The sequence below is a fragment of the Ascidiella aspersa genome, chromosome 3 (genome assembly GCF_963924565.1).
Source record: "Ascidiella aspersa chromosome 3, kaAscAspe10.2, whole genome shotgun sequence".
Classification (NCBI taxonomy): domain Eukaryota; kingdom Metazoa; phylum Chordata; class Ascidiacea; order Phlebobranchia; family Ascidiidae; genus Ascidiella; species Ascidiella aspersa.
Window position 1 is genome coordinate 23,510,030 of NC_139449.1, and position 69,344 is coordinate 23,579,373.

The window sequence follows — 69,344 nt, forward strand, 5'->3', positions numbered from 1 at the left end:
AGAAGACCAAGCAGCAGCCTTCATCGCTGTGACCATCAGCATCAGCGCAAGTCAATCAGCAGCGTGGCGCGTGTGCTGCTCTCTGTGGTGCGATGCGACCGCGTCCGCTTTGTTTTAATGCAAACGCGGTGCGCGACTCGGCCCGCGTCCGCATGTACTCATGTCATGTCCGCGCGTGATGCGACTACCCCACCCATTGTAGGCCTTACAGACGCCGCCAGCAGCTAACACACGGGAGGGGACAGTGAGGGCGAGCGTGCCGCCACTGCCGCGCTGATGGCAGAGCCGGTTGGTGTCAATCTGAGCGCGCTTTTGCGAGGAAGTTTCCCATAAAACGGCCGTCGCAGCGCCCTGTCACAATCGCGACCGATTTCCTTGCTTCCTGCCCGCTCTGCTCCCGCCAATTGCTCTGTGATTTTCACCCCCCAACTTCGACTGCCGCCACTGGCACTTGATAAGCGTTTTTTTAAGTGAGGGCTTGCGACCCCTGACCGCGCGTTGCGTGTCGCTGCGGTAGAGGGTGGTCTGGACCGCAACAGAGGACTCGATTTGCCACCGCGATAGGTGTAACTTGAGAGTTCGAGTCAGTGCCTTTCTTGCCATCACATACACCGCTTTACTTTCCTGCCGAGTCAGATAGATAACTTTTCTTTTCGGCAACGAGATGTATCGGCGGTGGATTATTTTTTTCTGCGTATGAAACGCTGTTGGCGTGCTTGTACTGATACAGTCACATGAAACTCTATTACGCGGCGAACGTTAAACTCACAAGAAATAACTGCCATGTTATGAAAACGCAAAAATATACTGTTTTCGCAGTAAGCGACACTAATGCTACAAAAAGCAAAGTTCTCAAGATAGCTTTTCACGACAGTCCTTTAATTTCGGAAAATGTTGGGTAAACCTGTAGCTACTTCCTCAACACAATAACAATGTAGCCTACTGGTTTCGATCACGCCTCAACCTACCAGCACGATTTTCTCTTATGTATACCTAGTTTGCTTTCATTTCTCAGTTTTCACCTGGTACTGACCAATGTCGGCCCTCATAATTACTTTGATGTCCATTGCCATTGATTTTTTTATTCGTACTTGTTGCGATGCCACTTATATGCCCTTAGGTAAACAACAGCCGGCTTTAACGAGCAAGTTATTAGGCGATTAGGGTGGGGCACGACACAAAAGCGCGAGAACAGCGCCGTCTAACGGTAAGTATTTTAAATTTTAACTTGTTGTAAACAAGTTAGAGTAAAACAAATTAAGATTACAGCTTTATTTTATGCTTGGCGTCACATTAACTATTACAACAATAGTGCTAATTTGGAACACAATACACGTTTTTTTTAGTAATTTCAATTAAAATATCAAAGCCATAATATTCGACCAAAAATATTTTATTAAATATTATGGCTTTAATATTTTTATTGAAATAGTACTCATAATCTGAAGTATATGTAGGTTTATACTATAAAAGGGATCGTCGCCTTATTCGCTATATATTGGGTGTAAACCAGTGTGTATACAACATTAACTGGAAGAGTCTGGATGAAAGCATTGAGGCGGCTGTCACAAAACAAAAAACACCACACAAATAATAAATTAAAAAACAAGCGATCTATTAATCAGTTTTTCAAACAAAAAACTCAGAGAGAGGTAAACCGTGAAAAAATGTAGGGCCCATCGCAATCAAGTCCTCAGTAAACATTTAGGAAATAAATTAAGGTCGCTGGCATATCATTAAATGTAGGTAACGCAGCACACGAATCTCTAAAAATCTTTAGGTAAACTATTTTTATACGTAAGAGAGACAAACAGGTAACACCTACAAATCCTAGTCCAGGTAAACTATTGGTAGGCGCGCATACACACAAAGCAGACTGGTCGGATTGAGGTTCAACGTGTGCTTTCGGCCGCTATTGCAGACTGTACAGCGGCGACTGCCCCGACCATATTCATCTCGTCGGAGTCGCGCTGTTGGAAAAATATTAGGGTGAAGGGCGTTAAAATATTTGCCGGGAAATTTTCCAAGCCAAGTTCTCTAGAAATTTACTAACTTAAATAGGTGGGGCATATGCAATCTTCTAAAGTTTTCGATTTCAATAATAGGGGTTTTAAAAAATAATGTGTTTAGACTCGATGATGATCACAATGATGATGTGTATGAGCATTGAGCATGTATTGTAAAAGGATCTCCCATGCTCTCGAAACACATTTTTTCGTGACCCGTTACATTTAATGCGAAGCATAAAAACTCTTTAATAGGTGAATCTTAGCGGATATTTGATCTGCTGGCTGATCCACGGTTTTCATTGGGATTCATTGGTGATTTTAACGTTACAAAATAATAAGCATGTTTTTCTTGTTATATACTTATAATTATCACCTAACTTGCGTTAAATATTAATACTGGCATGGGTATTCAGGGCTGCGGAGCCGGACAGTCATATGTATAGTTTTACTTGAGTCCCGAGACCGACTCCAGTAAAATAGACCAACTACGTCAAGTCTTGAGTCCCAAGTCTGACTTCGCAGCCCTGAAATCTACATAATTAAACGTTACCTTCATTTCCATTAGTAGCAAGTTGCTGAGATAGCGAACCTGGCGAGGTTTGGCTAAAATCTTGTTGGCCTTTCTGCAATTTAAATTATATCAAAGGAATAAGTGAATAAAAGCAATAAAAAGTCTATAATCTGATGTTTAGCTTTATTATTGTGCTGGTGATGCAATAAGTAATGTAATACGGTAAGAATGTTTAAACTAATACCAACGACGAAAGTTTACTGGAGTAACAAAACGATTTTGAAATTTGAACGATATATTATAATCTAACTCACAAGTGCCCCTACCAAAAATATTGTTAGTTTTCAAAATTAAACGATAAGGCTAGAAAGTGAATTGATAAAAGCACTTACATATTGTAAAGGCGATTTTCTTCTGTCATCTTGTTGGTAAAATCGTTGCAGGATTTCTGGCCTTTGACGTGTACCCTTCAAACAAAAGTTGCATGCAGATATTTTGCATAATTAAAAAAAATAGAAGACGGCTGGTCGGCCAGCAATGTATGAAATATCCATTTTACCCAACAAAACCGTCCAGGTGGCGCAGTTTTTAAACGAGACTAGACTATTTTCTTATTTTTAATTGTAAAGGATGTTTTGGTCGTTTTGCAACACACGTTATCGTTTAAAAACTCGTAAAACAATGACAAAAACCAGATTCGCTTATACTTGTTAAAAGCACGTGTTGTCTCCTGGATCGATTTGCTGCTCGAAGTAAGGAACTGCTGATACGTCAGCGCATCTTTAGACGGGAACGACTCTACCTAAATTCGAAAAATCCAAATCGTTCCATTGATTATTCCGCTATAGTCACGCGCCTATTAAGTGAAACCCCTACCTGTGTTCTGCGAATGAGGTGGTCACAGCCGGTCCGCCGGTCAAGGCCTTTTTGCTGCAACACCTCGCTTAGCAAGGGCGAACGGCCGTAGATGTTAAAGGAGCAGCGCTGGAACTCGGCCGCCCTACCGACTGCGCACGACTGTGGGGTCGCATTCAAACAAGTGTTATTCTTAATTATTTACCTGACCGCCGGCAACGTATTTAGAGCGTTACCAATGGTACAATACGCTTTTTAGCACACAGGAATTTAGTTGTGATTATACCCTGACAAAAATATTACCCCAGGAAAATGTCAAAACATCGGTCGGGACGGCTTTAAGACCGAAAACTTTATACGCATTTTATTGGATTGGCTAAGATTGTTTATGAAATGTATCAGAATTCAACGTGTATGGGTTTCTCCGTTGCCATAATACATTCCAATACGAAATTATCTTACCTTTTTATAGGCCGAACGTAACTTTGTATTGTTTGAATCATCGTCGATACCTCGCGGCACCTTGAAACCGATATTAGATATAAATGGTACGTTTAACGTTGCTCAGAGGAAACAAAAGTAACAGGAAAATTACAAGAAAACAAAAGTCAAACAAAAACCGTTTAGTTGATATGTGTAAAACTATAAAGGACTCAAAGATATGCGCATGTCAAAGGTGACAGTATATAGTAATATTTTTGGGCGAAGTGGAGACCCCAACATTTTTGAGACCTAAACTACACTGGAATAAGACGCTAAATAATCGTCTAATCCCCTAACAATGTGTGTTTGCCTCCCAACTAAGTAAATGCAAAAAACAAATATGTGGTTTGTAAAATGTTTTAATTGGTTTTGATGGAATCATAAAAGCCAAATGACAATGTACTTAATTCTACAAAATGCACTTTTCGCGCTTCGCTGAAACGTTTTCCGTTTTTTTAAATATGAACCTAATCTCGAGAGTAGATAGGTTCTATATATTTACATTTTTTCCAAAGCTAAATAAGATAAACGCTAAAAGTTCGGAATTCTTTGAATTACATAATTCCTGCGACCAAAAACTAGTGCATTTGTGGACTCAAAAACTTTAAAAAATGCCAATTTAATCCAGTTTATTCTATTGTTTTGATCTTCGTGCGAAGCTTCTGCATATTATTTTGTGACTATTGTATATTTCTTAATATTTCCACATGTTAGAAGCTTAACATAATAAAATCGAATGTTTTTTATCTGTCTAATGTTATCGTTTCAGCCTTCTCCTTGAGAGTTTACAGTTAGAATCGATAATACCAAATTGCCTACGAGTTCGACAGAAACACAGTTTATTGTTAAGTCTATACTTATTTGATTAAGATATATGTTTTGACATAAAAAGTGCAAGCCTTCTCCCTAAACCAAAATGATTGATTCACCTCTGGCATTACCTCTGTTATTGGAGAAAGAGTGCCTTTGTCCGTAGTTTCGTTAGATTTAGTTTTTTGTGATGAAACGGCGGATTGTGCTTCAGATCTTGTACCAATGCCCCTTTAAAGTGATATGTCAAGTTACACCTAGATGAAGAATTCCATCTCACGGTCCATGCACGACCCTTATCTAAAAAGTCACAACTAGCTGATCGTACAAAAACAACACAAAACAAACAAAGCAAAACGAGGGTCGTTACCAATAAGGGCTATTATATTTACTACGGTGACCACACCAAAATGTTTAACTGACCGATTCTAAGAAAAAGGCGAACTCCGTCACACGATTCTGTTGGCCGGGCGCGAATCATTGTTGAGATATCTTCAACATTATTAACAACTATTGCCCATTGTTTTGGAAGATTTAATCATGCAGAGTTTATACATATTAACTACGCGTCTCAACTCCTAAAGGTTTACGGTAACGCATATCCTCGTCCTAAAAAGTGGCAACAAAACACTTTGGTACTGGGCTATTATTTGTAACTTTTTTATTTATTCTTTTTTCATTCATTTTAGTACACCGAAAGCCATTGCAGACTCACCAAATTTGTTGATCTATGATGCAAGCAGGGAAGGCATTTTATTATTTTATTATATATTTTTTTATTATATATTTTTTTAAACTTAAATTAAGAGAAATTAAGATAAAGTAGGTAACGGTTGTAGCTCGATTCATCCGATTGGTCAAGAAGGGGCCGGGTATTTCTGAGCAAGTCAGTAGTGATCTGAGTTTTAACCTTTTGTTTGTGGTAGTAGTATAAGTAAGTATAGGTAAGAATAGATATGCATAATAGTATAGGGTAAATGTTTAGTTATTTTAAATTTTAGTTACGGTGCCAAAAAATCCTAAGTTTCCCTAGGAAAAACTAAGCAGGATTCTACTCAATCAGGTATAACTCCACTTGGAGCCAGTTTGTAGAGAACGCGATAAAATAAGTGGCCACTTTTTTCTAATATCAATCTTTTTCATTAATTTTTCTTTTACTGTGCAACGTTTAAATCGCTTACTTAAGAATCCCCCTGTTAGAGCCCGCTCTCGAGTGGGCGGTAGAGTGCTTGGTGGATGCAGATGACGTAATTGGACTGATCTTGCCAATAGACATCACAGCCTTCTTTTCTATTACAACAAAAATAGGACAAAGGTTGTTCGTACAACAAAGCTGATGTAGTAAGCTAGGTGGCGCCAGTAATCACAATACAATGCGCTTTATCAAGGAATAAATAAAAAAAGGTTTGTTGTGCTGTTATATGGGACAAATAATATTATAATTTGCTCGGGCGACATGTCGTAGCGTGCTAAGTCCATAAACAGCAGAGACATTTGTACTGACTTGGCATAAAGTATACTTTTAGTGCTAACAAACCTCTGTAGTGACATTCGTAAGGACAAATGCCGATCATCTGACAACAAACTTTTACCGACGATAACGGCCGTTTTAGGTGACGCTGAAGTTGGAAGGAGTTTTATAATATGAAACCTGGCAGTCAGCACGTTTTAGCATGGATATCAGAAATGTTTCAATCGCCATAGAAGATGTTATTTTCTTGTTTCCTATCTTGTTTTTTTTAGTTGTTTTCTCAATATCTATCTATGCTTTATGTATCCTGAAATAACAACTTGATAAAAAATACATCTTAGAAGTGTTTCCCACCTAAATAGAAATAGGGCTATAATTGTGTTCCCGTAAGTTCAACTAACGGCGGTTAAGATGGTATTGTTAAATCAATGATGGGTTGTGGTTGTAATGGTGGGGGAAGTAGTAGTAATTGGGTTGAAGGGATGTTTGAATTGTGACATTGGTTGCCCAAGTAATCGCGATTGCCTATTTCCGACAAGTCAGCTCAATGTTTTACTATACTGTTCAAGTTTAATGACATTGATTTTAAATAAGCAATCAGTTAACAACTCTTTGTTGTTAAGGTTCAGTTAACACAGTGATTCTCAAACGGGGTGCCGCGGCACCCTTGGTGCCATTTCTAATGCTTAAGGGTGTCGGGAGATATTTGAGAATTTTTAAGAATCTGTATTGTGGTCAACTCTTACAAATTTTGTATACGATTAGAATGGAATAAATCCAATTAAAGCTTCCTACGGTGTGTACAGTTGATGTGTGTTGTTCCAGTTCCGTTTATTGTGATCTTCTAGTGAATTACCAACGAAAAAATCTTGTAGGGGTGCCGCATGGTGCCGCTAGCCACAAAAGGCTGAGAAACACTGAGTTGACAACAAAAGAGTTTTTAGTAAAGCTATTCCGGATATTTGAGCAAAGCGCAAAAAAATCTACTTCGTTTAAAAGTCACACTAAAGCGAGATCTTATGAAACAGGTAAACCGGGGTGAAGCAAATAACGTTATTTTCAAATCCGAAACCCACCTTTTTTGTTAGTCACTTCCTTTCGCATCTTTGCCGGCTCGAGAGCGGGCTGATTCCACTTTTCGTAAAGACCAGGCCGGGGCCGTATGCCGGCAATCCACTCGGTAGTCGTTGAGAGCAGCATTTCCTTGAAGGCGGGATCGTCAAATTGGCGCCAAGACTGTGGGAACGCGAGGCAAAAGGCCGAGTAGATTGACTGCGCCAGAATGTCAGCGTATGCCTAAATTTCGGTTTAAGGTTAAACTTACACGCAGTCATACAAACCCTTATGAAGGATGACAGAGACTACGAAAATCATTACAAACTGATTCGAGTCCTTCGCAAAATAACCCGAAACAATTGAAGTATTTTAAATAATAGAAAGTTAAGTTGCAAAGTTCAGTTAATTAGCAAAGTTCGTTACTTTAATTGCCAAGGTCTAGGCAAAAAAGTAAACTATAGATGAGGTAAGCTCATTATAGTCAAGTCATTTGTCGAGATAAAGAAGTCTGAACATATTTTTTCAGATTACTAAAATAAAGCATTTGAAATAACTACCTTGATGGCAATTAAAGTCATTGTAGCACCTGTTGAATAACATATGGCGATGATAAAGAGATATAGAATGACAGTGCACAGTCACAAAATACCAAAACATATTAGTCAAAAAACAATATATAAAAATATACCAGCCAAAAAAATAATTGACAAAAATATATAAAACAGACTATCTTTTTTTGTAGATCGACGTGGAGCATTTTTCACGTTACATGCTAGTTTATATGCGGTGTTCTGTTGGTGAAAGTGAAATTACCTGACAAAAAAAATCGATTCGTTTAACAATTCAGCATCGGTGGACCAGTCAAACAACATTTTGCCGTCAAGCAATATAACCAGTGTTCAACGACTAACCTACCATAAAAAAGGTGTTGCAGAACTGCGGATCTTTCGCAGAAAGGAAAAAGGCGACGTAGTTTTGCGCGATGCGCTTGAACAGCTTGCTTTGGCATCCGGATGACGGCTGCGCGACAAAAGACAAGGCGGTTAGCGCGACACAACACAACTACAATGGAAGAACATTTTATCTATGTAGATTTTCTTACATGGTACTTGTTGAGGAAGAACCACCAGAAGGCGTCCTGAAGAATGGAGCGCTGCGTTCGCGAGTAAAGCATACGTCGGACCTCGTCGCGGAATTGCGGCTGAATAATCAAACTTATCGTTCAGAAGTGCAAGAAAATCCTTATTCAAACGCTTTTGTAAAATTATTCTATTTGATGGTTTTGAGTTACGGGCTGATGGTCTAAAAATGTGTGAGGGGAATAAACAAGTAATTTAACACGTTTTTTGCAGTCCACTGAAAGATAACCCCCAATGAAAACAAACTCATGTAAACTACCCACATTATACCTACGAAGTCAAAGGTATAGATAGAATATTTAGATGAAAAAAGTGTGTACAAAAATTGATAAAAATGAATATAGCAAAATGCCAGGTCACAAAACCACCAAAAAATTCTACAATAATACCTTCCTTGACAAATCATCTTGGGCGGCAATCACATGGTCGAGCACAACTGTTGCAGCTAGTGAGTGTGGTAGTGGAGTGTGTATTTTGCTGTGGTAACCAGGATATTGCTGCAATTCAACCAGTCTTGGGGCATCGGACTGTTAGAAATAAACAAAATTGTGCGCAGGTGATACTATATGCACATTTTGTGGATAATTTACCTGAGGAACAGCCTTTCTTGATGAATTTTTTCCATCTGGCACATGGACTGTAAAAAAATTGATCATTAAATTTCCAAACAATAAATGAAAGCACAATTTAAAAGCAAACACAATGTTTATAAACCTGACTCTTGAGAAAAAACACCAGCAAACTTTCGTGATTCTCGTTCTTCCCGATCTAAAAGTAAGAAACAAACGGAACATATACAGCCTATTATACAATTTATTATAAAAAAGGAATGGTTTTACAGAGCTTTAGGTGATATTCTCTCTCTTTCTCTTAATATATATATATATATACATACATATATACATACATATATATATATATATATGATTGACCATGATGATAAAATGATTGCATAGATTCTTGGCACAAAAAACATAACAATGATTGTCCCGGCCAGGGTTTTTATAAGGTTTGTTTGGGTGACCGCTAAGTAGTTTTAAGAGACTGCAAGTGTTTCATTTAAATACCAAAAAGTTGCAAGTCCAAAATTTGGGAAACCGCTGGAGAAATTTGGGGGACCGTTTCCGGCTTGATCGGAGGTCGTGAGTTCAAACCTCACTGCAGGCTAATTGTTTTTCTAGTCTGCTCTGCTTGCATCATTGATCGACAGATTCGGTGAGTCTGCGAAGGCTTTTCGGTGTACTAATAATACGTAAGCCGTTATCATGGTCAAAAAGCAGCTTCAGAAGGGCTAGATCTCAGTTGTAAGCACACATATATGTGTGTACATATGTTGCATTGTATTATGATATGATACTGGCGATGCCCTTCATTATGAAGTTGCTTGTACTAACAGATTGAGCAAGCATTGGCGTATGGTTGTTTCTCGACTCTTTCCCTTTGAGCCTGCATACCTCAGCTGGTAGAGCGACGGTCCCGGCTTGACCGGAAGTCATGAGTTCGAACCTCACTGCAGGCTAGTTGTTTTTCTAGTCTGCTCTGCTTGCATCATTGATCGACAGATTCGGTGAGTCTGCAATGGCTTTTCAGTGTAACAATGATTGTTATGCTGATATTTGTTTGCCCAAATTCGATTAAACCTACAACAGCCATCATGCTGTTGTGTTATCCCTAAGATGGCTGTATATTACACTAGATAAAGTTACTAAGGAATTTTTCAGTCTAACCTGTCCAAGATTTTTTAAAGAAGACCACTAGAATGAAATCAGGAACTATTTGAAAACCAAAACAAACACCATTCATTTCTAACCCTTAGCAGATCTTGTAGATCTTCTAGATTTTTGGTGAAATATCCCAGTTTTGCCATCATAAACATCCTTGTGTGACGAGTTTTGACTCTCGGCAGCAATCTTACAATCAAACAACGATAGCTCGCTGTCCAACTCACTGATACGGTCACTAACTTTTTGAATGGATCCAATAAGAAAAGCTGAACAAATAGTAACTTAAAGAGGAATAACAAATAACAGAATATTGAGTACTTACTTATATACAACACAGTTGTGAATAATGCGGTACACAATTAACAAAAACTTAGTATTATCAATATTCAAAATGAAACTTCTTCAGATTACTTTAGTTGTTAAGTCTTTCACAAGTTATCATAAACTCAAAAAAATATTTTTACGTCAATTGTAAAAGGATACGAGCTGGTCGTAACTTCTGCAGCTCGCGAAGTTCTTTTTTCTTTCGTTCTACACGTTTAGTCGTGTCGAACAAGTCCTCCTCACAGAGGCTCATGGGTGAAGCAATTCGGCTGATGTCCGCCATGTTGCAACACTCTCCACCGCGTTGACCTAAAATCGAAGGCCTGTTTTTCCACTATAAGAAAATAAATGTATTTGTATACCTGGAAAACGTATACCAGCAAACTTATTGCGTTAACATAAATATATGAATAATGGGTTTATAAACCTAAATATAGCGTATAAATATATTAACATGTAGTTTTAATAGGAACACTTGCACTATACATATAAAATTCTATTTTTCTGGGTGATGAGTAAATTTTACATAAATGAACAGCAATATTTATTGATATGTGGTAAACTGAATATATTTAGTACGGTAATTTTCGCGTCTAGGTTACGCTTAGTTACGCTGTTTCAAGTTAGGGTATTTTTTAAGGAGTGTCTAGGGTTCCTCTTTTTCCCGGATTTTTTCACTCCCGGGAAACGGGATTGAAAAATGAAACTTCCCGGGAATCCCGGGATTTCCGACGAAAAAATTATACCTAAAATTACGTCATTATGACACGTTTTAAATTATTTTATATTAGCTCCAAACATTTAATTAAGTTCATTTACGTTTTGTAGCATAGCTTCTGCAATCTTACAAGGCCTTTTAGTATTAAAGTCAGGACCCTTATATATTTTAATTTAAAAAAGGCGCATGCAAGGTGCATTTAATTGCTAGAATAAATTTAAAGTTTTTTCCGCTGGTAAGAGCAAATAAAGCAACAGGCAATGACGATAACATGGTTTGTACTATTTTTCGCGCTCCTGCACTTCTGCAGGGTAACACTAATTTACGGAATGATGAATGGTCGGAATGGTCGGAACGCTCACAGTATTATTATTAAATATAATAACACTTGACCCACCTTCACCCAAACGCTAACCCCCACCCTAACTCAAATATTGTGCGTTGGTTTAATAATTGTTTTAGCGGGGTAACACTTAAATTAGTGAGCGTTCCGACCATTCCGACCATTCATCATTCCGTAAATTAGTATTACCCCTTCTGCACGTAGGCTGTAGAGGGTGGGTCGGTTTAATGAGTCTTCATTTATATAATTGCCAAGATGAATCGACCACACTCCTACAAGATTTGAGATGGCCTGTCTTCGTGAGGCCATTCAGGTCCAATTCTTTCCTTTAGTTCAGATACATGAACAGTCAATTTTGCTGTCTTAGTAAAAGCTGTAAAAGCCTTCCCACTAGGCAGTACTGGGTAATACTGGTTGATACTGTTTTTTATTCGATTGTGCGACTATACTTATTGGCGAAAATATTTCTAAAATGCACAGGAAATATTGACGTAGATATTCTTACGATTTTCAATAATAAATCACGTGACAACAAGGCGTGGTCTAAACCTTTTTCTCTCGACTCTTATAGACGGAAATAATATTTTTGTCCCAATATGGCTTGAACAAAAGCGCTTCGATCTACATTGCGACGTAACTGGCGTTCGATTCTAAAAAATACCGAATTGTTGACAATAAGGCGAATTTCAAAACAAAGCGCTCACATTAAACGGATATACGTCACATCACATACAGCTCTGACGCATAAAAATTGGTGTAACAAGGCATTCGTTGCAAACTCTAGCAAGAGATATCGGCAATCGAATTTAAACAAAAACTTTCATGACGCAATATTAAGGCGATAAAACAAAGAATTAATTTGATGTGCTGACGTGTTGCGACAAATACTCCCTTTGCAAAGGTTTTGCAGTCATTTCGAATATATAGGAATGACATTATTTTCCAATGGTTTTCGTGTGTTGTGTTTCAGCTGTTGTGAAATGCTTATGGAGCATTGGACGCGAAATTGTCCGATCATTTAACGCATTTGCGCAATTGTTTTTGGTTCGATTCCTGATTCCTCGAGAAAATTTTCGTTTGTGCCTGAACTGGCAACGAGGATTTTGATGTCAGCGTTCGCTGGTTGCTTGAAATGTGTTTCATCGACACGCCAGAGCAGTTTGCTGTGGCTTTTTGCTTTTCAGGAAATCTGTGCGGCAGCAGGGGAAACTCCCTGTTTGGTGCGTTGTAATTCTGACGTCACCGGAAAGCCGTTCATTGTGCGCTGCATTTCGATCTATCGCTTTGTCCAACGCTTGTTGTGTTTGTTTTCTGAAATTTTAAAATATTTTTCCGGCAGATGTGTGTTCGAAATTATCTATAGCAACACTCAGTATTCAAGTTATTTATATTTTGGTTATAGACACACATATTTATATTTATACATATAGGCGCTTTAGATGATTTTTAAAGTTTGAGACAATTAATTACTGCAATTTGTAATTACTCACGTTACATCTTTTGCGATTCAATACAAAATTAAATTCTATTGATTTTTAACATTGAGCAACATTTCCTTAAAAATTTGCATTTTTTAGTTTGCACAATTCGTTCAATGTAAGTTTTAAAATAACGACGCATCACAAGAAAATACGCTTTGAAATTGCTGCTTTTTCACTATTAATTTTAACAAAGGCAGGTAATGGGCTTATCCCTAATTCGTGTTTATAGACTTACACGATTTTGAAGCATATATTTCGCGTGTGGAGAAATCACTATGCTTTTCTTCGAGGTATTTAGACTCGTGTTTGTTTTTTAACTACCTAACTAAACGCGGCTGCGTATGACGAGAGTTCCCTAAACTAAAACCAAAAAACGTACCAAATGTTTAAAAGAATTCGGAAATTTAACACAAAATTATTTCGTGCACAACAAAATTAAATCGTGATTCACAAGTTTAACGCGTGGATTTCAAACTATTGAGCTCCAAGCACAAAATTAAGCTCTTTTAACATTTATCAAAATATCGTGCGATCGACGTTTTAATTTAGACTTAATAGATATAGACTATACATAATTTGCGAAATGCGATACATAATGGTTTAATAAAAAGTCGCATTAAAACAATTTACAGACCTTTCAGTCGATATTTTTACTTATTATATATATAATTTTGTTTTTTTGTTTTTAAATGTATAATAGATTTTTCACCTAATAAACTAGGCAGAAATAGTTATTGTGAAATCCATAATTCCGTTTCGTTTTCCATGATTCCAATCGGTGGTGATGTCTTTATCGGCAACGCTTGTTTGTATTTCGTGTTTCGAATTCCAAGCAAATGCTTTGCTGACGCTATGGAGCGTCTCTTCACGTATCTTTCGATGAGATTATTTTCTTCTAAAGCTGGCTTCTTGCAAGTTCCAAACATGACAGTTTTTAGGCGGTCGCTTGTAGCTGGAAGGCACATCTTTTCTTGTACATATGCGTGAAATTTGAGTTCTTCGATCCTTACTCGGGTCGCGCCAAATTTTGAGGGGGTGCGGGTCGGTTAAATGAGTCTTCATTTATATAATTGCCAAGATGAATCGACCACACTCCTACAAGATTTGAGATGGCCTGTCTTCGTGAGGCCATTCAGGTCCAATTCTTTCCTTTAGTTCAGATACATGAACAGTCAATTTTGCTGTCTTAGTAAAAGCTGTAAAAGCCTTCCCACTAGGCAGTACTGGGTGATACTGGTTGATACTGTTTTTTATTCGATTGTGCGACTATACTTATTGGCGAAAATATTTCTAAAATGCACAGGAAATATTGACGTAGATATTCTTACGATTTTCAATAATAAATCACGTGACAACAAGGCGTGGTCTAAACCTTTTTCTCTCGACTCTTATAGACGGAAATAATATTTTTGTCCCAATATGGCTTGAACAATAGCGCTTCGATCTACATTGCGACGTAACTGGCGTTCGATTCTAAAAAATACCGAATTGTTGACAATAAGGCGAATTTCAAAACAAAGCGCTCACATTAAACGGATATACGTCACATCACATACAGCTCTGACGCATAAAAATTGGTGTAACAAGGCATTCGTTGCAAACTCTAGCAAGAGATATCGGCAATCGAATTTAAACAAAAACTTTCATGACGCAACATTAAGGCGATAAAACAAAGAATTAATTTGATGTGCTGACGTGTTGCGACAAGGCCTATAAATTTATGCAACAAACTAAAAAAAATTGCCGCATACCATAACGCACATTATTTGGGTTAGGCGTTTGGGTGAGAGTGGGTCAAGTGTTATTATATTTATTACTAATAATATCACCTGACCACCCTCATTTAAACGCTAACGCGCACCCCAACGTAAATAATGTGCGTTATGGTATGCGGTATTTGTAGACCGTTTTTTTGCACAACTTTCTACGTGCAGAAGTGAAGTAGCGCGATATTTGTTTCGTTATATTTGTCAAAAACGACAATTAAAGTTTTGCTATGTTGCCGAATACCCGGGATTTAAAAAAAATTTCCCGGGATTCGGGATGTTAATTCGCGGGAAATCCCGGGAATTTCCCGGAGAGGAACCCTACTCTGCACACCAGACGCGGTTGACGGTGACGGCTGGCGATAAGCGGCGGCAACGGTTGATCGCGTTTCCTCCGCGCAACGTTTGACGCAAAAGCGGCGTTCACACCAGCTGTGCGTTTGTCGCCAACGCGGCGACGAAGTTATTTTGTCTTGCAAACACAGCGGGATAGGAAATGGATCATCTTGCACTGAACAAAGGCTGGCGCTGGTCTAGAATCCTACCACAACGTTGAAATGATTATTAAGCAATGCATAATATGTGGGTTAGGGTGTCGGTTAGTGTTTGGGTGTGGGTAGGTCAAGTAATATTGTTTAACACTATTACTGGACTCACCCAAACCCAAACGCTAACCGGCACCCTAACCCAAATAATGTTCGTTGTGGTAGGATTCTAGACGAGCGCCAGTATTGTGCTTGACAGAAGGAGTAAGACAAATATCTTAGCAATGTGAACAATTTGTTATTAAAGCCCAGTAAGGAATCAAATAATCATGAATGTTTTTTTATTTATTAAGACAAATATCTCCTTTCTTTCCGCTTTTGATCCTAATTTTTGAATTCCGTGAATGCTCTAATTCTAATTCTAATCTAATTTGGATTTTACCAAAAATTCTACTTTGTCCAACGGCATTTTTAGTCTCTCAGTTCAAACACAGAATTTCAATTAAAATTTTCTGGTTGGAACGACTTGTATGTAATTTTTTTTTCGCTAAAAACATAAAAAGGCATGCAAATTACCACACACATATTTACCATTCACGTTCTTATAAGAATAAATTGTGATTAAATTAAATTGGTTGTAAAAACTAAATGTGATTCTAGTTCAAATTCTAGTTGAAATTTGATTTTTTAGGAATTCGGTAATTCTAATTCTAATCTAATTTGAGAAAACTCAAAACGATCTAATTCTAATTCTAATCTAATTTAGAAAAACTAAAATGCTCTAATTTTAATTCTAATCTAATTTTAAAAAGCTAAAATAAATCTAGTTGTCCAAGTCTGGGTGTGAATACCCCTTCGCTTGCCATCAAACTGAAAATTCAAAACTAATGGAAAGCGCATGTGCAATATTACGAAAATGTACTTTCACATATTATAGACATTTGGCAAATAAGGTCAACCAATATTTTAGGTTTACAGTGCCAAAGTTTGAGGTGTGCAATCATGTTTTTTGTACGAAATCATATGCTATTTTTTTTGTTTTGCATTTGAGGTGTGCAATATACTAATTCAGCTGTGCACACAAATGTCTTTAAAAAAATCATGGTGTGCCTCTGTCCCAGAATGCAGACTGGACTTGACTTAAGTCTTTTGGAAAAATGAGTTGACTTAAACATAAGTCGCTAAGTCAAATGACTTGGGTTAAAATTAATGTTTTTATTTAACATTTTAATATAAAATTAGGCTATTTATCCTAGTTTTGTATATAAAAATGATTATAAGTTTTTTTATTGTTTTGTAGTTCAATTTTATTGCTTATTATGAGTTTTTGATGGTTTATCGTTTTATTTTTATATCAGTTGTTTGACTTGGAGATGACTTGCTATTATATGACTTGACTTGGGCAACTGATGACTTAGACTCGGCCAGTTTTTTAAAAGAATTGACTTGGACTTGGGTATTCACAAATGACCTGCTTGGAACATTTCAAAATGACTTGTTTGACTTGCTTGGAACATTTCAAAATGACTTGTTTACTACAGTGAAATGTACTGTAGGTATTTTTCGATTTGGTCTGTAAAATTAAACACCTGAGAACTTTAAGCCAACCTGCAAAAATCACAAGTTATGTGAGACTTGCACTACAGGTTGGCCAGCTGCATTTTATGGCACTATAAACTAAGATCTGGCATGTAAAGTGTTAAACTTTCAGGTGTGCCTATTTTGCTTTTTAAGGTTTCATCAACATCTAAGAAAATTGCACCTGCTTCTTAATACAGGCTTTTAAGTTGGTCTACTGAAAGCTTATTCAAAAATAAAAAACACTTGTTTAAAAAACAAAAACGTAGTTTGTCTACAGTAAGTTTACTGCCCTAATTTTTTGACTCGTTATGTGATTCTGCAACATTTTAAGTATAGCGGCAGCGCATCTTTGAAATTTGTTTGCTGTTAGGATCATGTTGTGTCTAAGTTGGCCATATGTTTGCTTAATCTGTCAGTATACTTCCTACTGAAATTTATTAATTTAAATCCAGAATTTTCATGTTTTGTTTTACCCATATGACACCCAAGATTAATCCCATCAGCTTGTCAATTCGTACGGATTATAGAAAAAGAGTAAATTTTACAACACCAGGGATGTAGGATTACTAGGTTGATTTTACCCAATATTCCGCAATAAAGTGTAAACGGTACTAAACTGTTTATTTGTTTACTGTGAATAGATATTTGTCACATGTAGGAATCCAACATTGATTTTTTTTAAAGAACCAAGGTTTTAACTCACAAAATATGCTTTGCCTAAGCTTAATCAATAAATATGTTAAAGAGCATTTGCTTTACAGATGAAGTGATATTTGTTTAATGTTGCTTGTAATGTTTGCTGGAGTTTCACATGTAAACAGGTTGACATATATAACTTCAAAATGCATCAGTAAAAATTGGCAGCAATTTAACTTTAAGGTGATTTTGTTCAAATATGAATGGCCACCCAAGGTAATCTCATCACTACTGTCATGTCTTCCACTGAATACAATTCTGGACTTGGAGGAATATCTTGGGCATTTTGACTTTGCAGTCTTTTGGAAGCATTTGGTTAATCAATGTAGTTGTAGACATGCTGTCTTCAGCAAGCGATCAAAAATATCTCTTGACCCTTTTTTGCCAAGTTGCGCTAAATCTTTTACAGAAGTAGGTGAACAACACCCAAAAGAAGTTTTGTTGAATGGTTTGTTTCAAGAAGCTTTGGACATTGCAATGTACACAAAGACAAAACAATGTATGGCTGCCCCTGCTTTTCTCTTGCATAATGCACTACAAAAAAACAAACACGATTTGGACATTTTTTCATGGCTAGCACTTTTGGCTGGCAAAATTACATGTTTGGTATTACATCCAAGACATATTGAATTATTTCATTCAAATAGTAAACTCATTAAATTGAAAAAAAATTGTACATCAATTGAACTGATGCTAAATCGCCGACTAAAATCTTGGAAACTATTTAAAGATTATTGCAGTGTGTTTAAAAACCTTCTTATGGATTCCAGTGTAAAGCGAGTTGTTTTTTGCAACCAAAATTCTGTTGTTTCGGTTTCTGAACTGTTAAACATTTGTTCTGGAATGAAAATTAACTCTATAAGAAAGCGAAAGCTCTCTCAAGATGCTGACATGTGGGATGAAGCATTAGGTGGAAAGGGTGATTGTAGTCAATCAGTAGAAACCGACAACATATATGAAAACTTTACCACAAATCTATCTGAACAATTTGTTCAGGAGGCAAAAGGCAAACATGATGTTAGTGAATTAGTTTTGGAACTTGATGGCTTACAACGAAAGCCGCAATTGAGCAAATGGTTAGCCCTAAAGGCTTTAATGCTGTCAAAACCCCAAGCTCTGTCTTCCACTGAACATCCTGTCACTGTGGAAATAATTAAGGAAACAGAACTGTTAATGACTCATCCCTTCTCCAAACTTAATAAATTGTGTTTAGTTAATATTAGTTTCACATGTGCTGGAATGTCTGCACTGGCATCTGCAATCCATTCCTCCTTCTTTTTTCGTGGTATACCATTTGGCGAACTGCAACTTGCTGATTGTGAACTTCATAGTGGAATTCCCCAATATTGCCGTGATATGCATTCAGATGCAAATACCACTAATCCAGGTCTAGATTGTTTAATTGTAGAAAATTTGTTATTTCACACCAGCAAAGTTCAAGAACTATTTTGTTTGTGTATGTTTAAAAAACTTCAACCAAAGGAAATTTCTATTTATGGAGACTGTAAAAACCAGGGACAGCATGATTTGGTTCACAATGTGAATGCCGAAATTTTTACATTCATGAATAATAACCAATCTGAACTTCAGTATACCAAACTTAGAACGGCTGCACTTTATCTATTTGGCCCAATCAAGATGTGCCTGGCAACCCAATTAATTTCTTCTTTAGAGTATTATAAGCTTGAACATTTTACTTTGTATCACAATGAAAAACACAAACTGCCCGAATTACTACTTAAGACCTTATCTAACAACATAAAAAGATATAGAATTGTACCCGTTCATGTTGCTGCTGATTACTCATATGCAGCAGAAGACTTTGTTTCACAAATGTGAATACCATTCTTTTAATATTATTGCAACAAAGCCATGTTTTACTAAAGATTCTACTCAACTTCTAAAAATAATCAAGGAATACAACTTCAGTTGTAGACTTGTAGTGTGCAGTTAAACCTACTGACGATGGCTTCAACTTTTGAAAGGCATTATGTAAAAACTTCTCATAATCCTATATTAAAAAAAGATAATCCTATATTAAATACTACTCTTATTCAAAAAGCAAGGTAGCTATTGTAGTGCCTTGCTCCATATGACCGGGTTCAACCTGAGGTTATTATATTGAAACAGTCTGGCCGGTTGCACTGCCAGCCTGTTGGTATTTATCAAATTGTCAGCATGTTGCTGGAAGCGCTTTGTCAATTGTTTAGAATTTCCTTTTTTGTATCATGTTTTAAGCGTTTGTCATGAAAAATTACAGCCATCCGGTATAAAGTATTTTAGTGATGGCAATTTATGTGAAAATCAGCATGTACATATTATACTGTTCATTGTGGAGTTCAGATCGCGCACATTCGGAGGTAAATTTATTGAATGTATCGTAAGTACAGATTCTTGTTTGTTCATTTGCAATAAATATTTTTCCATTGAGGTCAAAACCCACAATATGTTGACAAAATGTGTTGTAAATATGAAAACATACTTTGGTACACTATGCACGGATCGGTAATGTAGCTTGATAATAAATTGCAAGGCCAAAAATGTTAAGTAGATCGACATCATCTTGATTAAGACGTTTTGATACAAGCTTCATTAACTGAAGATGATACAAGCTCGTATCGAAACGTCTTAATCAAGATGATGTAAAACATACTTTCTTTTTTAAATAAATTTTAAGGGCAACAACTTGAGATGATAAAACCTTTGAGGAATTTAAAGTTACTGAAAGCTGTACTTGTTTTAACTATAAGTGTTGCTGGCATTTTTCTTTTCAATGAGTATTTTATTTATTATTTTGTGACATGGAAATGCAGTTGGCCGGAAACAAAACATTTAAAGGAAGACATCACGGTGACTGCAAGTCAACACAAACCTTTAAAGTTAGTATAAGCAGTAAGCATATTATATTCCTATGTTTTGATCACCAACGAAAATATTTGTAATAAAAAAATATGGTCAAATCAATATTGTTGTTAAAAATGACCCTACATGGATTTAAATAATTTGACCCTGTTATGATTTGGCTTTTAGTGTAAAGTTATTAAATCATTTTACAGGGTAATGGTGTTATCTGACCCACATTTGCTTGGCGAGTTACATGGCTTTTGGTTTGACAAACTTAGAAGGTAAGTAGTTATAAAGTTTGTTTAAACTATTGAATACAACAATTTCAGTTTTATGGAAATTAATATATTGAATGTATGGATAACGAAGTAGTGTTAATTTAAAAAACAATTTATGTGATAGGGAATCGCAAATGCAAAGGTCCTACCAAGCAGCATTACATGTGCACAAGCCAGATGTTGTTTTTATAATGGGAGACATATTTGATGAAGGGAAATGGGCCACTGCTGAACAATGGAATCGTTATGTCCGTGATTCAAAACAGGTGTTTGCGACACCCAAAAATATTGCAGTCCATGTGGTGGTTGGAAATCATGATATTGGCTTCCATTATGATGTTACTAAAAATAAATTAGCAAGGTTAGTTTTTTTGTTTGTAAATAATTTTAATTTAGATTGATATATATATATATATATATATATATATAAAATGTTAATTTGAGGTGAATCGCACATACAATTTGTTTAATAAATTAATAGAATCATATATATAACAACAATATTACCTATGCGAAAACCTGATGTAACACCGTTGATACTAGAAAAATCAGACATACAGCTTTATTATGATTGTTTGGTTAGTGTATTTCTTCACCATTGATGCCCCCACAAAGAATATAGCTGCAATACAGTAAACATTTTAGCTCCTCAAATCACAGTTGTGTTTAAAATTGGTTCTAGGACTTGAGTTATGTATGTTGCTTACCTCCTCTTACATCAGGCGTTCTTAAACTTTGTTTACCGCGGACCTATAATTTTTTTTTTGATTTTCGTGTGGCAAAAAATTGAAAAAATGATGTCAAAATACAAGTAGTCTTCATGTATCTGCTGATTTCGGTCCAAAAATGTGACTGTGAAAATACGTTCAGTGCAAAACCGTTTTATTTTTAATTAAACTGTTTTCTTTAAAAAAAATGGATTACTTTTTCTTAAAAAAAATGATTTAAAAAAACCTCAAGGATTCCATAACCTCAGTTAAAGAACCCCTGTCCTACATGCATCATGTTTTCAATTCTAATTTGAACAAGATGAAGGAGTACAACCTTATTGAAATAAGGCCCAAGTACTGCCCACAATTATTACATTACAAAAACCAATGAATTAAAAGTATTTATGTATATTATTTGTACAGTGTATATATATGCATATATTTACATATACACTAGCATATGTTTTTTTGTGATCAACTCTTTTACAGTTCTGAACTAGCCACAAATAATGAACTACATACTTTAGAGCAGTGATTCCCAAACTTTTTTTCTCGTGTACCATTTTGAGCTTTTGTACAGTGTTGATGTACCACCTAAGTTACACCTTACCAGAATATCTCAAACTTTAACTATTTTAGCATATTATACAAAAGAAAATGAGCATGTAAGCAGAATTAAACTTTACCAAACCCCATACCAGGAAGACAAAGAAGCCATAAATTAAACAAAACCCAAGGTACAATGCGATAGTTGTTTTTTCTTCACCAGCTGGTCAATACATACGACAATACTACACTGCTCACTATTAGTTTATTACTACATATATATTAAACCAGCTAACAATTAGCGTTTAATTATCTTGAACAAGATAAGTGTTACGTCATTAACATGCAAAACCTCAAGTTAAAGGTAACTAAAATGCAGCACGGCAAATTACCCAATCTGAAAGTTTAAAAAGTTGAATGTTTTAGAAATTGATACGTATGCTGAAGTTAGTCGCGTACCACCTGAAACACTCACCACAGTTTGGGAACCACTGCTTTAGAGCATACTGGGTGCCAAAGTTTACCGGCTCCCAGGGCTCCCAGGGTAACTTTCAGTTAAAAAGCTAAAATGATTGATATTTTTAGGTTTTTTCGAGTTTTTCGTCGCAAAAATGTTGATGTCATGTCTATATTTGGGATAAACTTTGTTATTATCAATTCAATGGGATTCACTGGGGACTCCTGCTTTATGTGTAGTTCAACAAAACAACAGCTGAAGGAAGCTTACAAGATACTAAACTGTGCAAAGGTAATGTCTGCGGTTCTTAAAGTTAAATATCTGATAAACAGTAAAGAACTGTTTTGTATGTTTCAGACTAACCAATCCGCCTCGAGGGAATGCCGATCTTCAATTTATAACATTTCCAGTTCCAGACCGATTTTATTGCAGGTAATAAAATTACCATTTTAAGTAAATATTTTGATTTGTTGAGGTAATAAAATATTGACACAAGTAAAAGTGTTTCCCTTTAACAGGTGAGGGCAAAAAAGACCCATTCGGGTTTTCCTTTTGCAGCTATTTAGATGTTTAGGGCGTAAGGCAACTCATTTATGTTTAGACTTTGTTTTACTTTTATGACTCAAAATGGTTTCGCCTAAAAACTTTCAAAGCCTTACGAAAATTGCAGGTTTGAAATAAATCCCCATTTAGCCGTCCTCAACGTAATAACAATAAAATACGTTTACATGGTATTTCATGTATTTGTGAAATTTATTATCTTATTAATGCGTCCAAATAAGTATCTTAATTCGAAAGAAATTCATTTTAAAATATATGAATTAAGATACTAATGATGCTTTTAGTAGCGAAATATATTTATCATATTATAACATCCAAACAAACTGATGTTCGGTTTACTTAATTCTGTTCTTAGTCTATTCTTTATTATTTATGTGCAACCAGAATCGTTTGTGTTCACTATTCGGATTTAGGCAGATTTTGTTGTTCAACAGGAAATTCTGATTAAATAAATTTTAGATTTGTTGCATTATTATCGTTGTAAAGCATTACAAAATTTTCTGTTTGTAGCATTTTCCACTGTACAGGGAATCTGATGAACTCTGCAATGAAGTTGATTCAACTCCCAAAGAAAAAATATACAAATATGTTGAAAACTTTGATGTGTTGTCTAAGAGTGCATCAACTGAGGTAGATTCAAACTACATAATATGTTTAAATTGAGAAACTGTAATAACGGAATTTCAAATAGCTTTTATATAGAATGCCTAATTAGTTATTATTAGTAATCCAATTACCTGAACTGTATTTTATTAAATGTAATTTACGCACACGTTTTTCCTAACACAACGACCACAAACCGCAATGTTACATAATAGTAAGGCCTGGTGGTATAAGGTCGCAAATATGTCAAACGAGGCAATTGAAACGCATAAATATTTTCAACGAGAATGTCACAAAGTTATGTTACAACGGGACGTTTAAAACAAGTCACCTTGAGAAACCTTCGTTTATTGTTCAATGTCGTGCACAAATGTGCAACTGAAATTTTAGTATAAATACGTTATAGTAAATGACGGGAGGGCGTGGTGAACTATTTTACCAAGTTTAAGCAGCAATTATTTTATCGGAACGCCGTTCCAGCTTACTCTCGTCACTGTATAGATCTGTTCTGTTTTTAAGTAAGCTTTGCTATTAATTTGCAACAATGTGCAAATGTAATGTGCTAACTGGCCAAAAGTCCCCCCTTTAATTTTGTTTAAATGATCGTTTGTTTGAAATATTTTTTTATAAGTAAACGTGTCCCGTTAGATGAAAAATTGCACATATAATAATTAGACTGATCAACATGATTTTGGCAAAACGTTCTGGTTGTGAGGGCCATTGACCACTACCTGTATGAACGAGTCTAATTTTACATGATGCTAGTCTGTGATTACATAGAGCGCGCTTATTTTTAACGTTTAGCTATTGACGTTGTCGAAAAATTAAAAAATAATGTGTTTCAGAATATTTTGAGGGGTAAATCGATGCCTTTTTGCACTCCTGCTTTGGACGAAACGACAATTGGGCAGTAAACTGAACAGTGGTGCTTGTACTGAAATTATATTTATATGAAAACAAATTTGACATAGACAACTAGATTTTGCACAGTGTTTATACACCCTGGCGATAAACAATTCAATTAATCATGATGATATAGATAAGTATATAAATATGAAATTCTCCCCTCTTGTGAACTGAAAATTTAGTTGAGAATCCCCTTAATTAAGGACCCCTGTACTAAGCTATCGCAACGAAACACCGCGGGCCATGGTCGGGTCAGTTGATAAACAAAAAATAAAAAGTGGGAACATAAGACTGTTATTCCTACATATTCTTGCAGATATTAAAGCTACTTAAACCGAGGCTTGTGATAAGTGGCCACATTCACGACGCCTGCTTGTACGCCCATGAAGACGGAACACCTGAAATAACCGTCCCTTCGTTTAGTTGGAGGAACAGGAACAATCCCAGTTTCTATCTGGTAAGTTTGTATACAAATTTAAATCAAAACCCGTTTTTTGAACAGAGGGTTTTAGTTGAAATATTTAAATTAAACCAGTGGTGAAAGCCAGCCGGTATGGAACGTCGTTCCGGTGAAATAATTTTCGCAGGTACGCCGTACCGCTATAAAAAGTGTTTTTTTTTACCAGGCCATCTCGCTAGGATAAATGTATTTTAACTAAGCTTTTAGTTGAACAAAAACTTAAGTTATTTTTTTTCGACGTCCCGTTATGACGTAACTTTGTGACGTCAGCCTAAAAAAATTCATGAGTTCCGGTAAGACAGTTATTCTACTTTCACTCCTGAGTTGAATTATATTTTTTCAAAGTCAGTTGCCTTACAACTTTTTTCATACGTTTACAGATGAAATTTACTGCAAAAAACTACTATGCAAACAAATGCTTTCTCCCGAAGGAATCCTATGTTTTAATTTCCTATGCAATCACTGTTCTTATTATTCTTTTTAACATTGTTGGTTTGTGGTGTCGGTATTTTCAGCGCTTATCGCCCAAACACTTTTTTACTGAACTTTCTTTTATCGCTTTTCTAATTATGGGTGTAAACTACTTTGAATTATGAAACAATTTTCCTATGCAATGACTATTTTTTACGTTCTCTTAACATTGTGTTCTTTTGTCGTGACATTTTTAGCGCCTTATCTTCACAACACCTTTTTATCGAAACTTTGTTTGTTGCTTTTCTCAATCGTCTGCGACAGATTTCTATGACACTAAAAGTGGCGCAATGTAAATTTTTCCTATAAAAAAACTATTTTATTTTGTGCAAGCCATATAACACAAGTCTCACATAAAAAAGCAAACGGGATCATTGTAGCGCCTATTTCGAAAGCCCAAAGCAATACATAGTTCCATTTGAATCACAAATTACCTTTTGTAGTGGTTGAATATTTACTTTCTATTGTTTGATTACTTTTATTTTTCGCCCGGTGAAGTATCAGTGCCTGTGTTGACTATTTATTGTCATTGCAATGTTTATATAAAATATATATAAAAGTGCCTTCGTCACGTACACAGTGAAAAATGATTGCGTCATGTTATGTACAGGAAAACAAATTTGAAGTTCCTTGTGTCAGTAGGCCATGTGAACGAAGGACTTCTCTGGAATGAAATACTTCTGGTGGGAGTTAGAACGCAAGGTGATGAGAACAGATTGATATAGGCCAGTGCTGTCGTCAAACCTAGGCAAACAACATGCTTTTTGTTTTAAAAGCCAAAACGCATTCAAAATCTTGAATTTGCTTTTTACTAATACTTGATCGGATACTTTAATTGAACGGTTAAACCTATGTGTATTTAAAGTGAAGTGTTAGTTTGGCATAATATTGATATTTTGTGGCTTTGGCGGTAAGCTTAAAACAGAAAAAAGCCTCATATTATAGTTTACGACAGTATATATCTTTTTAATAAAGTATATCGTAAAAATGATACTAGATTTTCAAAAAGAAAAGTTTTTTGCCTGCTGTAAACGAAAGCAATGTATATACATACTACCAAATATCAATCCTGATGATTCTTTCGCGTAACGACTTTTAAAAACCAGTCATCTGCACAGACATTTATTCTTTCGACAGCAACATAACACCCAAGCAGGCCTACGCTGAAAATAGCCCTCAACTTACTGGTCAATGTCGCAGGGAAACGGGTTGAGTGGCACTCTGGACAGAGGAAGGTTTAGCTTGTTGGTGAAACTCGCCATCAGGTCTGGGTAGGGGCGAACCAACGGATCGACACGATACTCGAACGCGAGTTCTTGACGCTTGCGCATTCTCCTTGCGGTGTGCATCTCTCCCAAACGAACAATAGCCTGAAACAGTTGCCACTCACTTTATAGTTCTGCCAATTTTATTGTTTTTGTACTTAAAAACAAAATTTGCCTAATCACACGTTTGTGTGGCATATGCCTTTACCATGTACGATCCGATTAGGCTGACCGTTTAGCGCATTATTATCGAAGACAGCTGGTATGTTTAGATTTTCTGATCAGCCATAAAATATACACAATACAATTGTAAACAATGTATTTGACACTACTATCTGTTTAATTAAATAGAAATTAAAAGAAAACGGTTCAATTTTGTAGTTTCTGAAAATGATTCAATTATATTAAGGCCTTGGCAACTGTGGACTCTAGGTAGTTTAAGTAAAAACGATAGCCAATGGCCATGGTGGGTAAGGCGATGAAGGGAACAGAAAGTGTAAAACGCTATTTAATAAACCCTTCAAATATTTCCACGCGTATCTTATGTGAAAATAGGAGCGAATTAAATTAACCCGTACGTGTGGTCCTTCGATCTTTGGCAGAACCAGGACGGTGTTCTTGGTCGGTTCGGGTTTCACGTTGGCCAACCTGACCCGCTCCATCTCTTCTTCGAGGGTGAGTTCGCAGAAATAGTTGACCACCTGAAACATCGGAAGAATACCCTCGTAAAAAAGCGAGCTAATATTTTTTCTGGAAAGTTTCCATCCTTGCCATACGAAATTGACTTTTAACATTTTTAACATTTAGACCGTCGTGAGTCAGGTGAGTTTTACCCTACTGATGGTGTGTTGTTGCGGTAGTAAATCTGCTCAGTACGAGAGGAACCGCAGATTCAGACTTTTAACATTGTTACAAGGAAAAGATGTGATTTCATCTAAATCAAGTTTCGCTTATTGAATAGTTTGTATCTCAGTAAAATCCCTTGGAACGGCGTATGACATACAGATATGTAAAAAACACTCAGCACTTTTTTTAGGGATAAACCAATCTGAGATAAGAAGCAACATTCGATTATTTAATATTTTTTTGGGGGGGACTTAGTAATAGATTTTTTCGGGCTTATTAATTAATGTAACGTAGCCTACCTCTATAGGTATTTGACAACGAATGAAATTTAAAATATTACCAGTCGCCTGCCATAAGGAAGCAAAACTCGAGAGCGTTAGAAATTTCGAAATGTGCTCGGAAGAGATTTTATTTTTTTGAGATATCACATGTTTACTAGATTAATACTGACAATTACAAATAAATCCTTCCTTTTATGCTTCCGAAATACCGTATGTTAAACACACACAACTACTTATTAAGCTTTAACATACCAAATACAAAGGTAACCGAATAGCCAAATATTGTATATCATGCTATATGTATTGCCAGTGGCGGATTAAGGCGGGGGCTGAGGGGGCTGCAGCCCCAGGCCCACCACAAAAAATAGGCCCATCACTAACAATATAATAGGACCAACCGACGTTATCTTTGTAAAATAACTGTAAAGCTAAAATCTAGTGTTATCGCCATTGGTGCCATGCAGCAAACTTAAGTTCTCGGCGGGCCGTAATAAATCACTTTATAAAACGCGTGGCTTTCAAGTATTTTATACATAGTTAGTTAAAATGGGGATGACCTTGTGTCCAGCTTGTAAAAACAGGTCGCGGACCGGATGATTTTCATGGTCGGGCAAGATCCGGCCCGCGGGCCCTAGATTGCCGACCCCTGGTTTAAATAAATATCCATCATATTTATTTTGAGGATTTTATAAGACGACTAGCTTTTGGCGTCAGTGCGTGTTTGTTATTTCACAAAATGAAGCTACTATGAGAAGACTATATGCTAAAACAAATCACAACGAGCTACATTTACTTGTTTGAAGATAGTACATTTGCTCAGCCAGATTGTCACAATATCTAAATTTCGTGAATGTTTCGAACAATAATTGCGGTGCTGTGTCAGCAAAAGGTATTGCAAACATTGGTAGCCTATACGTTCAAATAATTTACAAAAAACATGTAAGAATGTGATGTAGTATTAAAGTTGGACTGATTTTAGATACCACGTCTAAACCATTAGAGAAAGTGCTGAAACCTTGCTTTAGTATTACCCAGATGAACTGGAAAAATCACTGCCTAAAGAGATGACTTATTTTTTACAGCGCTAAAATACCACCATTTTAACGTCAAAAGTAGCAAAAAAGCTAAAACGTTTATATTTATTAATGAAAATGAGCTATCTGTTGTTTTAAGAATGTATCTGCGTTTGATGATTACTAATTGTTCAGGCAAACGCCTATTTTCAGTCCTTAAAGAGTAAAGAATCAGATGCGTTAGTCTAAGTAGGTTGCATTCCTTAGCTCTACTTTTGTATAAAAATCGAGATTTTGGAGAAAAAATATACAGCGATGACGTTATAAACAGCTGGAAAAACACGGTAATTGGATCTGTTTGATAAGTGAATAAAGCAATGTTATTTTATGGTAATTGTGGTAGTGGCGTAGCCAGCCAAAAATTTTTTTCGGGCCGCCAAAAAGTTTGAACTTTTTTGTTTAGCTTTTACCAGTGTATTAACTGCCGTAACGAACACAAATAACAATGCTAGCAAACCGTTTCGAGCAGCAGCTGACTTAGTGTTAACGCAATACTCACAAACCATTCAAAGAGCAAAAACTGATTAAAAGTAGTAAAACTGCACTGATGTATAGCAAACCTAATAATAACTACATCGTTTATGACGTAACAGTGCATGACAATTGAAGGTGTGACATGTCTGTGATCGACTGTTGTGGTACTGCTCATAAATGCTACAAAACAAATTATTAGGAATAAAATGTTTATAAATTTTGGGGGGACATGGCCCTTGCGCCCCCCTGGCTACGCCTATGAATTGTGATTGAAACAATAAACAAAATGAAAATAGACCAATAGGCCTCTGACTACCATACAGCCCCAGGTCCACGAAAACCTTAATCCGGCCCTGGGTATTGCGCTTACACCACTGTCCAATATACACCTAATTATAGGTTGTGACCCAATAAACACACCTCGATAGGGGTGATATTCTGAAGCGACGCTTCTGTTGGTTGCACGGCAAATTTCACCCTCTTTCCCTCTGACGTTTTGCTTTGACCAGATCGCCTGATCTTACCCTTTATATCTCCCCGTCGCAACTGTTCGATTGTTTGTTCCAGATGATTCTAATAAACGAAAAACAGAAAACCGAAGTTGAAATGCTTAATGATCTACCTCCTGCTGAAAAATGGTAAAGCATATACGCTGACGAAATAAACTTACAATTGGCGAAGTTTGGTTAAAAACATTTAGGCTTTGCAGGATAGCGTAAAGTTTCTAAAAACACCTTATTTACTAATTACGGAATTGAAAATTCAGTTGAAAAGATAAAGACACAGGCGTAACAAGAACTGTGATTTAGCCCTTTTGAACTCATGTTTTGATCAACGATAACGAAACTTTAAATGACTTAATCGAATAAGGATTTTCGTGCAAGACAGTTGAAATTTATAAATAAAATATACATAACGAGTGTATACCTGAAATCTCATACGCCAATCAGCAAACCACCTTTCTACCATTTCTCTTAGCTGGGCCTTAAGGGGTTTAGTGTCGTCAAGGTTCCAAATCTCCCAAGAATCAAGCTCCTTGCTTAAGTAAACATGGGGGTCCTAAAAAAGTTGAAAAAATAATTGTAATGTCTGAATAGGTGAAAAGATCAAAGCATAACAACTCTTTCTAAAACAATATAACGTTAAATCCGTTGCTGGTTACACAATAACATTTAACAAGATAGGTGTTTAGCTAAGAGAACTAATAGATATGGGAAATCTAGAATTACACACGTGCAAGCCAAGATCGATGAGTGTGTTCCTGACGAAGTTCTTGTAAACCTGGTCTCCCTGCAGATACTGCGTAAGCAATTCGATAAGGAACTCATGCGATCCGCCGTTGACGGTTTGATAAAGCTTGACAGCTGATCGGAGGAACAGCACCTGGTCCGAGTCCTTTAAAAACAAAACAATTGCATTTATTTGGCGACTAAAGCAGTATTTGCCATGTTTAGTGCTCGGAGAGCAATACAATGACGGTTTAAAAGCAATATAAAATTGAAATGAATTTTAATGCGATTTTGTTTAAAACGTTCACACGTGTCCTACTAAAACAGTACCATAAACGATCAGTGGACGCAGTGTCAATAAACAAAAGAAACAAATCCAATGTTGGATGGTTTCCAATTTAAACCTTTTGGAGGCAATGCTGACCCTAAATTCGCATTGTCGTACATTTAAATATACAATGTAAAGTATACCAAAGACCGTTTTTAAAGTTAGCGATAAATACACAAAAAAAACACTTACCAACGGACTCGGGGGAATTGATGCGTTAAGAATGGAGCCGAGTACCGCCACCAAGTGGCGACTTTCTCTCAAGTCTTCTTGTTGCCACAGTAACAGTAAAGCATCAGCGATGCCCATTCTGTGCATCCAGTCGATAGAAATTCCCATAACATCACAAATAACTTTGAAGAATTGTGAAACCGTGTACGGCTTGGTAAGACGCTACAAAGGCAAGTATGTTCAATGCATGTTAAATAGTTTCACATACTTTTGGTTCACAGCAGAAAGTATAAAGGTATCAATCTGAAACTTTTAATTGCAAAACACTGGTGGCCACTCTAATAGTGTGGACTTCTATATGATTACCAGGCAAAAAAGCGAACAAAAGACGTAGAGCGAAAAGTGGACCCAGTATATATGTATTGGCATGATTGTTGAAAACTGTTGTCAAATAGCTAAACTTTTAACGTATAGAAAGTGGAAAATGAACAGAGCAAGGAAACATCCAAAATCGCTTAGGTCTGTTTTAAATCAGTTCGACTTCGGTACAACTTATACGGTTGCTCCAACCTCTTCCATAACTTTTGTATTTCTAGCTCGTTAACAAGCGTACCTGGTTGATGTAATCCTTGTGTCGTTCATACCAGGTCAAGCCCTGGAATTGGGTCAAGTAATTAGGGGGCGGCGTCGGCGGGGGAGGTGTAGGGGGTGGGGGCGTCGGAGCAGGGGGTGTCGGGGCTTTTGGCGGAGGAGGCCGCGTCACAAATTTGACGAGCGGCTTGGTGGGTCGGGTTGGTGCTTTGACTTTTGGCTCTGTCACAATAATGAAAATTTTCGGATAAATGTATTAGTAAATTGCTTAACGAAATAAATTTCGGCAGTTACTAAATAAAGCAAAAAATTAGAAAAATAAAAATAATTTAAATATTTCTAATGTCTAATAGCATTGACCACTAGATACTAACTTGAAAAAATCAATATTCGAATTAATGTATTAGTACATTGCTTAACGAAATAAATATCGGAAGTTACTAAATAAAGCAAAATAAAAATAAAAAACCTAATTTAAATATTTCTAACGTCCAATAGCATCGACCACTAGATACTACATCGAATTTTAGCAAGCTTTAATGGCATAATAAAATTAGAACTTTTGGATCTACCCGGGGCTGGAGGTGGGGTAGGTGGTGGAGTTGGCTCCTTAGGAGGCGGAGAAGGGGTCTTCATTGCGCTTCTCATTTTCTCCATAAGAGCAGAGGGCTTCTTCTCAATCTTTCTCTTGGACTTCTTGGCAATGCTTGCCTTGCGTTTCGCCACGCCCGGCTTGCCGGCTGAGGAAGGTGAAGGTGTTTTAAAATCTTCATTTTTTTTGTAAAATCTAATATATTCTGTCATGCTAGGTATGAGGGTGGAGCAAATTCTGATCGAAAACGTTCTTAAATTAAACTCAAGTTAGCCATCTCACGGTTGTTACCGATCAGTGGTCATTTTTCTTCGAAACGAGTTAAGTTTAATGCGTTCGGTGGATTACAAGTGCCCTTGTGAAACAGTTCGCACAATTGAAGAAAAACATATGTACAGGCATTTTTAGGAGATGTGTTGAAACATCTACCATATTACCATAATGCGCGACACTGTCAACAACCAACCTGACGGGTCGATCGACTCGCTGTAGTCAAATTCGTCGACTGATTCCGATTCAGAATCAAGAAAAAGAACGTCATCTTCCTCATCTTCGAATTCGGGTTCCGCTTGAAGTTGCTATGTGTAAAGACGGGGAAATATTTCAGTTTGGCTATCAAGTATTTAACATTTTTTCGAGGAAATTTGGAATAAAATAAATAATGTTCTATCACTTAAAGAAAATCTGTCTGGACTTACTGTTGAAACAGTCTGTTTGCAGTTATATTTATTTAGAATGTTGTTTACCAACCTGACTACAGATAAAATAGGCTCTTTATTTTAACTTGATAACATTTAATACCATATCTGCTAAAACTCAAATACATGAGGCTTACTATGTCGCTAACGATTCCACGAGATACAACTGGAGTTACTATTCTGACTTCCTTGGTAAAACTGTCTTCCTGCAAAGTAAATCAGATAGTTCTTATTACTGTCCTAACGCCTGAAACTTACAAGGCACCTGCAGACCTACACACATCGGACTCGAATACTGTATTTTGAAGTTCAACTATTGCAGACAACACTTGGCTAAACAATATTTTGTCGTCGTTAAATGTTGTTGGGTACACAAAACTCGCTCTGCTAAAGATATTAGGCAAGAAAAACATAATTGGACATCTATACTATCATAAGGTTGACTAAACAGTAAACAGTCACTGTTAATTGCTTGAAATCTGAGCTCGTATACCGCACTTGCCCCCCCCCCCCCTGACAATTTTAAAATACTAATATTAGTATTATTCGTAAGTGTAATATGAATTACTAATGAAGGTTAAAATTGTCCCCAGTGGTTTATCCAGGGGTTTGGGGGGGGGGGGGGGGCTCTTGGCTCTTATCCCCCTACTTGCAAGTGATATTATCGTTTTTTATTAGTTTTTGTCATGGTTTAACAAACTGTTCGAAGCGGCGTGCGTTTTAAGTAGTAGGGCAACGCGTCTTATTCTAATGCGAAACCAAAATCGAACGCAAAACGCCGTTTTTCGTCTTTTGCTTGGTCGACCGTAAACCCCGGATAGTTTTGCTCTTTCGTTATTCGCTAAGTGTGTATTCGACAATTGACAATGCTAAGTTAAACTTTTTTCTTTTTTTCAAAACTATTTTTTGAAACTTCGAGTTTGGCGCAGTTAATGTCCCTTGTTGTTCGCTCTTTGCGCTAATATTCGTTGTTGGTGTAGCATCGGCATTTGTTTAAAACAGATAAAAAAAGAACAGATTCTCAGAAGCACATATAATGGTGACTGTCGTGCGCGTTTCAAAGTCTCTATTTTCATGCATAGATACTACTAGATCAGGGTTTCCCAAACTTTGTTGGACCACGGACCACAATTTGTGAATTTGTTTTTTCGCGGACCGCAATACAAAGCAAAAAAATAAATAAAACCGAATTTCATTTATTTACAAAACTGACAACATCAATGGGACGGACGCGATTGCTTCTTTCTGCTTTGTTTCACTGACTTTTGCGTAGGCAAATAGTTGGAATGATCTCAACAAAACAGCCAATTCCGAATGGAGATAAGAATATATTATTACGTCATAGACGAGAAATACGAGAATTTTTCGTAAACAACTTTTTTTTGACTAGAACGAAGGCATCACAAGTAAGGTTTGCGATGCGGATAGCAAAAGCTTCCGAAATCATTAAGTTGTGAATAACTGCGGCAATTTTCTTTGAAAGGGTACGTACAGTACAACGTATATGCGTGACTTTTTTATTTCTTGTCATATCGTCACGGACCACTTGTGCAGTCGTCGCGGACCACCAATGGTCCGCGGACCACAGTTTGGGAAACCCTGTACTAGATAGTCAACGCAAAATTATGCTTTTTAAGCGTATTCTAAGATCACGTGCTAAGTGTGCAATGGAGACAACTTATTTTCCTCAACCGCAGCTTGTAATTTTAGCTTGGCACACAGCTCGGCGCAGATGTTGCACTAATCGTGGCATAATAACACCCGGGAAAAACGATTTTCTTTTAGTATTGCAGGTGACGAAAGGCGTGCTTGTAATTTAGCGCTAGTTCCGTTTGTAGAGAAGGGGGAACTTAGGAAACTACGCTGCTGGTAGCCGAATTAAGATTCTACCACAATTAATTACACATATTTCACGGTCTTGGTTTATATTTTCGCCTGAAGTTAACGATTGCACACTAATTTGTTTTGCATTTGGCGTCTGGCAGGAAGGTTAACGACGCACGTGTTTGCTTTGCGGCTGTTTTTGATTAGTTTTTTATGACGTATTGCTATCACCATTTTTTGACGTCATACGGTCACTATTTTATGACGTCATTATTCATTAACGTTAGACGGAAAATAGGGGAATTCCCTAAGTTGCAAATGCAAAACCTTCTGGATACCAGGCTGGCAGAATCTTGCCAGCCTTCTGGCGACAAGCATTTTTGGCGAAAATTCTTCGGTTTTTGGTCGCGCCCCTAAACTTAAATGATGTGTTCGCCTAAGCCCTAAGGAATGCATGAACCTTGCCATGTTTTGGCGATAAACAAGGCTATTAATAAGTAAATTAGACAACAAAAGCGCCGAAGGCACAAAATTTTTTGTGACATTAAGTCATTACCAAATACATAAGGGACATGTGAAGGTACAACTTGGGGCCTGGGGGTGTACGTACATGTCTGCTTTTCTTGCTTTAAAAGTGTTCCATAGATAGCTGTTTTCAGGCAAACTTGTGTGAAAACGTGCTGCTCAAAACCAGATTGAAAAGCACGAAAAAATATTCTTTGGATAAATTTTCAATTTATATTGTTCGAAATAATAATATTTATAAAAAATTTAATAGAAATTGTTACAGTCACAGTGCAACATGCCCCATAATATGCATATTACCTTTGGGATAGATTTGTTGAAAAGAAAGACACATAAACCTAGCAAAACAAGGCTAAAGTTCGCGCGCAGCGCGAAAATTTTTGGCATTTGCGTAATTAAACAACCAAATATATACTTTAGGCCTTACGGGGAGAAGCATAGCCTGGTACATCCTTAAAATGCCGATGCGAATGTTATACCTGTACATTTAGCACGAATGGGGAATTCAACTCAATATACAGGAAATCAACTCAATATGGAAGTACTTGCCAATTCAAAGTAAAACTGCCAACACGTAACAATTGTATGATCAAAAGTGTGTACTTTTTAAAATAATAAACAATCTATTAGCCTTACACTGGCTTTTTCTCACTAAACAACGTGCTTCACACTACCGTAATTTTTTTTCAAAATGACAAACAAAATTAATTTCTGCCAATTGTAAAATAGATGTGATTAAATATGTGTGGAAACAACCACAAGGTATTTTGTAAATTTCAAATTTTTTTTGCACCAATTTCTTCGTTTTTTTGGCTGATTCTTCGGCCGACATAGTCGCCAAGTCGCCAGCATTCTGCCATACTGCTGGATACGCCCCTGATTGCCCCCCCCTGGAAAATTTTCTGCGGGCGCCCCTGACTACCGGTATCTAATAGTTTTACTGGCTAATAGTTGAAGTAGGTTTGTTTCTTATTTTGACTTTAAGCACAATAACATGTATTACTCTTTAAATACGAATCCACATACATTGTACATTGTACAACAACTGTTATCAAGTCCTTCTGAAGGGTTGTTTGGTCAACGATAAGACCTTACATATTATAGTACACCGTAAGTTTTCCACAGAGTAACCGAATCAGTCGATCAATTAGCCTGCCTTGCATGAATATCCTTAATTGATCGACTGATCAGGTTAGGATGTATTATTCTTATAAGTAGTTTTGTTCGATAACTTGCTTAAATTAAACGACGAACCTCTTTCGCCTTTTTCTCCATGTCCGCTATCATCTGAAGTTGCTCGTCAGAAAGGGTGGGAGGTTTCCAGATGTCCTCGGCTAGTTTCTTTACTTCGCTTTGGGGCCACAGCAATTTGACTAAAATCGAGTTCGGGATAAATCCACATGGATTGACAATGTACTTGCCCTTGGGATTGTAGTCAGGGCCCGAATCAGTGAGGTGCTGTTGGGTAAAACAAGGTAAAAACGTGATGGTTTGTACATGAATTCGAAATGCAATTTCGGACTAGCAAGTTTATATCGTTTATCGTTACGTTGTACAGCCTGACTCTATTTCACAACCACACTGAACCTGTTTGCAAAGGAATGTGAGTTGATAAACCATTAAACCTTTCGACAGCTGATGAAACGAACATACACACCTTTTCTTTCTCCAAACCATCTTCCTCCAAAATCTGCTGAACCGGTCTGGCGGCATCGATAGGAGGAAAGAAGCCAATTTTCCTCTCTGGAAGCCATTCTTGTGGAGCTTAAAAATAAATTATTGAATACTGCACTTGATCGTTTATGCATTGCGTAAATACAAACAGCATGAAGAAAGAGAGTGGCATTTTATTATCGTGTTGTGTTCGCAAATTGCAGTGGATTTCTGCGTAAAAATTAACTTTAAAACATGGAACAACACACGTTCTTGGTTCACTAAAGGAGCAAGGAAGAATATTCTACGAGTGACTAAAATACGACAATTTGTAGAGGTCAATACATCCACAATCCATCGATAAAAAGTTGAATAGCCTACTTGGTTCCCTGGCGGGATGAGGATCTGGATCGAAATCGTCTTCATCGGCGATCTAAGTTAAACAACAAAAAAGTTATATGCAAAGCTATATGCAAGGCATAGCTTTTGGCAACGATATGTTATTTACTACAATACAATATTGTTAAGGGCGCAAAAAGTTCACTCTTTTATATTACCAGGGAAACTAGCCACTTTGTTTTGTTGCAACATTGGCCTACGGTGTTATGGGTAAACAAATGGAAAAGTTTGGTGGCCATTATGTTTGAGAAGTGGTCCCAAACCGGTGTGCCGCGAGAGCATGCCAGGTGTGCCGTGGTTTAAAAATACTATTTCAAAGGCGCTTTATTACAAAGGCATTGTCTAAAATACAGCACTAACAACACAACAAATGTATAGTATGCATTTTGTATATATGCAATAATTCTTGTAAATTTTAAACTAACAAAAACGTCGCTAGCCTAGTGTGCAAAACCAACTCAACATTAATCTCGCAAGGCTTGGTGAACGTGGTATGAGATGGACAGCACGTCTGGTACAAATCAACAATGACAAAACTACGAGAAAGAAGGAAAAATATACCAGAGTAAATAAATTAGGCAAGCAGAATAAATCACAGGCTTAAAAGCGGTACACCGAAAGTCATCGCAGACTCACAGTGTCTGTTGATCTATAATGCAAGCAGGACAGACTAGAAAAACAACCAGCCTGCAGTGCGGTTCGAACTCACGACCTCCGGTCAAGCCGGGACCGTCGCTCTACCAACAGTTGTTTCTCGACTCGTTCCCTTCTGAGGCTGCATAGCTCAGTTGGTAGAGCGACGGTCCCGGCTTGACCGGAGGTCGTGAGTTCGAACCTCACTGCAGGCTAGTTGCTTTTCTAGTCTGCCCTGCTTGCATCATAGATCAACAGACTCGGTGAGTCTGCGATGGCTTTCGGTGTACTAATTATACGTAAGCCGTAGTCGTTGGTCAAAAAGCAGCTTCGAAGGGCTACATCTCAGCTATGTTTGAATGTTTTTTCATTAAGGCTTAAAAGCGTTGAGATATTTACAGAGTAAATACGAGCATTAACGAAGGGACCAGAACAAGTAGACGGGAGTTGCCGAACCCAATCGGTGCAACATGAGAAAACCAAAGAAATGCGATCTCACGTGCATTTTCTTCGGCCTGTCCCAGAAGAGCGCCATGTATTTCTTGAAGGCGATCGACTCGGTGCGTTTGCTCGGCTGACGCGAGGCGCGTTTCGGCTTCACCTCGCCGTCGCGGATCCTGGCCATGTCGGACTCCCGCTGCGAGAGAAGAGCGTACTCGCCCATCCTTCCAAGCCTTTCATCGGAGAGCTTCTGCTGCTCCTCCGGGGACATCGGATCCCACTCGTAGTCCATTCTGCAGGTTCGACAGAGGAACATTAAAATAAAAACGAGCCGTAGAATCGATACTAAACCAAATTCGGTAAATCAGGCGGCAGGCCTGCGTGTTTGACTTTCAAATAAACGCGCTGTGAGTTCAATATAGTGCTGTTTTATTTGAAATGATCATCCCGGTTACGGTTTACGGGAAGGAATCCGCCACAAAATGTAATTGCTGGAAAATGAAGCAAAAATCTTTCGTCAATCAGTATCGTTTTAGAGTTTTAGAGTAGACATTAGTATCACACAAAATTTTCATTTCAAATCACAATTGCCACCAAACAGTCATTGTATATGCTGTTTGCTTTTTTCAGTTATTACAATTAAATCAGACGAATTTTGTTGCCGTTAAACATGCCAGACAAAATATAAACTTTGCACCACTACTGGCATTCGTCTTCTACAATTTCAATAAATTACTTAAAAACTTAAGCGACCATACGGGTTTAAAAGTGATATACAAATCCATTTTCTGCCACTGCATGTATTTGTTTTTAGCAATGCCCACGGTATTCATTAGATTGTCCTTGGTAATGACTTGACCAAAGTGCACTAAAGTTACTATTTTTAAAAAGCCTAATTATTCTATTGTTTACAAAATACTTGACTTGTACTTCAATTATTTTTCAAATAACTTCTTCCCTTGGGCAGGAATTTAAAAGGCACGCAACTAACAGTCACTCGACTAAAGCGGTTTGTGAATCCGAACACAAACTTTCGCATTGGTATCTTAACCTTTGGCCATTACTGAAAATCCTTGAAAGTATAAAAGGGCGCATCTCTATGGAATCCAAAACCATTGGCATCAGGTTTCTGTTTGTCGATCACTGTTCCGCTAACGCGTATTTAAACAAATAAAACCTAATGTTTAAAAACCTAAAAACCAGGATCAGAAATTTTGTCATTCGAATAAAGTATCTGACGATGACAGTTTAGGCGAAATATATATTCCCTGTAAAGTAAGTTCGCTGACACGGAACTGTACTCGCCTCATGAAAGATGATTTGGCGGCCATGATCCTTCTCACCACCTTTTCGTCGCATTGCGCAAGGAGCTTCTGGTTGAAAGGTAGCGGTTGCTCTGCTTCGGCATCTACGAACTGCATGCAAACCATCTTGAAGATGTAGATGCGGGGCAGGTAGTCGGCGTGGTCGACCCGGTGCACGTTCTTGCCAAGCCCGATTAAAATGTCGCCTTTCTGATTACAGAAGTCCAGGCTGAGCGGCTCGTCGTTGATTTTTAAGATCCTGAGCATTTGGTTGAGCGTTAGGGACGATATTTTGTGGCTACAACTACTAGGGGTATAACGATTTTTTCAATAGGACAAAAGCAAATACCAGTAAGTAACGTTAGCGACTTCAAGAATTAATGAAATCATAACATTGCTGAAGTAAAACGAATGTCTATAAGATGGATGTTCCTCTTCACACATGTAGGTTATACATAAACTTTCAATGCTATGTAGCCTACTGAGAATTTAATGCACCCCTATTAGCTATGAGAGACACAATATCTATTGAAAAGAATTTTTATTGGTTACCTGACAAGATGGTTGTCATCGTCCCATACTCGGACTGTCCCGTCTCTGCTAGATGAAGCAAAGAGTTTGAGTCGAGGACAGCAAGCGAGGCCTGTGAGCTCATCTGTGTGATCATTGTCAGGACTGTGATCCGATCTCTCTGTTAAAAAACATATCTGACTTTTTTTTATAATTATACTTACATTAGATTTATTAAAATCTTTGCAATTGGTAAATAACCTACATTAAAAGCATCCCGATGGATACAATATCGAGAAATGGCTTAATTACTTTGGTCATAGCTTATGAAGACAGCTTGCTTTGTAGTGCTTTTTTAGTGTTGATCGTGACGCAATTGCAGTACAACACTTAAACATTGCTACAATTAACCAACCGTATACAAATAATACATGACTAACCCACCTTAGGTAACTTATATATTTCTATAAATGCATGAGAAGTTCACACGTACTTTTAGAATGCAGATCGTAGATAACCATTGTGTAGGTGGCAGTCGCAAGCTGTTGAAAAGCAACCGCAAGTTTACTTCCACAGATCGTCATGTGACGGGGTGTATGTGCACAGTAGAACGACATCAGTAAACCCATTGATTCCTTTGTGTTGGGAAAAATTCGCCAAATTTTAACGACATTATCTGTAATAAATGGTTGTAATTGAATGAACCTCTTATTATTGAGCTTAGATAACTGCCAGTTGCATGTGTTCAACAGGACATAAAAAAATTTGGTTGTTTAGTAGATAAGTTGGGGAAAGATCTTATGGCTTAAATCTTTATAAGTTCCATGGAACACGTGTAACACTCCACTGGTTGTTCATATTTGTGTTACCATTGTTATAACATTATTTGTTTTGTTCTAAAAAAATGTATTTTGTTTAGTTGATAAGGGGCAATATACAATTCGACTTCTGCAGGGGCTAAGCCCATTAGCAAACTTACATGTGCATACATACTTATTAAGTTGTATTACCTTGGCCAGCACTTATAACTTGGTCATCACGAACATTGGCCAGTAAGCCGATAACACCTTTGGCACCATGGGCTTCAGTTTTGTAAAGAACCTTTCCAGTGTCCATGTCTAAACTTGCAATATATCCATCACTACATCCAGCTAGCAAGAGCAGTTTATTGCCATACCTTGGTTAGTGAAAGGAGGGTTTGAATATTTAAGTTTTATAATTGTTAACCTACTTGTGTTTCTGCCTTTTTTTAAATGATCATTTAAAATATTACTAGAAAAAAACAGGAATCTCTTAGCAACATTTACAGTGAATACTTAAACATCTAGTCTTACTGGGGGATCCTTGTTTTTCTAGGTTTTATTGGTACTTTGGACTCTTTTATTTCCTTCCATTTTGCTTTTAGTTCAACAATGTTGAGAATGTATTCATACATGCAGAGACAACATGGGTCCGAACCTAAAATTCAATACCACTTAATATCAATGCACCCGGTTTTGAATTCCAAACTAGAGGTTTTAAAGTTGTAACTTCAAATGTATAACACAATTGCTGTACTATTTTTTTTAATTGAAAGTACTATGATATTTGAGTGACAAAAATAGTTTAGAAACTCGAAAAAAAACAAAAAACAGTTATAATATAAAAATTCACAAACAGGTTCAAACTTAAAGAGTAAAATAGTTTCCAGAACATCTATACCTTTATTAAAGGTCCATGTGTTAATAACCCTTGCAGGGTTACTAATGGAGGATGCCTTGATAAGAACTCCGCCGAAGTATGCAGCAAAAATTGTTTCCAGGGGCAAACAGTAAACAGCATCCAGTATAAACTTCTTGTCAGGTGGCGTTGTAGAACTTCTTGGAGACCGGCTCTTGCTATAGTCAATAGCTGGAACTACTAAAGATTGATTTGCTGGTGGGGGCAATGTTGTTAGAACAGAGCCGTCTACTGGAGAAATAAGTTGAACCATTCCATCCTCATTTAAGCAGAGCACTCGATTTACAAGCTTGAGAGACAAAATATGGAATAATTTGTATACATACAATAATTTTAATTTTTTTCAATGATATATTTTAAAACTTTTTAAAAAGGTATTTATTGACAACCAGTTCTATTTTAGGATTTATTTTTATCAGTTATTTTTAAAAAGAATTTGCTTACCTGTGCATATAAAGTAGCTTTAATCTTCTGTACAGGATTTCTGATAAAAACAAACAATACTTTTAATTTAAAACAAGATGTGTTGTCAATCTTCCTACTTACCCAATGCTTGTAAATATTTGATGAACATGTGTGATAGTCCACAAATCCACTGAATAGCTGGTATACGAAAACAAAGTGGAATGTCGAGGCGTTGACCCCAGGCCAAGGATTGGGTCATCCATTTTAATTCTAAGAAACAAATGCACTTTTATTCAAGTGAAGTTCTCTAATTAAACAATCTTTGGAAAATAAAAAGTCCCCCTTTATGAAAACCCACTAAAGTTAAAACATTGATTAGTCCTAATTGAAGCAGCATATAATTTTGTTGCATTTTCTTTGAAACTGAAGCAATAGCATGGTATTCCTAATAAAACATTTTAAGTCAAATAATGGTGTGCTAACTGTTCAATGACATATCTTTTGAATTTATTACTTACAAATCCACTTCATCACATGTTTCCAAGCTCCAAACCCTAATGCTGCAGTCCTGAGAACTTGACATGATAAAAGGTCCCTAGTAAAACACACATTAATTTTAACAGAATATTTTAAAGCTATTCGCCACAAGAGGTACTGAAATTAAGCTTGATATAATATTTGGTTAAAAAACTGTTAGTATTATAAAAGTGTTATTTAAGTAAGTAAGTAAGTACAAACCTGTGGATATAGATTTAATGAAGTAACTGGGCCATGGTGGCCAACAAACACCAGTTTAATTCCAAAGTACTCATCCCACAATTTAATGGATCCATCTCTTGACCCAGTCACAATGTATTTCAATGGATTGAAAAACAAAATACTAAATTAAAATATGGCCTTTTATTATTATTCATTCATATGAACAAATAATATAAAGTATGGATGTTTTTCCACTAAATACTTTTAGACACCATACCTTGTTATGTTGCGCACATGTAGGTCTTTTTGATAAGATAATAGTACAGCATTATGCAGATTAAATACCTGTGGAAGCAAAATAAAGATACCGTAGAAAATAAGTGTCAAAACCTAAGAATATAAATTAAAATAATATTGGAAAATAACTAATTTTTAATTGTTTTTCTCACAGCCACTGCTGTTCCACAAACAGCATAGCACCGCTGAGAATGACTTGCTGTGTTTTCCAATGTCATTTTATCAAACTCATCTCTGCAAGTCAGTCCATCAGTTACTGATTTGTGGGGTATCATGTATTTATTCCCATATCGAAAGCACCATGTCTACAAGAATAGATGACAAAATCAAGTTTACTTTGTGTCAAAGAAAACATTTTGAAAACCTAATTAATAACACAATAAGTTATAATGTCACAAGAAAATTAAGAAACTATCTTGTATAGGTTAAATTGTCCTAAAAAAATATATGAAATTTATTTGGGTTACACTGTTTAGAAAAGCTAAGCTAAAAATTATAGTTAAAACATCCCTAGTCTTACATTCATATTAATATTTTTTTAAATATGTTGAGTCGTACTACACAAATTACCTTTTTTAAATACTAACGCATCAATTTTGTTAACTTAAAGGAAAGGTGTTTATCACTGTTTTTTTTTACTTACCGTTATGTTGCCTGGTCCAGCTGTTATAACCTCAGAAGTGCTTTCATTGTACAACATGCTGTATAAAATAACACTATTTATTACAAAATTAAACAAATAACAAATTTAATTAAACACTAATATATATGTAAAACATCGAAGCTTTAAAAAATTAAAAAAGCTCTAAATTGCAACAAAGGCATTATTTCTAAAAGATAAGAAGCATATATAATAAAAGATAAAACTAACCAATTTATCCTGTGTTGACATTTTGCGGTTGAAACTAGTTCGAAATCTGGGTTGAACAACTAAAAGCAACACATCACATCAAAATTAGACACATAATAATACCTAATTTTTATGCAACAAACCTTCATCTCTTCACATTTTGATAAACCCACAAATTGATTGGAATTTACACAAAAAACAAGTTTCTCAAGACTTTCTCCAGTATCAATAATGTCCTTTCGACGCCCATCATTGTGAAATATTCTTATAAAATGATCATCCAATGTGACAATTTCCTATAAAAAGCATATGTGATTTTTTAGTCAACAAAGTCTTGTAAATTACATTCAGTGATCAGTTCATACAATTTAAAATGAACTTTTAAATTGATAAACAACCAATAATTGGAGTGTTGAAATAACCTAACCATCTGAAGGGGTTGCAAATACACAGATATGAAATATAGACTTCATAAACAAATGGTAAAATTATTATTTAACAAAATCAGACCTGTGATGCTGGATTATACACCACATCAAAAATTGTTTCATCATGGTTTATCTTGCGCACATGATGCACACCATGACTAACTGTTGAAGGTTGAACATCTGCCTTTTTTACCAAATCTGTGGTAAGCTTAACAGAATTCCTAAAAAATAAATAGAAAGTTAAGAAAAGAAAATTTTTTTACGACTGTGGTGCTCTAGGGATTGCTAGCCTTTATTAACTGTGTTTTAAGTAAACATTATCTGCAACACAAAACAAACATAGCATAATGAATGACATAAAACAAGGTACATGGCACAAATTTACCACAACGACATACATTAAACAATACAGCGTCTGAACTAATTTTCATTTCCATTGTTTTACCTGAGCAAAGACCAAAGCTGCTTGGCTCGTTCTTTGCCTTTCTCAGGCCATGGCTGGACATTTTCTGGAGTTTTTACATTGGGTGATTTTTCTTCACGGGACATAATCTTAGTGCAACAACGAAACTATGTCATGTTAGCAAGAAGTCAAACACATCCAGATACATGCCCCAAAATACATCGTGAAAGTAGGCTAGCTTTTAAAATACAACTTTTTAGTGTCGTGGGGAATACCCGGTATAGAACTGTTGCCATGGCAATAACCAAGCGTTTTATATATTTGTAGCTATTTTAATATTTAGTTTTAGGAACAAAACACCATGTATATAAATGGTTTGAAATGATTTTTAAAATGATATTTAATACATAAGGATTGAAATAATGTTTAAGACATAACAGATATTGTAATAAAACTAAGAACCAGAGACGTAATATGGTTCAACTTGCCAAAGCGTTTGGTAAAACCAAACGATAAAATTAGTCATAGTTATGCTTTACGGAAAACAACCTTTAAATAAACACATATGCCGCCAAATGCCGGTATTCTTCAAAGCTGAAATTATTATATTAATTGTTGAATAATATGTATAAAAAAAAAATTTGACATAAAATGGCGTTTAAAGTAATGATTATTAATCGTTGCGCAGAGGAGCGAGAGCCGATCAGCCAAGAGCAGAGCGTGACCCCATTGTGGGAGATTAAAAAAGCGCGAGCATCTGTACTTCAGTAAAGCGCAAGGTTCGAGCAACGTAACATCTGTTTCATTTTGACCTAAACGTATTTACCGGCTTTGCGCTTAATGACAATGGTAACAAATAAATTTTAGGAGTCCAGAACTACTAAATTGGCAAGACATTATAGGACACAGTATTAGCACATTGCAGTACGAAAATCGTAAAATAAAATTGTTTATTAAAAAAATTGACTGTTTTCTTGCGGTGAGATAATTTGTAACTGATATTTGCTGTGACAGGTTAATGTTGGTTTTGCTTCTGGGGTTAGCGTCAAGCGCTAGCGTCGTCCAGTTCACACACAACGCATTGCCAACGTTAACGGCAAATTTCCTTGCTTCTAACCGAAAGCGTTTTTCATATACGTTAACGCCCGACGCGTCTAGTGTGAACCAAAGAGGTTACAATCTCTTTGGTGTGAAGCAACCTTTTCAACTGATTATATTTGCATCTAGAAACTTCTACCACATGATTTAAAGTTTAGAAGAATGTCAGTACCTTGGTACATAAGTAGCCTGTACACTGTATTGATAAGTGGTGACGATGACCTAAAACGCATCAACCTTATGGCAGGGTTGCTTGTTGGGATTTCCCCAATAGTTCACCTTATACTTATGAATGGAGTGAACGCACCATATGGAAGGTACACAAGTGCCAACTGGGGAATTTTGGTTAATCCAAGACTTATGTGGTTTGTGCAGGTATGTACGGGAAAACATTATATTTTATGTAACAAAAATTATGTGTTGTTTTTTAAGTTAAAGTTTTATTTTTACAGGAGTTGCCAGCCTTTGTTATTCCAGTTTATTTATATATGACTACTGAGAGGACAGATATGACTTTACCGGCAAAATTTCTACTGGGACTTTTTGTTGTGCACTACTGCAATAGGGTTTTTGTTTATTCTTTATCAATTCGTGGAGGAAAACCAACACCAATTTCTATGGGTTTGCTCGCGACTTTTTTCTGCATTTGCAACGGCTACATGCAGGTTTATTTTTATTTATTTTTTATTATTTTATGTAAACTACCTTATTTCAAAGCATAGTCATTAAAAATATTTTGGCTATTTTTTAATATTTTATATTTTCAAGTAATGTATTCATACATACAGCCAATAAAAAAAAATTCATTTTAAAATAAATACTATTAGTTAATTTTATCACGGCATGATCATTTTGATATCCACAGGGTTCGTTTTTCATAAACCATTCACGGTATGAGGCAGAATACATCCTCGAGTGGAACTTTGTCTTGGGAGTGGCAATTTTCTTGTTTGGTTTCTATACAAATTTACAATGCGATGGCATTCTGAGGAATTTAAGAAAACCTGGAGAAACGGGTTACAAAATTCCTAAAGGTGGCATGTTTGATTATTTATCAGCCGCCAACCTCTGGGGCGAAGCTGTCCAGTGGACTGGCTGGGCGATAGCCTGTTGGTCTCTACAAAGCTTTGCTTTTGCAGTGTTTGCTGTATTGTATTTGTCAGCACGTAGTTATAATCACCACATTTGGTATTTAAAAAAATTTGATGACTATCCTAAGAATAAATGTATATTTGTACCTTTTGTGGTTTAGTATATTAAAAGCTAGTACCTTATACTAATGTCTATTTATTATTGGTTATATTTAAAACTTGTTGTATGACTATTACTTTATTCCCAAATCATGTGATGCCGTTTTTAATATTTGCTATTTGATGATTTTGTTTATGGGTTGACCAAAACACAGGCGTTTTAACATTTACATTATTGGTTATTTTACCAAAATATATTTTTGTAGATATTTCAAAGGATTTATTTTAATTCAGACAGAAGTGGTATTTTATGCATTTTTTTCAACCCTATTGTTTATTGTCTTGTGATTCAGTCAACAAAATTTTAATTGCAACTTCAATTTTTTTTTAACTTTTCTTCAGTTAGTAAATAAATATTAATTTTTACCTTTCTTTGTAGCATGCCATGTGTGGTTTTGTCATTCAGTTGCAATATACTTCCGTGAAAATGTCCCAACCTAAAAGCGTACTTTCAAAAAACGGACGTTCAACATTAATCGCAAACCACAAGAAAAAAATTCAAAAAAAAAAAAAAAAAAAAAAAAATTATGTGATACTGCTTAAAACAGGTCATTTCGTTAGAGCAGTGATTTTTGTCCCTTTTATTTGCTACACCCCCTCTAGAATAACTTAAATAGCCAAGCGTTTTATACAAGTAACCGACAACGTACGTCGTATTTACATTTGCAACAAACGTTGATTCAATACCCACCTTCACTTAACGCCTAACTGTTAAAACAACCTTGGTAATAAAGTTGTATTGAGAAATTTCATATTTTTGATAGAAAAGTATTTTCGAACATAGCTGAAGTTTTTTTTCGTCAATTTAAATAGAGACAAACGATGAAAAGATATATCTCCGGTGGTGGGTTTCAGCCGGTTCTATAGAACCGTCTCACTAAATTTATGAGATCCAGCGAACCGGTTAGCTGCGTTAGCATTACCGGTTACTGTAAATCAGGGGTGGGCAACCTTTTTAATACAAGGGCCAGTTAGGTAATGTAATGCTTACAGGAGGGCCGCACATCAAATAAACGCTAATTCATATTTTCAGCTTTTACTAGAAAAAATAATGAGCAACTAGGCTGCAACTACGGCAGTTCGGTACAATTTAATTAACAGCCTTAATTTAAAACCGTTAAACATAACATCTCAGTCAATATGCGTGGCAAAAGTCTGTTACACCTTCCGTACTATAGACAAGTGTAATTGTTGCAAAACAATTATTTATCGTAACAACTTGACACGAGTAAAACTTGATGAATGAAGATTGTTTGGATGCTTCCCATTCGAGTTCAAATGCATTAGTGTATTCACGCTCATAGCCTTATTTAGGGAAAAATATCTGAAAGGTGAAGGGTCGCAAAAAAATGGAAAAGGGCCGCACGTTGCCCACCGCTGCTGTAAATGGATTTTTGCATCTTATCTGATACCCTGATTTTTGAGATCCAAGTAGCTCACGTGTTTTTTTTCAAAAGTTCGCAGGTTAATTTTTGTAATTGTTTTTTCAAAGAGTAATTAAAGCAGTCCCCACATATTGAAATTATAATGGAATGTAATTCTTTACGATATTAGAGCGACAAATAAACTTTCCGATTTATTTAAAGCAGTGGTTCTCAACCTGTGGTACGCGTACCACTAGTGGTACGCGAAGTAATTTTGGGTGGTACGCAGTATGTTTATAAATAAAATTACAGTTTTAGCATTTTTTTCCATTTGTAATAAACTATACATTTATTGTTATGATTGTATGGTTAAATATTTTATGCTTCATCAATAATAGGAATTATTATCTTTCCGGAACATTTATGCAATTTTATTTTAAGACATCATAGAAAAACCACCCGATCCGTTAGAAATCAGTGCATTTCTAAGCAAAAAGGTCTACGACAATCAGGGCATCCAATGGCCGAAAAGTCTAGACTTTTAGACCTTGAGGTCCTGGTAATGCACTGATTTGGACCTTTAGGTAAACTCCCGGCGTAGATAAATTAAAAATATTTTCAGAAAAGATAACAAAAAATATGAGATAGGATTAATAACACTTGTCCCACCTAAACCCTAACGCTAACCCGAATCCTAACCCAAATAATGTGCGTTATTTTAATAATTCTTTAAATGCTGGGTAAAAAGGCCCAAACTCGGATGGGCATAAGATGGTTTCTCGTCCATTGTATTTAAGATTATTACGTCACAAATTGAGGTATTGGGGCCTGAAGCGTTATAATTATTAAATTATCGCACATTATTTGGGTTAGGGCGCTGGTTAGCGTTTGGGTTTGGTTGGGTCAAGTATTGTTAAACTTAATCTTCTTATGCACATTTGTTAATGCAAATTAGTGCATTGTCCAAGACCTCAAAGTCTAAAAGTCGGACTTTTTGATCCTTAGAATGCACTGATTGTCGTATACCTTTTTGCTTAGAACTGCACTGATTTCTGACGGATGGGGTGGAAAAAACAACAAAGAATCACAAAACTTGACTACCGGTATCTTGCAAAGTTGAAAAAGAGAAACTTTTTCAAGATTAGTGGGCCGAAGTTGTTTCGAAATTTTTCGGGCTAACTAATTAGCTAATCCGCCCCTGTTAATAATCCAACATACATTTTGAGGAAAATTGAGTTTTTCGATAATTTGTTGGTACGCAACAAGATCATAGAACCTCGAGGTGGTACGCGGTGAAAAAAAGGTTGAGAACCACTGATTTAAAGGGACATTGTTATGATTTAACCTTTGACCTAAATCGGAACGAAATGTTCTGATTTAGAAATATGTTTTTTTTAATCGGCGCCCCGTACTGTGTACATAAAGAATGTTTAATATAAAACGTAGTAACGCTATACCGATTCGGTGTTTATCAGGATCTAATAAAACGCAAATAATTAAAAGTAGTCTTTATACCTGTTATATTTTTGACTTGGGTATCGTGCCCGTGGTCCGATCTGATATCAAATGACGTCATTATTATGTTCGAATAAGCTTTTTCCAGGTCATTAGGCCAACATTTTGATTAGTATCGGACCAATACTAAAACTATCCCTTGTCATCAGGTATCGGCTCCGACTTTACAATAAAATTATCTTTGAACGTTTTAGTTTAATCTATTTTGCTTGTTTAAGCATAGTATTGACGTCATTTGTATCGGATCGTGATACGTTTTGTATAAATATCGTGTCTCACAGGTTATTGGGTAAAAATGTATAGAACATTTCTTTCTTGGATCACAAAAGCAAATATATAGATTGTACTGCTGGTTGCAATGTTAAATACTCTAGTCATGAGGTTATAGACATTTAAAATGTGATATATTTGGGAAACAAAAATGAAAAACGTTGTTAGGGCACAAAATGTCGTATATACGTTTATTTCTGTGTGAGCTTAGGTACCCGGCTTAGGCTAGAAGTATTATTCAGCAAAAAATGATGCCTATTTTATGACAAAATGAAAAAGTTCTGCGACTTATCGACTTAGTCAGGGAAAGTCCCTTCTACGTCATGATTACAGCTGTGGATGTTGTGTTGTCACTCAGCGTTTATTTCACAGACGTTACTTCGTTAAAAGACTGATCAAAAGTACGATGGTAAGTGAAAGGTGGATTGAGTTAATCCTAAAATGGCTTAATGCTAATAACTACATAATCAATTCCGTTGTAACTTACAGTCGTTTGTTGTAACTTACAGTCGTTTGTTACCATACACGATGATGTTTTGACCCAGTTAAGGCCCGTTTACACTACAGCTGCACTGAGCTGAGCAAAGCGTAATTTGCATTTAAATTCTATTGTGGCGAGCGTTTCAAGCTTTGCTAAGCTCAAGCCCCGTGCAGCAGCTGCAGCTAGCTTAAAAATACGCTTTGGAGCGATTTTCACGCTTTGCTAAACTCAGCCCAGTGCAGCTATAGAAACACATTACGTTTGGAGAGATTTTTACGCCCAGTGCAGCTGAAGTGAAAACAATTTCACACCCAGTGCAGCTCAGTGCAGCTGTAGTGTAAACGGGCCTTTAGTCTTTTGAACATGGTCAAAAAAATAAAAATGTAAGGTATATGTTACCTTAACTGTATTTGGAGAAGCAGTCCAACTCTAAGAGTTTGAAATTGACTAATCTTACCTTTTACTAAGTTCTACATATTATATACTTATTGAAGATTGAGTTAATTAGGCCTAATATGAATACTTAACCCAAAAGTTAAAACAGTCTTTTATTGTTTTAGGTTGCTATCTTCAATTTCCAGAGTATGCTTGCAGTGGTGTTGCTTTCTATATGTACCTGTGCATATGTGAGAGCAATGGCACCAAGTTTTCTGGACAAAAACAAAACAGGTTTTTTGGGAATCTTTTGGAAATTTGCTAGAATTGGTGAGTTTCACAAATAGGTTTACCTTATTTAAAAGGCCTTACTTTCCAACCTGGTTGATATATATATATAAGAAAATTATTGATATATATAAAGGTATGTTTATTGTTAAATTATGTTTTTTATTTTCGTGTTTTAAGCAGAAGTTATCTGTTAACTAGGGCCATATTAACTTATTTGCTCTATGAGAACACAAAAATAACTATATTTAAATTCTTAAATTTCCTGTACAAACAAACCATGAATTTGTTTTTCAGGTGAAAGGCTTAGTCCTTATGTTGCCCTGAGTTGTATTGCAATGGGATTGAGTGTCTTGTTCTGGTGACCGCTCTAAATTATATTAGCAAAAATTTACAGTTACCGCATCATACAATGCTCAAGATTTGGTGCAGAAGCAGAGTTTACCTAAAAACTGTACATTTTCTACGTAATAATTTTCTGTCTTGCCTTGCATTGCATTATTTGTATTTTAAAGACCAGGAGAACCATTAAATACGCTAAATCGAAATTAAGAGGAAAAAAGAATTTCACTCCTATAGTTATTATTCTATAATACATATATATTGTGTCGTTTTGTCCATTTCATTTGTTGATTTGGTTTTAAATTTTATTCTGCTTGAAAAGAAATGTATGACTGGAATTTTAACAACAAAACAGTTCAGTTTAACAGGTTCAGTCACAAATCAGTGCAGCAGTCGTTTGGGATAATTCCCAACAAAACTTAGAACTTCAGGAACATCAGCAGCAATACAGATTGCAACTAGTCTACGTTGAGGACCCTTTTGATTTTTTCTGCTTCTTTTCAGCTTCCTCTTCTTTTTGTTTTTCAATCTCAGCAACCATTTTCTCTACTTCTTCAGTGTCCAGCATCTTAAATAAAAATATAATTAAGCCTTTTTAAATAGCTTTGTGTTGGGCTGCCTAATTGGTGCCGCGTAATCTACATTCAGAAATGCTGAACGAACATCTTAAGTAGAGATAGGAAATGGCATAGTGTGAAAAAATTATTTAAATAAATAAAAAGTCATTTTAGTGCAAGTAAAGCTATTAAAAAAATTATTGTATTATGAGCAACAACTCAACAAATTACCCAAGTCATTTGGTAAAAAGACTTGAGTCAATGTCATTACAACACTGGTGAGAGATGTTCTATTTACCTGCAATGGTTGATTTCTCCTCATTACAGCAATCTCCATACTTTTGCTACCAGATTGAACAACTTCCAGGAGTGCTTTAACAGCAAGTTTAACAGTTTCTCGTTCGTTCCCCGTAACTTCAGCATTGTAGTGTTCTTCCAAGAACTCCCGCACTGTTTTAGCACTTCTTCCTATTGCATTTGCCTGCAACATTTTAATTGCATGGTTTAGTTAAACTTCTCAGAACAGCTTTAAAATTCCAGACATTCGGTTAGTGCACTTTAAACCGATGTTAATAAAGATAACTTCGTGGTTAAGATCATTGATCAATCAATAGCAGATATCTCTCACAATCAACAATATTTTAAAACATTTGAAAAGCAGGATCAATACTGCCTAAAGTTCTAATAATAATATATCAATATACGTCATACCTTCCATGCATGATAGGTTCCGGATGGGTCGGTTTGATATAATTGTGGTGTACCATCATAATCAAATCCAACAATTAATGCAGATAGTCCAAAAGGACGGCGGCCGTTACTTTGTGTGTATCTCTGACATTAAACAAATAAATTCTCTTGACTGAACACACACTTTAGCAGTATGCTATTTGTATTTCCAGATAGGTTTTATAATAAGAATTTACCTGTTTTACAGTGGCAATATATCTTGTAATGTACTCTATGGTTACTGGGTCTTCCACTGTTAACCGGTGACTCTGGCATTCGGTTCTTGCTTTGTTAACAATAACACGAGCATCTGCAGTCAAACCTACACAGCGAAAAAACTCATCCAGCTAAATTTTAATGATACATATTATATCATTTATTTGGTGACTTATAGTTTGGAATATTTTTGAAAAAGATTTGTAAAGACTTTTTCACTTTGCACCTTAAAGTTTTTTTGCTTCAGCAGTTTAGCGGAACTGTTTTCCAATTTATTGCTTTCTTTAACACTGTATTTTGCTTAACTAATTATATAGCAATTTTAAGTTACCTGCAAAGGCCATACAAACATGGTCGTCAATGGTACAAATCTTCCTCACAGTTCTTTCTTCCTGTAGCTTGGCCACAGATTTTTTCTCAACACCAAGAACCACAATGTCCTTGCCACGGATGCCAACCTATTATTGTACACAATAGATTAAATTTGTAAATTTATGAAAATAATTCATTTATTGCTAACAGAATAACTTACAGCAGTAGAACCCTTTTTGACTGCTTCCTGTGCATATTCAACTTGAAACAGATGACCATCTGGGGAAAAAACTGTGATTGCCCGGTCGTAACGGGACATCTTGAGATTTATTTGAAAGAATAATTAAAAAGTATTATAATAGTCACAGGTCTAAAAAAAACAATAAAGTAACAATAAATTATTTCACCATGTGTTTAATTATTGGCAATCTTTGTAATAAATCTTTATATGGATAAAGTGATTCAGATGGAGCAATAGGAATGCCAAGAAGAGTTTTGATCTTTTTACTTTTTAATAACAAAGCTTGAGTCACACCATATAGACTTGAATACGTCCAATATAAAACAACTCCAGATGGCATTTGGCATGCAATTGGTAAAAGAATTATTGACAGACCCCTGGCAGAATACACCAGAACTTTTTGTATGCCTTTTAATTTGGTTTTACCATCTCCCCTGTAAATCTCAATAACTGCCAGGTTTAATGTACAGAAGAGAACTGGCAACACAAAAAGTGGGTCAGCAATACAAAGATCTGGAAACCAGAGAGCGCCTTCGTTGGAAAATTGTGATGCAATAGACAGTATTTCAGCAGTTGGCCTTGCATCGTATGGTAGACTCATGGTAAGTTCTCTAAGTGATATTGATATGGAAAACCACAAAGGAATTTGTATCCAAGGCAAAACAGCCCGTTTAAATGTACCAGGGATTTTTAGGTTTTTTCTATGGCGTCTCATGTTTGATTGATATTGGTTTAATCTAGTGGCTGCGTCCCATCCCTCTTTGTCTCCGACAGCCTTGATCTCTTCTTTTAAACGCTCTCCAATTTGAACGAGTTGGGGCATACCCCTATGAAATGTCACAGAGCTTTTCATTTGCATAACCATAAGAGGAGTCATAATAAAGCATCGCATAGTGAAAGTGCAAATCAGAATTGACAACCACCAGGAAGTTCCAGTTACATCATGCACTGTTGTTAAGAAACCCTCTACAGAATTTATCCAACTTGAATCCACAAACCATTGAGTGAATTGATGTAATCCTGATGGTTCTGCATATTTGCCATAGTCTGATGGAAGTGATGAAATGTCACATGTAGCAACAAGGGTGTATTTACTACCACTGAATGGTATGTTACCCCTTGTCTTTTGGATTCCTTTAGAACAGGCAAATGAAGAAAACGACAGCTTTGAAATATAGTTTGGTTTTACATAAAAGTTTGCACAATTACCAGCTCGATGTAAACTTCTTAAACTGTAAGCAGCCATTGCTTTAATTTAATTTCAAAAATAGGTGCATAAATTGAATGTACCAACAAAAGGCATTTATATTTTTACAACAAGGTAATTTAATGAAATTGATCTTAAGAATGACAGGCTAGGTGTGTAACAGTGAAGCACTACTCTGTGTAGCCAATCAGCACTTGCCAAAATTGTTAGAACAGCTTCTGACTATTTTATCCTCTTAATGTCATTTATCCAATGATTTATTTTCAGTGAGTATACTGTATACATGATACATCATCACTAAACATTTACACAAAACCCAAAAGTTTAAATTGTGGCAGGACTCTGAACGTCGCATGTGAAAAAAATGATTTAACACCTGCACCTGTGGAAAGCATGGCAAGTGCACCTGCAAATTTGTTTATTCAACAAACCCAACCTACAGCCCTTAAAAAAATCAAATATGCAACCAGATTTTGTTTATGTTACGTTAGCGGGGTGCACTTTTGACCTTTAATGTAGGGTTCCTCTCAAGGAATGTTTCAACAGTAAATTCCCGGAATTCCCCGCTAATCAACAATCCCGAATCCCGGGAATTTTTTGTTATAATTCCGGGGTATTCGGCAACATAGCAAAACTTAAAAAAAATCGTTTTTGACTAACATAAAGAAAAAAATAGTACCAACCATGTTAACATCGTTGCTTTATTTGCGCTTACCAGCGGATAAACTTAATTAAATTTATTCCACCACTAAATCTGCTTTTTTTTTAATAAAAACAAATAAGGGTCCTGACTTTAATACGCTAAGTTCTTGTAAGATTGCTTAAGCAATGGTCCAGAACATTAATAAGCATGTTTAAATGTTTGAAGTTTAATATAAAAAAATTTCCAACGTTAAAATGACGTAAATTTAGGTATAATTTTTTGTCGCGATTCCCGGGAAGTTTTATTTTTTTATCCCGTTTCCCAGGAGTGAAAAAATCCGGGAAAAGAGGAACCCTACTTTAATGCTGTCACCCGGATTTTGTCTGCCGTGCACATGCAAGATGTCGTTGAGATTGACAATACTTTCCAGAAGCCTGCACACCAGAGATTTTGGGGTTAAGTGCCATGAAATGCAGGTTGGCCGTTATCTATTTTTCAGCCAAGCACCGCAAGATCTTGTGGGGCTATTTTAATTTGGTTTCTGTAGAGAGTAACGCAAAGACGGTCTACAAATAAGGCAATGTGTATTATCTGGGTTAGAGTGTGCGGTTTGCATTTGTCAAGTATTAATATATTTATTATTAATAATAATGCTTGACCCAACACTAACCCAAATAATGTGCGTTGCGGTATCGTGTTTGTAGACCGTACCTTTTTATTTAAATTGCGTTACTTTTTAGTATCAAATTGAAAGAGCCCTGATCTCATTTGTCATATATTTCAGTCTTGCCTGCACATAAATGGGTTTATAACAGTCTTATAAACATGTAATCTTTGAAAATAGCAAAGTTTGTCCAACATTTTCAAACCGCAAAATAAGAGATATTAACAAACTAATTTTTGGAATTGACAATTTAAAAATTCCTTTGAACAATTAATTGCGTGGTAGGATTTCAGACCAGCGCACCTAAGCTTTGAGTGTTTACGCCAAACAAATCAGTATTTCGAAAGTCCTAAATTGCAAAACCAAATGATAAGATTTTTAACAGAATAGAATCTTTTTCGAACCGCCGATGCGTAACGGACGGTCCAAATATCCACAATCATGCTAACATTTTAATATGAAGACATTTAGAATAGGCTTACAGTTTATCTTGTAACACGTTTTATTTCAAGTTCCAATATGCAGATAATTTTTTTCAATATGACTGTTTATCAAGGCAGCTCACAGTGTGCTAATGAAAAGTTTTAGCTTATGAGCATTAAATAAAAACACAATAATAGTTTACTATTTCACAAACTCTTGATGGAACATCTACCGACTACTTAATATGATATAATTTCTTATCTTCTGAGATTCACGTGTGTTTTTGTTTAAATATTTTATTTAAGATATATGAAAACCCGTTTACCACTTTAAATTGTCGTACAATTCAGGGCTTTAGGGCCTAAAGCTAAAGTTTGTGCCATGATATCAAAATAGTTCAGCTGGTAATTAAAAAAAATACTTTTTATTTTAACAACGAAATAAAATATTATTATTCTTTTTTGATATGTAATAAGCATAATTTTGCATTGTTGGCAGAGAGTCAGGCGTTGGACTAGAATTCTACCACAACGTTGAAATAATTATTAAGCAATGCATAATATGTGGGTTAGGGTGTCGGTTAGTGTTTGGGTGTGGGTAGGTCAATAATATTATTTAACACTATTACTGGACTCACCCAAACCCAAACGCTAACCGGCACCCAAACCCAAATAATGTTCGTTGTGGTAGGTTTCTAGACGAACGCCGAGAGTCATTTGTCAAACAGACAAAAGGATTGATATTTCTTTAACTCACAGCAACAGCTGATATAAGAGCACGGTAATTTGTTTAGTACATAATAAACGACATATCAACCGTTTCCATACAACAAACCAAAAGCACTCGTATCGCATTGTGACGTAACAAGTATTTAATGTTATATTTTGTATGGCTTGCAAAAAATAATGATCTATAGTACTGTTTAAATTACATTTTAAAGCAGGGAGTCGAAACGGAACCGAACCGGAACTTTATGAACCGGTTTTGGGTCAATTTTTTCCGAACCGTAACCGAACCTGAACCGGATTTTATAAGATTTTAAGGAGCCGAACCCGAACCTGTAAATAAAAGCGGTTCGCTCTTGTATGACGTCACAATTTTTATTTTACAGAGTCAAGTTACGCCATGTAAAAATTTCATGAAAAAAATATGAATATTGAGTGTGTGAGTACGAGATCACGTATAAGATGGGACGGGACTCCTAAGTACAATCTCAAGGCGATATATTCTTCAACGTGGTTCTTGTCTCCGAGCATAGACGGAAGGTGAGACGTCTGTCTTGCAAAAATGTCTCCTTCAGAGTTGTTGTGCCTCAAAGCGTGGAGAGTGAGACGTCTATCTTGCAAAAATGTTCTTTGTCTTGAAGTTTCTCTGGTTCTTCTTCTTTGGCGTCGACTATAAGATTCTAGACTATCAGGATAATAATCTGAATCTGATTGGATTCTTCTGTCTTCTGGTGAACTTTCCCGAGACTTAGCTTGAGCTCTTGGTATGAGCGTTGGTCTTTTCACTCGTCCAAATGTCGAGCTTGATGGCCAATCACTACCCAAATCTACAAATGGGTTGAGAGTCCTTTTTGCTGTATGCGCTGATGAATCTTCTGACGAAGGGCTAACAGCGTCCCTTTCGTCTAACTGTTCGCTTTCTATTGAACTTTGTGGACTGTAACCTGAACTAGGTTTAACAGCAGAACAACTTGTAAATTGATCCTGAGAACTGGACATTTTTATTTTGTGAGCAATCCTTTTTATACACAAAATTCAGAAGAGAAATTTTCTGTGTGAGAAAAAGATTATGACGCAGCAATGACACGGCAAATTGTTATATTATCTAATAGTAATTTCGTCACACGGGTGTTGGCTTATCGCCTTTCTTTCTCAACATATCTCCTACAAGGAAGTTAGAATCTGTCCATATTAGTACACGAAAACGGCTTCTCTAACTGTAAACACAATTTCGAATCACTGTTTTGAGATGTGGCTAATGTGCCAATTCTCAAAGCGGCGATTTAAGGTCGCACATTCGAGGACAATATAAGGAAGGATATGTGTCAATTTTGCTATTCGTCATCTGTGAACAAGTGGCCGAACTGTTTCGCAAGGCACTGGCAATTTACCGGAAGTTTTCACTAAAAACGCACACAGTAGCAATTCGTCAACATTACATTTTCGAGTTTAGACACATAAAGCTCTTTGATAAATAGATATATTATTACAATTTTGATAAATATACAACAGGATGTTTTTGGTAAGGATGCGTTATGACAATTTTGATAAAGAGACAAGGAATAATAAAGGGGCGCATGTTTTTGTTATTCGTTAATTACTTAAAACGATTAATTAAACATGTAAAAATGGCCACTGCCACCACAAGTGTAAAAATCGTTGATTTTTTAGATATTTCAATGAGTTACTGTTTTTTTAATAAGTCACGTAACTTGGATTAGATGACTTTTCAAAGATTATTCTCAACATTTATCGACCCACATTTTGAGATTTAACGCAAATTATATTGTATCTGAACCGGAGCTGAACCGGAACTTTTAAATTCCTCCGAACCGAAAGCGGAACTGAACCGGATTCCGAAAACATCCTTGAACCCGAACCGAACCTGAACAGGAAAAGTCAAACGGTTCGACTCCCTGTTTTAAAGTCGTCTGCTCTGCTCATAAATTGCTACAAAATGCATATGATCAGGAATTTCACCCCCAATTAAAATGTGCTTTATTTGCCCAAAAATCACCAACGGGCTAATTCCATCAAATTAAGAACCTCTGTTACATACATTAGACATATATATTGCCCGACTGTGCTGACATGTGCCGGTTAAAAAAAAGATATGTTCACTCAAAAAACAATTATTAATGTAAACGCGATGTATAACAGTCATTTTTTAATTTACGACACAGGCTGTAATTTTTTAAGTCGGGCATTAGGCAAGCGAAACATTTGCCTATATAGAACACAGAATACTATTAACAGTTTTTAAACACAATAAAAAATTAAATATATCCTCTGTTAGTTTTTTTAAAACGTTGCGATTTTGGCCTGGATTTTTAGCGTTCATGGTAAATGGTCCTATAAATAAAAATAAAAAGGTTAGAAAATTAAAATAGTAATTGTTCCTAGATAGGTAAACAAGTCTGCGAGGTAGGTTCATTTTATCGTTGATATGGCTTCGTTCGGCTGCAAATCGACTATTTTGCAAAAGAGTTCTAAGCGAAAGTTTATTGATGTGGCACCAGATAAATCAGAAGATAATGTTGTAGTGACATACGAAGACAACATAACCATCTACGATGTAAGTGTTGATTTATAATGGGTAATACTAATTTACGGAATGATGAATGGTCGGAATGGTCGGAACGCTCACTGATTTACGGAATGGTTGGAGTTGACGGAATGGAATGAATAGGGCCGAAACTAATTTGATGAATGGTCGGAACGGAATGAACTGTCGGAGTAGAATGAACTGTCGGAATGCAATGAATGACGCTGTAGGAGCAGAATTAACTATCGGAATAGGTTTTATGCACACCTGAGGTTTACAAACAACTTAATTTTTTTCAAAATGGGGCGCTGGGCTAGAATCCTCCCAAAACGCGCATTATTTGGGTTAGGTTGCTGGTTAGCGTTTGGGTGAAAGTGAGTCAAGTATTATTATTAAATAAAGAATATAATAACACTTGACCCACCACACCCAAACGCTAACCCGCAACTCAATTTTGTGCATTGATATCATAACTGTGGTAGGATTCTAGATCAGCGCCCAAAATTGGAATTTGCAATTAACTAATTCAGATTCATTTCATTCGGACAGTTCATTCTGTTCCTACAGCTTCGTTCATTTCATTCTATTCCGACAGTTCATTCTGTTCCCATCATTCATCAAATTAGTTTCGGCCCTATTCATTCCATTCCGTAAATTAGTGAGCGTTCAAATCGACATAATCACTAATGGGTGCCACTTTAAATGAGACCTTCTGAGGGTTGAGGCTAATTACTCTAATTTAAATGGGATATTTTCACACTGATATCGGTATAAAGTATTTCTGAAACGTTTCTTAACAACGAAATGTTGATTTTATGGAATTTTAGTTATTAACATTGTTTCCGAAAAAAATTTAAATTATGCAAAACTTGGTAGATTAAATATAATACTTCCACCACCCAAACGCTAACCACAACCCTAACCCAAATCAATAAATTATCACCTATTAGTAGACCAATCTGGCCAAATATCCACTTATATAATTAGTATTTAGTAGGGATGCTCAAAGTAGAATATTGAATCCTTGGATTCGAATCCAGATGGGATTTTAATCCAATTCTGCCGTTTATTTCGGGTAATTGTCTAACCGTTTATTTTCGGGTAATTGTCTTAGTGTCAATCAAGCGTTATTGGTCGAGCGGCTAACGTGTAATGTCTGGTGTGGAGTGCGCAATTTCCCTAAAGCCGATAAGTTGCAAAAGTAACATTCCGTTGTAAAACTTAATTGTCAACAATTCGTTAAGTCAATAGTAACTTTGTATTCTTTGCAGTACATTATTTGACTGCATTACAGATCACGTTAGTAAAAAAATAAGCCCTAATACCCAACAATGCTTTAAAAAACAGGACCGAATTGCTTAAGACTTCTGTGTGCAGTGTTGCATTGTACTCACTATTGGCAAAAATATAAGTTTTGGCAACAACCTGGGCAGTTGACATATTACAGTTTGCACAACTGCTTCAAATGACAGTTGTTAAGAATGTTAAACATATGGGAGATTTTTTTTATTATGTACACGTGTTAGAAAATTGTTTGGGCGATTTATTGCTGTGATTGGGGGCCCTGTAGGGTAGATTAAGATTAATTCCCCAAACAAAATCGAGGTTAAATAATTTAATAAAAATATACTAGGATTCGGTATTCTGGATTCGTTATTCTAGATTCGAAACCTATTATTCTAGAATACCTTGGGATTCTACTTTGAACATCCCTAGTATTTAGGAACATTTTACCAATAACATGTTCTTTTGACAATGTTTTAGACATGCAAGAAAAGAGTTTTAAATTCTTGGTCTGTGAAAGGAGGTCAACAAATAACATCACCTGCTATTTACAACAAGCAAGACAATGAATATGTCTTTGTAGTCAACCATAATATCATTCAAACACATTCTGAGAGCAACATCGACCAAGTTGATAAATTTACTGTGAGTTGGTATTATCATTTTGATATAAAATTTGTGTTGCATAAAAGTTGTTTATTTCTCACCCGAAGGCATGGAATTTAATGAATTACTACCAAAAACTGTAAATCGCCTGACTTGTTTTGTGCATTTGATAGACTTTTTACTTCTGTGTTATATTAATTTTTTTTTTACAAAATTATTACCTACAGTCTAGGCCAGTGGTCAGCAAACTTTTATTGTCACTGTTAAAGTACTCTTGTGCAAGTGCAATGATTGTACGGCTATCACGCGGCCCACAACTACATGATAACACCAAGCTATTCAAAAGAAACCCGCAGCCCACTAAAAATGGTTCTGCGCCCCACATTTGGGCCACAGCCCACAGTTTGCCGACCACTGGTCCAGGCTGAGAGTGCAACTCCCCCGCGCAGGCCAAACTTCTCAATCTTGTATTTGCCCGGCTTCACTGGGTGCTTAACTTCATTTGTAGTACTGGCAACAGATTTAGTAACAAATCGTTTTTTCATTTTGCAAAACTTTGAACAGTGGTGCGCATTTAGAAGTTTGATACTGGGTTTATATGTTCCAAATGAAGAGACACGAAACTGTGATTGCGATTTTGCCTTAAGAATGATTGGATCTCACACAGGGGTTGGGGGTCCGGACCCCCCTTTTTGGAAGTGACATTAACGTTTATTTTTCGTTTTTGTCAGGGTTTACCTTACCGTCCGAAGCTGCGTGTTTTTTTCAATGTAATTGGGTCACACGTCTTGCTAATGCGAAGCCAAAATCAAAGGCAAAACGCCTTTTTCGTTTCTTGTTTGGTCGACCGTAAACACAGGACATTTTTTTGTCTTTCACCTTTCGTTATTCGTTCGGGTTGGCTGTTGAACAAGTGGGTGTTCGACAATTAATAACAGTCAATCAAGCGGTCGCTGTAATTCATCGGGCTCGCTGCCTCTTTAACAAACTATACACGAGTCCATTTTAAATACTTTTTGAGTATTTTAACTACGTAAGTGCGAAAAATTTTCTTTTTACGTTTTGATGCTGTCTATTGAACTAGATTAGCACTTCTACCGTTGCGCCGTGGAAGGCTGCCAAGTGCCTCGCGGCCAAACGGAAAACGTATTCAAAAATATTGGACATATATTTTTCAACATTTCTTTTATTTTTATTTTCGGCAATGTAATAAAAACTTGCAAGAAATTTTAAACAATGCCATTTTCCCCCCCCCAAACAAAATCGCGCTCGCTTCGCTCGCCATCTGTGAACTCAGTTAAAAAGGTTAAAAACACTGAACTAGATTAACTATTGAAGTGGCATTTTTGCAGATGTTGCGCTGATGAAATAACACCGGGGAAAAGTGATCTTCGTTTAGTATTGCAGGTGGCGAAAGACGTGCTTTTAATTTAACGTAGTCCCGTAAATGGATTTACCAAAATCGATCACATATATTTCACGGACTTGTTTTCGTTTTTCTCCTGAAGTTAACGATTGTACACTAAGCGGTTTCGCAGCTGGCGCCTGGCAGGAGTGTCAACGATGTACGTGTGACGTTGTGTTTTGCGTCTAAAAGTTTGCTTTTGCTGGACGTTAATTGGCTGTTTCTGATGATATTTTTATTATTTATGACGTCATTACAATCGCTGTTTTATGACGTCATATCTGTCAATATTTTATGACGTCATTTACGTCAGACGGAAAAACGGGGAATTCCCGAAGTTGAAAATCCGGGACCCCCCTTTTTGGATTTCTGGATATGCCCCTGATCTCACATATATTTTTATTACCGTACTGAGTGGCAAACTAATTCTCTAGCGGTATATCAAACTTTAAATTTAAAACTTCAGGTATTGGCTCATCATTCCATATATGAAACATGGACTCCCAATTTAGTGCACTAAGTCAAGCCAAGTTTGTCAGTCATACACATTCAAGATCTGCGCTTCTTATTTTCTTATTTGCTGCACTTTAAAAGCACTGTTAGATTTTTTAGTTATAAATTTAACCTTGTAAGCAACCTGATAATGTCTTTTGTGCAACACTTGAAATTTTATGAGCTAAATTTTTCTCTTTTATTCAGGTGAGCGTTCCAATATTTCGCATAATTGAACACTCAAATAGTGATCCATTAGTTGTGTTTATTAATGGTGAGGTGCGTAGCTTATCACAAGTATTTGAAAATCCAAAGTTTGTACCATCAGCAAATCCCTCACTTGGAAAATCCGATCAAATTGTATCCTGTCAGCTTATCCAACTGACTAGAGGTCTTTTAACCACATTTGTTTACAAATGTAAAAAGGTATATATATGTCACAACATTGAGAAAATATAAATTAAAAAAAAATAGTGTAAATATATATTGGTTTGTAAATTTTATCCTGCTAGTGTGGTTATAAATTTGACACAAATCACGATAATAATTTATTGTTTTATCCAGCAACATTTCCTGCTTCTAACCGTCATCAATAACAATATTGATGAAAATGTTAAAATCCAAATTGTCCGTAAAGGACTAACTTTTTGTTCAGGATGCATTTCCACGATACCAATCAGTGATGAGATTCAAGTTGTAACTTTATGTAAGTTTTCATGTAGACAAATGCATAAAACAAATTTGCTCATGTGCAACCTTGTACTTAATTGTTTTTATGTTATATTATTTCTAATTACAGAGTTGTTGTTAAATTATAAACAACACTTAAAAATACAGTAGATTAAATAGTAGTTGCTTAAATAAAATACATATATCACACCTGCTGTATGTATGTTGTTGTTTTTTTCACTTTTAGGGAGTGATGGGTCTCTTTGCAAATCAACTCTCCCGGCCAATTTGTCAAAAACACATCTTGACTTTTCTGTTGTCACTTCAGTCATTCTACATCAAGTAAGACAATTAAGATATTTAATTTGAAAATATTCATTTATGATTGGTTTATCTGATGGCTATTATGATATGTTGTATATTGAATTAGGAATTAGTTATGGTATAAACACAAACATTAAGATTTCTTGAAATAATTCAAATGCAATCTTTTGCTTGATGGGTTCGGACCCCCCTTTTCGGAAGTGACATTAACGTTTTTGTCAGGGTTTACCTCACCGTCCGAAGCCGCATGTTTTTTTCAGTGTAATTAGGTCACACGTCTTGCAAATGCGAAATAAAAAAAATCAAACGCAAAACCCCTTTTTTCATCTTTTGTTTGGTCCGACCGTAAACGCTAGATAGTTTTTCTCTTTCGCCTTTTGCTATTCGTTCGGGTTGGCTGATCAGCAAATGTGTGTTCGATAATTAATTATAATAAATCAAGCGGTTTCTGTTTTTTTCTCTCTGAAAATGTCGAGTTAGAGGGTGCTGATGTTTCTCGCTGTTTGTTGTCCGCGTTAATATCATATGTTGGTGTAAGACAGGGGTAGGCAACGTACGGCTCGCGGGCCGATGTAATTCATCGTCCCGTCGCCTTTGACAAACTATACACGATTTCATTTAAAATACTTTTTGACTATTTTAACTACGTAAGTCCGAAAAATTTTCGCGCTTCACGCGAACTTGCAAGTAAGAAATGCCGTTATACCAAAAATAAATCGCGCTCGCCAGGTGAGCCAAAACTTTAAAAGGTTATCAAACACTGAACTAGATTAACTAACTATAAAGTTTTTGTATAGAATTCAAGTTTTTCGACCTTGTTTCCTTTAACTCCAAATGCTGTTGCTATCTGCTGCAAAGGCTCTTCTGGTTTGTAATCATATTTTTTGTAACTCAGCAGAAAATATGTTACACAACACTTCAATATTATTTTAGATATCACTGTGTCCTCTATTGATTTGAAATTTGGTCTGTGTCACGATAATGTGAATGATGTAAAGGATTTAGTTCAGGTAAATTTTGAGATTTTGCATAAAAATCAGGTAATATGGAAAAAAATTAAAGAAGTTGTTTATATGTAAAATATTTCATTCTTAGCCTTGCAATATTGTTTGCTTTAAACTTCTCATTTAATACATATTTTTACTTGCATACCTCTTAACTACAGATGTTAGCAATAGGTGCAAATGATTAAAAAGCTCACCCTCTAATTTATATGAGCAAAGTTCATTGACATCATTTAGTTCTGTGTTGTCTACATAAATTATATCAATTAATGAGTGTAACTAATAGAAGTATACTTGAATTATTGAACAGATCAGAGCACTGAATGGGCACATGTATTTGGTTGATGAAGTTTCAATATCGTCAGTACCTTTTGTCTCCTCCCCAGTAAACCTTTTTTCTGTGTGTGGCATGCAAACTGTGCCATCTTCTTCTACTGACTTAACGTCAGTGATGTGGTCTAGCAAAGCCTGTGAAGTAAGTTTATAATTTTTCAATTAAAATTTGTATAATGTTTATATTAAGAGTTCTAATATTTTTATACAACATTCAACCCTTGCTTGCTTAGGCCGCGGGAAGTGATGAAGAGCGGAAGTATTTAGAAATTCTTTTAAAGGTAATTCAATTAAAAAGTCAATTTTATTACCACAAAAAAACACTATTTAAAAAATGTATTTGTTGTTAAAGTCCCAGAAGGATACGCAACTTCTGGAGGCATGGAATTCTTTACTTCATCTTCAAACGCATTCGCACCGAATGCAATTTTTCTTGTCTCCCTCTTTGTCAAAATTACTGGAACGATTTTCTGGTGACAGTTTTTCATCTAGCACCTTGTTGAAAGAAATCATTCAAAGTGGTCTCGTTAGCACAAGGTATATGTCAATCTGACTGCAATTTTATCACAATTTTAAGTTCCTTGTAGATAAATGAATATCATCTCTCTGCAGCGTGTGTCCCCATCTGATAACAACAGTACTAAAAAGACAAGATCTGGATGTATTGTTAATTTGTCTGAACAAATTAAAAAATATTTCTGAAAATGATCTCATCGCTTGTTTAGAAGTTTTAATAAGGTTGGTGTTTTTAACTATTTTAAAATATTTTTTTTTGAAACGCCAAAATTCTGTGATTGTGAACTTTGAAATATTTTTAGTGATGGATCATCTGAATTGATGGAAACTGGTGCTGAGGAAATGTCAAAACGAGAAAGTTTAATGTATCCTTTGCTTTGAATTATTACTTGCATTTACAAATCATTTTAATTTACCTTTAGAAACTAAACTCATCTGTTTTATTACTTTTTTTTAATCAAGACTTGTTGTTTTATTCCTTGACATACCCCTGTAGTGATGTTGTGTTATCTTTACCATTTACGGAGTGTCACATGAAAGAAGCTTTACATAACCTTTCATATGTGAAAATGATGGTAATATTGTTTTTGCGAAAATTAAAAATTCTGTTTTCTGATTATCATGCTTTTTAGATTTTGATAAGCACTTTGGAAAAAAAGTTAGAAAGTTGTTCATTTCAAAATGCAAGACATTTGTCATATGAGAAGGTAAGTAGTTCAAAAATTTGTAAAATATTATTTTAAAGTCCACTAGTTTCATTGTAAAATTGACTATGTTTAGGTTTTGTCCTGGTTGTCTCTTTTGCTTGATTCACACTACACAGAGCTTGTAGTCTCACCGGATTCTTGGGAGAAATTAGTTAAACTGAGAGAAACTGTTGGAGTACAGGTAAATAAACACACTATATTTTTTAAATAAGTTTGTATGGCACCATTTAGCATTTCTAAAATAGGCTACCGTAAGCCTTTCAGTTTCTAATTGTTACACAACTGGGACTAAAATAGCTTTAATATCAATAAAGACAGTATGCAGTTTGAATAAGCATATAGCTAAAATATGAGCCATTCCATATCAAGTATAATACATTTATATTGTGAAAAATGCAATATATCTTCTTAATACAGTGTTCATTTTGCAGATGGAAATGTTTGATGAAATAAATCAAATTGAAGTTCTGCTCACACAAATTCAACAGTCCCTTCAGCAAAGTCGCAGACCCACACGATTTACATATAACATTGAAATGATGAAAATATAAGTTACAAAAATCATAAAGATGTGTTTAAATATATAGCAGTCTCGCAAGTCAGTCTTAATACGTATTAGTGCTAGTGAAACAATGAAATGCTGGACAACAAAAATTGCCAAAATATAACCAAATTTGGTCTCCCTAAAAAAGTGACAAATGTTTAGTTGCAGGTAATGGTATTTGTTGAATGCGGACTGGTCTTACTATGATTTGGGTGTTGGATTTTACTTTTATGGTCGGTAAAACAGTGTAATACCAACTAATATAAATAGTTTATTTCAAAGGATGAATTATAACTGTTGTAAGTGCAAGTAATAAAAATATAAACTCTGGTAACCCAAATAACAAGTAAGCAGATCATAAAAAGGGAATACAAAAAACACGATTTTGAAACAACAAATGGTAGTAACAGGGAAAAAAATCTCATAATTTATATATTTATTAAAAAAAATATTGAAGGAACTTGAAAAAAAAAAACACAGGTACACGTTTAATGGTAGAAGCAGTATAAAATAAAATACATGTGCATTGTGCAGCATTAACAACAAACAACTTAACAAACTTTAGATTATAATGTATAACTAAAATACCCTTGACAATGAGGCTACTATTTGTTCGCTTGAGATATTGCATTTAACACGCTTTTCACACAATCCAAACTTTTTGGGTTGGCAGTGTAAGCAATTGTGCCACCAATATTTGCCCAAGGAGCTGCTGGTTGGGCATTTTCCATGTTGTACTTCAGTTGGTACGACTTCAGGTTTTCAAGGATGTTTTCTTCAGTGCTGACCTCTGCAAATTGTGTATGTGATCCTTTTTACTTGGGTCATACAAATATATTTTAAGCCTAAATTAACCTGAACAAAGTGCCTAAGCATATTAATAAACAAACTGTAATCCAATGTCAGGGCAAAATTGTCATTAACTGGTGCTATTTATTTTTAACTTAGATACAGTATTGGCAGTAAGTATAAAAGTAATTTATTCATACCTGAACATTCAGTTGCTTTCTTAAGACTCACAACGCTGCCACCCAAGCACATCAACAGTGCCTGTGTAGCGCAAGTGTCCCATTTATAACAGCAGTCATCAGAGTAGACCCAAGCGTCAACAAGGCCCTCAACAACACAAAGGCATTTGTAGCCTGCACCGCCAGCAGTGCACAAGGTAAGGTCTGGAACTTTAGTCACCAAACTTTTAATTTCTTCATCATGCTGACTTGCAACAATGAGCTTGTGGGTTTGGCGCCTTGTCTCTTTACTCTGAATGTGATAATGTTGTTAACAACTTA

The 69,344-nt window shown here is 35.9% G+C and overlaps 9 protein-coding genes across 10 annotated transcripts in view; 4 read left to right on the plus strand and 5 right to left on the minus strand.

Moving 5' to 3' along the window:
- Positions 1-1,062: 1,062 nt before the first annotated feature.
- LOC146160971 (protein FAM227A-like) lies at positions 1,063-10,677 on the minus strand. 2 transcript variants are annotated; one of them, XM_083384411.1, is made up of 16 exons: positions 10,542-10,677; positions 10,145-10,324; positions 9,049-9,102; positions 8,925-8,971; positions 8,724-8,861; positions 8,298-8,396; positions 8,111-8,215; positions 7,216-7,435; positions 5,850-5,958; positions 4,800-4,899; positions 3,838-3,897; positions 3,397-3,537; positions 3,228-3,322; positions 2,913-2,987; positions 2,560-2,632; positions 1,063-1,970 (listed from the first exon to the last, which is right to left on the minus strand). In XM_083384411.1, the coding sequence occupies exons 1-16, from the start codon at positions 10,663-10,665 to the stop codon at positions 1,893-1,895; spliced, it is 1,698 nt and encodes a 565-aa protein (XP_083240537.1). In that variant the 5' UTR covers positions 10,666-10,677; the 3' UTR covers positions 1,063-1,892. The 2 variants fall into 2 exon arrangements, with proteins under 2 accessions (XP_083240537.1, XP_083240536.1); XM_083384410.1 differs by having other exon boundaries at positions 4,788-4,899.
- Positions 10,678-17,472: 6,795 nt separating this feature from the next.
- On the plus strand, positions 17,473-25,864 carry LOC146160972 (metallophosphoesterase 1-like). The gene is made up of 8 exons (XM_083383949.1): positions 17,473-20,331; positions 20,509-20,577; positions 20,699-20,935; positions 22,416-22,578; positions 22,645-22,719; positions 23,359-23,478; positions 24,674-24,814; positions 25,198-25,864. Exons 1-8 carry the CDS (start codon positions 20,144-20,146, stop codon positions 25,411-25,413), a joined length of 1,209 nt encoding a protein of 402 aa, XP_083240075.1. The 5' UTR covers positions 17,473-20,143; the 3' UTR covers positions 25,414-25,864.
- Positions 25,622-45,091, minus strand: LOC146160973 (WD repeat-containing protein 97-like). Its single transcript, XM_083383948.1, has 31 exons — positions 44,969-45,091; positions 44,606-44,744; positions 44,239-44,391; positions 44,117-44,175; positions 43,889-43,946; positions 43,398-43,550; positions 43,226-43,293; positions 42,988-43,129; positions 42,768-42,844; positions 42,391-42,519; positions 42,289-42,328; positions 41,827-42,133; positions 41,460-41,583; positions 41,136-41,302; positions 40,619-40,801; positions 40,168-40,306; positions 39,617-39,874; positions 38,370-38,604; positions 37,220-37,271; positions 36,843-36,949; positions 36,440-36,643; positions 32,605-32,716; positions 32,119-32,286; positions 31,569-31,768; positions 30,977-31,177; positions 30,461-30,622; positions 30,155-30,286; positions 29,648-29,800; positions 27,132-27,254; positions 26,474-26,658; positions 25,622-26,032 (listed from the first exon to the last, which is right to left on the minus strand). Exons 1-31 carry the CDS (start codon positions 45,070-45,072, stop codon positions 25,924-25,926), a joined length of 4,443 nt encoding a protein of 1,480 aa, XP_083240074.1. The 5' UTR covers positions 45,073-45,091; the 3' UTR covers positions 25,622-25,923.
- Positions 45,092-46,158: 1,067 nt separating this feature from the next.
- LOC146160974 (3-oxo-5-alpha-steroid 4-dehydrogenase 1-like) lies at positions 46,159-47,717 on the plus strand. Its single transcript, XM_083385559.1, has 3 exons — positions 46,159-46,399; positions 46,477-46,689; positions 46,890-47,717. Exons 1-3 carry the CDS (start codon positions 46,187-46,189, stop codon positions 47,274-47,276), a joined length of 813 nt encoding a protein of 270 aa, XP_083241685.1. The 5' UTR covers positions 46,159-46,186; the 3' UTR covers positions 47,277-47,717.
- Positions 47,718-50,742: 3,025 nt separating this feature from the next.
- On the plus strand, positions 50,743-52,378 carry LOC146160975 (protein kish-A-like). The gene is made up of 3 exons (XM_083385709.1): positions 50,743-50,832; positions 51,465-51,609; positions 51,865-52,378. The coding sequence occupies exons 1-3, from the start codon at positions 50,830-50,832 to the stop codon at positions 51,930-51,932; spliced, it is 216 nt and encodes a 71-aa protein (XP_083241835.1). The 5' UTR covers positions 50,743-50,829; the 3' UTR covers positions 51,933-52,378.
- LOC146160976 (proteasome subunit alpha type-7-like) lies at positions 52,058-54,110 on the minus strand. The gene is made up of 6 exons (XM_083385708.1): positions 53,944-54,110; positions 53,743-53,869; positions 53,393-53,517; positions 53,178-53,300; positions 52,765-52,947; positions 52,058-52,477 (listed from the first exon to the last, which is right to left on the minus strand). The coding sequence occupies exons 1-6, from the start codon at positions 54,040-54,042 to the stop codon at positions 52,373-52,375; spliced, it is 762 nt and encodes a 253-aa protein (XP_083241834.1). The 5' UTR covers positions 54,043-54,110; the 3' UTR covers positions 52,058-52,372.
- Positions 54,093-55,653, minus strand: LOC146160977 (cytochrome c oxidase assembly protein COX18, mitochondrial-like). Its single transcript, XM_083385707.1, has one exon. It carries the CDS (start codon positions 55,208-55,210, stop codon positions 54,122-54,124), a length of 1,089 nt encoding a protein of 362 aa, XP_083241833.1. The 5' UTR covers positions 55,211-55,653; the 3' UTR covers positions 54,093-54,121.
- A 4,381-nt stretch (positions 55,654-60,034) lies between these two features.
- Positions 60,035-68,098, plus strand: LOC146160978 (nucleolar protein 11-like). Its single transcript, XM_083383971.1, has 16 exons — positions 60,035-60,201; positions 61,936-62,100; positions 64,166-64,384; positions 64,523-64,664; positions 64,875-64,969; positions 65,749-65,818; positions 65,885-65,961; positions 66,266-66,430; positions 66,522-66,569; positions 66,641-66,825; positions 66,901-67,026; positions 67,107-67,169; positions 67,301-67,379; positions 67,437-67,511; positions 67,585-67,692; positions 67,943-68,098. Exons 1-16 carry the CDS (start codon positions 60,073-60,075, stop codon positions 68,060-68,062), a joined length of 1,866 nt encoding a protein of 621 aa, XP_083240097.1. The 5' UTR covers positions 60,035-60,072; the 3' UTR covers positions 68,063-68,098.
- Positions 67,692-69,344, minus strand: part of LOC146160979 (inositol polyphosphate 1-phosphatase-like) — a 3,156-nt gene continuing 1,503 nt past the window's right edge. The window contains exons 6-7 of the mRNA XM_083385062.1: positions 69,045-69,315; positions 67,692-68,845 (exon numbers count right to left, since the gene is read on the minus strand). Coding sequence (XP_083241188.1) covers positions 68,661-68,845; positions 69,045-69,315 — 456 coding nt within the window. The 3' untranslated portion in view covers positions 67,692-68,660. The remainder of the gene's footprint in view (positions 68,846-69,044; positions 69,316-69,344) is intronic.

Excerpts from the sequence above, each read along its gene's own strand:
- LOC146160971 (XM_083384410.1), bottom strand. The coding sequence starts at position 10,665 with ATGGCGGACATCAGCCGAATTGCTTCACCCATGAGCCTCTGTGAGGAG. Across the intron at positions 8,216-8,297 it reads TCTTCCTCAACAAGTACCAT|CCGTCATCCGGATGCCAAAG; the intron begins GTAAGAAAATCT and ends TTTGTCGCGCAG. Across the intron at positions 3,538-3,837 it reads TACGTTCGGCCTATAAAAAG|TCGTGCGCAGTCGGTAGGGC; the intron begins GTAAGATAATTT and ends GCGACCCCACAG.
- LOC146160972 (XM_083383949.1), top strand. The coding sequence starts at position 20,144 with ATGATAAAACCTTTGAGGAATTTAAAGTTACTGAAAGCTGTACTTGTT. Across the intron at positions 22,720-23,358 it reads CCAGACCGATTTTATTGCAG|CATTTTCCACTGTACAGGGA; the intron begins GTAATAAAATTA and ends TTCTGTTTGTAG. Across the intron at positions 23,479-24,673 it reads CTAAGAGTGCATCAACTGAG|ATATTAAAGCTACTTAAACC; the intron begins GTAGATTCAAAC and ends ATATTCTTGCAG.
- LOC146160973 (XM_083383948.1), bottom strand. The coding sequence starts at position 45,072 with ATGTCCCGTGAAGAAAAATCACCCAATGTAAAAACTCCAGAAAATGTC. Across the intron at positions 41,584-41,826 it reads CACATGGACCTTTAATAAAG|GTTCGGACCCATGTTGTCTC; the intron begins GTATAGATGTTC and ends ATTGAATTTTAG. Across the intron at positions 30,623-30,976 it reads CAATTCCCCCGAGTCCGTTG|GACTCGGACCAGGTGCTGTT; the intron begins GTAAGTGTTTTT and ends TTGTTTTTAAAG.
- LOC146160974 (XM_083385559.1), top strand. The coding sequence starts at position 46,187 with ATGTCAGTACCTTGGTACATAAGTAGCCTGTACACTGTATTGATAAGT. Across the intron at positions 46,400-46,476 it reads GACTTATGTGGTTTGTGCAG|GAGTTGCCAGCCTTTGTTAT; the intron begins GTATGTACGGGA and ends TTATTTTTACAG. Across the intron at positions 46,690-46,889 it reads TTTGCAACGGCTACATGCAG|GGTTCGTTTTTCATAAACCA; the intron begins GTTTATTTTTAT and ends TGATATCCACAG.
- LOC146160975 (XM_083385709.1), top strand. Across the intron at positions 51,610-51,864 it reads TTGGAAATTTGCTAGAATTG|GTGAAAGGCTTAGTCCTTAT; the intron begins GTGAGTTTCACA and ends TTTGTTTTTCAG.
- LOC146160976 (XM_083385708.1), bottom strand. The coding sequence starts at position 54,042 with ATGTCCCGTTACGACCGGGCAATCACAGTTTTTTCCCCAGATGGTCAT. Across the intron at positions 53,870-53,943 it reads TCAAAAAGGGTTCTACTGCT|GTTGGCATCCGTGGCAAGGA; the intron begins GTAAGTTATTCT and ends GTACAATAATAG. Across the intron at positions 53,301-53,392 it reads ATATTGCCACTGTAAAACAG|AGATACACACAAAGTAACGG; the intron begins GTAAATTCTTAT and ends GTTTAATGTCAG.
- LOC146160977 (XM_083385707.1), bottom strand. The coding sequence starts at position 55,210 with ATGGCTGCTTACAGTTTAAGAAGTTTACATCGAGCTGGTAATTGTGCA.
- LOC146160978 (XM_083383971.1), top strand. The coding sequence starts at position 60,073 with ATGGCTTCGTTCGGCTGCAAATCGACTATTTTGCAAAAGAGTTCTAAG. Across the intron at positions 66,431-66,521 it reads GGTCTAGCAAAGCCTGTGAA|GCCGCGGGAAGTGATGAAGA; the intron begins GTAAGTTTATAA and ends TTGCTTGCTTAG. Across the intron at positions 67,693-67,942 it reads GAGAAACTGTTGGAGTACAG|ATGGAAATGTTTGATGAAAT; the intron begins GTAAATAAACAC and ends TTCATTTTGCAG.